Below are 72,089 nucleotides of genomic sequence, written 5' to 3' on the forward strand. Positions count from 1 at the left end.
AGAATGTGAAGATCATTTTGAAAATGATCTTTATAGCTGATCCCTTCTTCACAGTCACACAATTGACAGAACTGTAGAGAATACAAGATCCCAGTTTATTTATTGCCTACTGATTACAACAAACCCTCTTAGTTAGGAAGAGCAAAATTCCTCTTTTGAGGCTCCACTCCAACATTCCATGCTTCTGTTAAGATAGATCAATCAAATAGTAAGCATTTTGCTATGTGACAAGCACTGTATTAGGTAGGATGGATGCCAATTTAAAAAAAATGAAATGGTCCCTGACTTCAAGAAGCTGGCATTACATTGGGGAAATATACAAAATTACAAGAGTTTTGGGATGATACAATTGTAGAGATAATTTTGTTCAAAGATCATCTCAATAACATTATCAGACTCCTCTGATGAGGGAGTATATCCTATAAAAATTCTTAACAGAGGAGAAATTCTCTATAAAGAGTAAAGTCCTTCTGTTTATGGGTGGCAATATAATCTCCACCAAACTTTAGAACATTTCAGGGTTTCCTCAGGAAGGAGATTATGACATACAGTTAGATGGGCACCTAACTGGGTTCATCTATGAGTGTATGCTCCCTAGACAGGAATTGGGAAGAAACAATCAGTGGTGGCCAAAATTGAATAGAAGACAGAAAAGGGAGTAGATCACATCTGGAAATTATATAGTGTTCTCAATGATCTCCAGAGACTCCCTGCCCCCTAAAGCTCATCTTTTTAGGCAAATTTTCCCCTGATGACATTTTATGGTTGCAAATCTAAGTAGACCACAACTTCAGAATCAAAAGTGCAGATGACCCAAAGGACAATGGAAATACACATGGTGAGTGTAAGTTAGCACAGTCTATTGTTTATCACAAATTTTATATTTCATCACACTATTTTCTATCATAAATTGCCTACAAAAGTGGCATATGTGACCAGAAAAGTCTATGGTGTGATTCCAAGAATGAAGGATAGCAGTTGGACAATTCTCACTCTACACAGAGAATCAATAAGTATTTATTAATACAGATACAAAGAAAGGCAAAAGCAGTCCCTGCCCTCAAGGAGCTTACATTCCAGTGAAAGAGACAACATATAAATAAAGAGATAAGTATTGCCAAGTAGGAAGAAGAGAAAATGAGAAATGAAGAGCAAGTGGTTCAAGGTCCATAGATCAGGAATGTCCCTCTGCAGAAAATCATTTTTGAAGAGGATGAAAGAAAACCAAGGAAACTAAGACACAGAAGTGAAAAGAAATATAAACCCAGGCATAAGAGACAGCCATTACAAAGGACAGATGCTATCTGGTAGGAGAGAAAGAGCAAGAAGGCAAATATCATTGGATGTTAGAGCATGGATGGATGATTTTGTTTAATCCTTAAAGTAATGCGGAACCATTGAAGTTTATTGGGATGAGGTTAGATAGTAAGATCCATGTGTCAGGATAATCACTTTATCTGCAGTGCGGACCTAGAGGAATGGTAAGAGACTTGAGGAAGAGATAGCAAAGGAAGAAATATAGTCCCTGCCCTCTTGTAGGCCTATGGTCCAATAAAGGGTAAGAAATGCAGAGACATGCAAAATCTCTATGAGATCTAAGGTGGAAAGTCATTGGGAGATCAGGGAAAACTTCCTAGAAGAAGGGATATCTTTCAATTGTAGATAAGAATTCAAGAGGAAAATAAAAAAGGAAGGTTCAGGAAATAGTGTGGGCAATGGAATAGAAGGGGAAAGGATTGATCACACAATCTTTAGTAGGGATTGCACTAGCCACTGGGGATGCAAAAAATTAAACACCCCTGCCCTCTGGATGCTTATATCATGGGGTGCGTTTGCAGAGATAGAAAATGGTTGTGTTTATCTGGGGGATAAAGCTTATATATATTTTGACTTAAAACTAGCAAGACAAAAAGTTGTGGAAAGCCTTTAAAGTCAGTCAGAGAGGAGTTTGGCTTTTCAATAAGCTATGGGGAAAGACTTTGGGGCAGAAGGATAACATGACCATATATATGTATAAGAAAGATTTCATGGCCAACAGTATGAGGATAAATTAGAGCAAGGAGAGTATGAAGATAAGCAGACCTCTTAGGTTATTGCAACAGTCTGGGTGGAGTATATGAGGATCTGGGGGTGCTGTTGGGACTATGGTAATGGCTGTTAGGAAGGGAGAGAAAAGGAAGGATTCCAGAAATTCTGCAGAAATTAAAACAATGTTCTCTTATATTATGACCAGCTCTATAAACACAGATATTAACTTGCCTGGTGGCAGTGGACTAGCCCAGGTGACCCTCTCCTGTCAGTATCACTCCCTTTCCCCGAGATTCTTTCTTATTTAAAGAATGGTAGAAGGTCCATGACCTGACTCTTACCAGAAAAAAAATAAATAAATGAAAATCAATGAATCCCTTGCTAATAAAGGTTCTGTGAGGGAAATGTACTTGCGAGGAAGTTAGATCCAATAGGTCTTTTTTATTTTTTTGGCCTCATGCCCCAGAGTGATTTACTTTGAGGTAACATGATGGAGCCTCCACCATAGAAAGGAATTAAATAAAAACGCAATAAAGGAGGACAAAATCAATCTGCTTACAGTTTTGTTTAATAAAAATTCATGACGGATGGGCGGGTAGGCCCATAAGAAATGCACCCGTTCAATGGAAACTCACGGTCATTAGTGCACTGTGGCGTGGGGCAGACAGGATGGCTGCATGAGCAGGGGTCAGACTGCGTGAGGAGGTGTTGGAGCAGTCACTTTGCCCCATTATTCCAGGTTCTGTCATTGCCGCCAGTCAATACCGCATTCATCACTGGGAATAACAGCAAACCAGAGAGAAGCCAGGACAATGACCTTCACTGGCAGCCTGACCCCAAAGGACTCAGCCACAGGGAAGAGCTTGACTGTCCAAGTCTGTGGGAGAACAAGGGGGACACTTGTCACGCAGCACATTCCATTCCTGTGATGCTGGTGAACACCGGGGCTGACAAATGTTCAGAAAGAATTAACCCACACACTCTGGCTCAGGGACCCAGCAGGAGAGCCTGTGCAGTCTGGTGAAAAGAGACTGCGTGCAGAATAAGAACAGATTCAAGTCCCAGATCCAACAACTACTACTTGAAAAATTTGGAATAAGTCTCTTCACCATTCCAAGGGTAGGGGAGAGTGATTCTCAACTTCCTCTTCTGTAAGAAAAAGAAATTGAATTAAATTATCACTAATGTTCCATCTAGCTCAGCTCTAAACATTGTTTTAAAGTCCCTTCCAACTCTGACATTCCATGTTTTAGGCCCTTTGTCAGCTCTGATATTTTGTTTTTCTAAGGCCCTTTCCAATTTTAACATTCTATGTTGTAAGGCTACTTCCAGCTCTAACATGCTATGTTAGCCTTTGCCAGCTGTGACATTCTGTGTTCCAAGGTCCCTTCCAGCTTTAACATTCTAAGGTCCCTTCTGGCTCTAATCTCAGTTCTAATTTTCTGTGATTTCTCAAATTCTTGAGTTAATTTCTTGAATTTCATAATTTCCTAATGTGGAAGCCACTTCTGGCCATGAAACTGCTCAAATATCCACATGATGAAATGAACACTTCTATCAAAGGATCCTGACTTTCTACAGTCCATGTGCCATCTGGGCTTCCCATCCACATTTCCCCCTATTTCAGCATTGAGTCAGTCAACAAACATTTATTTTATGTCAAGGGCATTGTGCAAGATGCTTTCAGGAAACAACAATAAAACAGGCAAAAACTTCATTCTCTTTTCAGAAATCCAGTCTCAGTAGAAATAATAAAACAGAGACACAGTTAACTATAATATCAAGATTGTATTTTTTAATGCCATAACACAGCCACCTGAAAGTTATGGATTTTCTGAGGAGAAAGGAATCACTTCCAATCAGGAGGAGCAGGGAAAACTTCACAAAAGTTGATAAAGTAAAGCATCAAAACAAAGAGAACAACATGAATAAGACTCAGATGGGGAATTAAAATGTCAGGAGAAAGGTGAATAGACTCATTTGATTATTGTGTTAGTCTCATGTAGGGTTGCAATGGATTTTAATGGTAAAATGGGACCAAATTACAGAAGCATTAAATGCCAAAGTGAGCAGGAAGGTAATGGAAAACAATCAAGTCAGCAGTTGCCACACTGGGCTCAGGATACTCACAGACCCATTCTCAAGCTTCTTCTCCCTCAGGCCTAGGGTTAGTGTTGTTACTGAATCATTTTAGCTGTATTGATTTTATTCTTAGCAAGGGTACTGGAATGGTTTGCCCTTTCTTTCTCCAGTTCATTTTACAGATGAGGAAACTGAGGAAAATAGGATTAAGTGATTTGCCTAGGGTCACACAGCTAGTAATGTAATGCCAGAGAAACTGAGGCAAGATAGAGATTAGAGAGTATTTAATAATTTACTTAAAAGGGAGAGATTTACTGGGACCAAATAGATTCATGATTTGGTCCCAGAGCTTAATGAGACTATTGTTTCCAAGAATCCAGCAATAATGTGAGTTCTCAATGACCTATGTACACCCAGCTCAGACTCAGGGGTTAGACTGAGGCAGGGGTGGAGTCAGGGTGCTGAGAGCAGGAACGGGACTCTGACAAGGTGGGATGAGCCACTGGAGATGGGATGGCATAGGAGATGAGATGACCTAATGGGGGGAAGATGGGGAGAGGCATCTTGATAAGACAGTATCTGACATTTTGATAGCTTGGGATGGGAAGAGGCATTCTGACATTCTAAAACATAAGATCTTTTATCCTTATCAAATATTCTGATAAAGAGGAGGGGTTTTTTGCAGGACTGAGCAAGCAATTATAAACTGAACAATTAGGGAAACCGAGTCAGGGCTGGGTCAGGATAATTAGGGAAACTGGGTCAGGAAAATAAAAGAGAACTGTGACATAACGGTAAGTGTCTGAACACAGATTTGGACTCAGAAACAGGATTCATCCTGACTTCAGGCCAGATTTTCTATCCACTGTGCCACCAGGGAAAGCTTTAATAATTATAGTGAAACTCCTCTAGCTTTCAGTGATCCCTCCCTGCGTTGTGACCTTAAATAACAACTCACTTATCATGAAATAATGTAAATTATAATTATGTGTTTTTCTCTTACCCTCAATTAGACTAAGAGCTTCATGAAAGCAAGAGCTACTTTTCATTTATATTTTATATCTTCCCCTCACCCTCCCCTACCCAGCATCAAGCTTGGGGCTTGAGAAGTGATGGGTACCCTAAGGCTATGGATTTTCCGAGGAGAAAAGGATGACTTTCAAACCAGAAGATCCAAACTTCACTAAAGAGGTGGTGGTTCAATTAACTCAAATTATGTTTCTGATAGTCAATCAACTAGTATTTCCTAAGGTAGACTATTAACCTAACCTAGTCTTAGTAGAAACCTACAGATTTTCAAGCCCACCCTGAAAAGTATCTCACCTAGATAGGCTAGAGAACAGGTAGCAAGGTAAGGGAGGAGAATTGTATGGTCCTTTATTACTCTCATTCAGATACTGTTCATCTAACCATTAATTAAGCACTTACTATGTGCCATGCACAGAGATAGGAACTGGATATAAAAAGGCTAAAGTGAATCAGTTTCTGCCCTCAAAGAGCTTATATTCTGTCAATATATCACTATATCTATATGTCATATAGAAAATAACATCCAAAGTATAAGATCATTTTGGGGATACGGGAAAATACTGTGAGTTAGGGAAATCAAGAAATATATCACAGATGATTCTTGGGGTAACCTGTGAAGGAAACTAGTCCTTAATCTTGTGAATAATAAACAGGGGCTGAGAGCCCTAGAAAGAGGGGTGTGCTAATAAACATTTAACAACCAGTTCTCTGAAAAGCTTTGATATGCTCTTCAGATTAATCTGCATTTTTAATATTTTCTCCATCATTTTCTTATGTCTAGAAAATTAAAAAAAAACAATAAAATCCTGATATTAGGTTTGCTGATTTCTGAAGCGTAAATGTTCACAACCATTTCTTTTCCCAGTTGGCTACACTTTTTAGGACTTTTCCATCATGCCCCCAGGAACTTCTTCCTCCTTAAGACTGTATCTATCAGCTTTGGTACATGTAGCTCATCAGGACCCATTGTTTCTTTGACTAGAAAGTCTGAACAAAGAGCTTTTCCACTTAAAAAGCTCTCTAGTCTTTTCTTCTCATTCAGCTACTGAGGACCTTTCTCTTACTCCTTCCCCTATATTCCTTTTCATCTTTCTTTTGTGTGTTGTCTTCTTTCATTTTGGGCAGCTAAGTGGAGCAGTGGATAAAGTGTAGGGCCTGGTGCCAGAAAGACTCATTTTTATGAGTTCAAATCTGACCTCAGATGCTTATCAGCCAAGTGACTCTGAGCAAGTCACTTAACTCTGTTTTCTTCAGTTTCCTTATCTGTAAAATGATCTGGAGAAGGAAATGGCAAACCCCTTCAAGTACCTTTGCCAGGAAAACTCCAAATGGGATCATGAAGAATCAGACAGGACTGAAATTGAACATCTCCTCCATTGAATTGTAAGCCACTTGAGAACAAGGACTATCTTTCTTTTTCAAACTTGTATTCCCAGCACTTAGCAGTCTCTTAATAAATGGCTATTGACTAACACAGAAAATTTAACAATGGACTGAGACTGAGTTTAAGATGGCTTCAGAACCCCTGCTAGCATCTTGCTGATGTCCTTAACAGTACCCCATAATCCTATTCCCCCATCTGCTGTACTCTGTCATACCCCCTGCCTCACCTCATCATTCTCCCCTAGCACTACTTTGAAATCAGAGGACCAGCCAGTCCTTACAGATCAGCTCTGTGACTAGGTGAGTATCTCTCTTCTCTGGACATCAGTCTGTTCCTCTGTAAAACATACAATGATAAAAAAAAAAGTCCTAGATATTTCAGGTCCCTCAAAATTCTATTCCTCTAAGCCTATGATCCTGGAATTCAGAAGACCTGTACCACTTCTGGCTCTGCCAATTAACTAGTTTTCTATGATTTGAAGAAAGTTATTCCCTCCCTAGGCTAGTTTCCTTACCTATGAAATAAGATGATTTCTAACATAGACAAAGCTAGTGAAAGATTAATAAAATGCTGGGTCTGGAGTCAGAAGGTCCTTAATTCAAATGTGACCTCGGATATGAAGTAGTTGTGTGATCCTGGCAAGTCATTTACTTTGTCTGCCTCAGTTTCCTCAAACTTTAAAATGTAGATAATAATCACTCCTACCTCCCCAAGGTTATTATAAGGATCAACTTTGGAAAATCACACTCTATAAATGCTTGCTCCTTTATAAGGTCTGCTTTAGTTCTTCCCAGAATCCTTGACCTCAGTTCTCCCACCGCTGTCATACTCTACTCTTCTATACCTGTTCTCTCCCAGTCTGTAAAGTTCACACACTTCCCTCTGCTGCTCCTTTTCATCAGTCTGAATTCTCAGGGATAACTCCCTACTAAGATCATGCAATATTTCTATGTTTTTTTTTATTTGAAGGTATAGAAACAAGAACACCTGAGTTCAAATCTAGCTTCAGATATTTACTACATGCCCTGAATACATCATTTAACTTCTATTTGTATCTCTTTTCTCATCTATAAAATAAGGATAATAAAAGCATTTACCTCTAGGGCAGTTATAAGGATCAAATAAATTGTAAAGCACAATTGCCTGGCATAAAGTAGGCATCATATAAATATTAGCTATTATCATTAGCTATTATATATTATAAAGTCATTAGATGGATATCTATCAATGGATAGAGTGGCGTCAAGAGGACTTGAGTTCAAATTCAGCTTCAGACTTTTGCTAGATGTGTAACTATGGGCAAGTCACTTAAGTCACTTGCCTCAGCTCCTCATTTATAAAGGATGTAAAGGTAGGAGGAAATGGCAACCCATTCCAGTGTCTTTGCCAAGAACACCCCAAATGTTATCCCAACGAATCAGATATGGCTGAAAATGAATAAACAACAAAGTTATATAGATCAAGATAAACAAAGGGTGAAATTCCACACCTTCCCCATCTCAGTTAACAAGGTGATCTATCCCTAGATACTTTTATGAGGTGAAAAGATCCTTTGAGATACAAAGATACAAGGGCTCCTTCGTACACCAAGATCTCTGACTTGCTGATTCCAATCTGACCTCTGAAAGATGACACAATTAGCACAGGAGAGCAGAGAGGGGTTCAGATGAAAGGAACAGGGTGGACAAAGACACGCAGGTGGGAAGCACACATTGTGCCTGGGAACAGGAAAGATGCTGCCCTTGATGGAGTGAAGGTTGCCTACCAGGGAAGAAAAGGAGATCAGGCTGAATGGGAAGGTACTTGGTTGACCTTTTATAGCTTAATGAAAGAATGGAGGGTAAGAGGCAGGGTGACAGCTTTGGTGGTGCAGATAGAACCGTGCTGAAGCTAGAAAGAACCTAGCAGGACATGGGGATCTTTTCTATCCCTCCTTAGCCAAACTCTTTGATTTCTCCAAACATAAAAGTCCACAGTTTAATTCTCTTTACCAGTGGTAAGTGGTTGGGAAGCTATCTGAGAGTCAAGAATCTGTCAAGGAGTTGTTTTATTTCCTGCAGTATTGGCTGACTGTCCAAAATTTTATAAAATTTAAATAAATAAATCTAAGACAAAAGAATGATAGCATGTCAAGATTTTGTGGGATAGTTTCTCCTCTTTTTGGAACAAACAGATTATGTTCTTCCAGTTACAGGGATATATCATTTATGGGATTTTTTTTTTACTTTACCCCTTGAGTTTCTCAGCTCCCCACCCTGGTCTCTTTTGGCTAGAGTACACCATCACTACCCAAATATCCACTAGGTCCAGTGTGTTAGTGAGACCCTATACAGCACACCCATAATTTATCTTATGTCTCTAGCCTAGAACTCAGGAGTATATAAAGTGAGACCAAGTCCAATCACCTGCCTCACATGTAAGCATCCCCTAGACCCACCCCTGCCTAAACCATACACAAGGTCTAATTATGATCTTATTTCTCTGCTATTTCTTCCTTCTCTTCTTGCTCCTCCTCTTCCTCTTCTTCTTTCTGCTCTTCCTCCTCTTCCTTTGCCTCCTCCTCTTTCTATTCCTTCTCTTTTTCCTCTTTTTCTTCCTCCTTTTCCTCCTCTCTCCTTCCTTCCTTCAGAAGCCTGAGCCAGCTCATAAGAGGGTTTGTTAGCACAGGACACATCCCTGGTATCTAGTTCCAGATCCAACAAAATGAGCAGGGTGGCCACAAGATTGGGTTTCCAATTTCATCTCAACCACAGTACTGAGCACAAAATAGGTTCCAGGAGTAAGAACTAGAAGAGGCCTTGGAGGTTATTAGAGCAACCCCCTCATTTGGCAGAGGGAGAAAGTGGAGTCCAGAAGGACAAGTTTTCCCAAGGTTACATTTAGTAAATAGCAGAGCCAGGATTTGAATTTGGGGCCTTCCAGTACCAATGTCAGGTTCTTTCTAGTCTACGATGTTGGGATCACGATAGGCACCTTGTAAACAAAAACACTGGGATTCCAAGGCAAACAAGAAACTGTAGAATGATTCCATAGCCAAACCCAGGGCCATATCATAATTCAGTGAGAAACTTATATAGTCAGGAACATAATAAAAGTATATTTTCTTGGGATGAAAAAGACATGAATTTTATTCCGGGTCCTGCCACTTACTAGTCAGATTACACTAGACTGGTCACTTAGACTCTGTAAGCCATATTCCTCATTTATACATTTATACATTTATTTTTCAAAGTGAAAAATCTCTCCAAAAAAAGGAATGCATGTGTAATTTAAGAATATGGATCACTGAAATGTTAAATGCCTACCCCGGCAAATATGTATGACATATGTCAAAGGCAAGATTTCCTGACTCCAGGGTATATCACTCACGGTCCTCTTCAAGTACTAAGGACAAACAACAACAGCAATACTTCCCTCTCTCTAACTAGGAATGAGGGAATGTAATAATACCTGAACCACCTTTCTCACCACCGCATTGTGAGAATAAAATGAGATAACTTATGTAAAGTATGTGGTAAAGTGACTACAGAAAGGCCATATAGAATTAACCCCAGAAACTGCTCTGTTCTGATGGAACTCCCAAACACAGTAAGAAATCTCAAAGAGAAGTCTCAATATTCTTATCTCTAAAATGGGAATAATAATACTTGCACTACCTCATAGATACAAGGAAAATATTTTATATGTAATATATAAATATATAAAAAATAATATATATAAAATATATAAATGAGGAATTATTACTATTCCTCAATGGTGACCCAAACTAAAAATAGTACTTTAGATCAAAGCTTCTTAAACTATGGATCACATCCCCATATGGAATCATACAAATGAATGTGGGGATCATGAAAAATTTGGCAATGGTAAAAGGAATTAAACATTCTACCAAGATTTAATTCTGTATGTAAAAATAAACAAGCACATCCATCTCACTGGTATGCAAATTTCTTTTCATCATATATATAAAAGAATTGTTTCAAAATAAGTTTCTTATGTTTGATTTGTATTACCTATTTTATATACCTATATACCTGGGTTCATGTAAAAATTTCTATGGTGAAAAGGGTGGAAAAACTTTAAGAAGCCCTATTTTAGATAATGGTCTCATCAGGACAGATATGGTGTGGTCTTCCTCACTCTAAATACAACCTTTCTCCTAATGAAACCTAAGATAGCATTAGCTTTTTGGTTACCACAGCACACTAATAGTCATACTAAATCAGCAATCTAATCTAATAACCCCACCAAGTCTTTTTCACAGTAACAATGGACTAGTAATACCTTTCCATCCTATCCTTGTGAAGCTAACTTTTCATATCCAATTGCAGAACTTTGAATTCATTACTATTTAAGTTTTATCTAATTCTTTCTGCCCAAATTATAATCTGCCTAAATCATTTTGGATTTTAACTGTATTATTCAGTGTTTTAAGTATCCTTCAAACTTAATATGATCTGAAAATCTGATAGCTATACTTATTATCGTTTTATATAAGTCAATGATGAAAAATGTTAAATGACATAAGGTCACAGACACATTCCTGACACTTTACAGGGAATACCTCCCTTTAAAGTAACTTTAAATCTTTAATGAAAACCCTTCGGGGACAGTCATTCACCTCTATCTAATTTACCCATCATCCAGCTTATGTCTTTCCATTTTGACCATGAGGATAGAATAAAAGATTTTGTCAAATGTTTTATAAAAATCTAATTATTCTGTGACTACCACAATCCTCTGAACTACTTAGCAAATTTTATCCTTGTCAAAATAAGAAATAACAGTAGTCTGTTGTTGATGAAATAATGTAGCTTTTGGTAATTATTTTTTCCCTTTCTAAGTGCTCACAAACCATCCCTTTAATAATGGTTTTGAAAATTTAGCCAGCAGTAGGAAACAAGGTCACTGACAAAGTTTTCATTCTTCACCCTCTTCCCTTTGTAAAAAAAAAAATTGAGGCATTTTCCCTTTTCTAATCCTATGGCAGCTCTCCCAGTCTCTAAACTCTTTCAAAGATCACTAACAGCAGCCCAGTAATAACATCCTACAGTTCTTTGACTCTCCAGGGATATAGTTTGAGGAGGTCAGTATTAGTTGAATGCATTGAAGTCTTCTGCATATTACCTTACCAGTCCCTCATTTATCCTGGGTTTTCACTCCCAGCCAATAATTTTGTTACAGCCTTCTCAGTAAAAAGATCATTTTTAACGAAACAAGAAACAGAAGTAAAATGGGAGTTGAGTAGTTCAGCCTTCTCTATGTCCTCTATTAATCATTTATCCTAATCTTTACCTTTCTTTGACACTCCTATTGCCTTTAAACTAATTTTTTAAAATTTAATATCTTTAACATTAATAGCTGTATTCATCTTATTCTGAGCTTTCTTTAGCATTCCTAACATTATTTTTATAGAACTACACCACCCTTTTGTATTCACCTTGAGATTGTCGTTCATGCTTTCTTTTTCTGTATATATCTTTCAAAACTCTAAATTGTTCAGAAAAGTTTTCTCTGTAGACACCTTGGTTATTTTAAACAACCACTAATTTTCTATTTATCAAAACAAATTTTGCTTTCATCTTAAGGATTTTGTTCTTGAAACCATTCCTGTTGAAGCAAATTTCTCCTGAAAGAAAAAATGGGCCATTGTATTCTATGCTTTTTTTGAACTTCCTAAAACTTTCCCCAATCCAAAGCTTTTATACTCACAGATCTTGGATAACTCAGTTGACCTAGCTTCTAGATAAAACTCTACTTGCTAAAGAGTCTTTGTCCAACAATGGTTGGTTTATTCAATTCAATAAGCATGATCAAGCACCTGATATGTGCAAAGCACTGTTAAGACTAGAAGAGCTGTAATATAGGATAACATACTGTCTCTTCCTATCCTATCTTCCTATAACATACTGTTCTCTTTCCTTCAGGAACCTCATAGCAGGGTTCTTATCATCCTCGTTTTTTTCAAACACTTCTAGCACCTACATTAGATGAGAGGGGCCACACTTTATGGTCTGACCTTGACACTCCACAAGAAAGTTTATTTCTATAGAAGACACAACAGACCAGTCAAAGGTAGTATCTACATTATCAGATAGCTGACATTTCCTCAGAGGGTCTCCTCTCTTCTAGGACAAAGAATGGGACTGATCCCAGGCCTTGAGGTCTGACATTCCAAGCAATCTTATCTCAGATCTTTTTGGCTCTCTGACACCTTAATTACACACACAGACCTTTAACAATAAATGGCAAGGATTGGGCTTGGGACCTAAACTCAAGTGAATCCTTTTCTGGTTTCTCCAGCTGCTAGTTCCTTTCTCTCTTTTCTGCTTATAGGGGTACCACTCCTGAAAGCTACTTCCTCCGGCAAGTGGCTGCCTCTCTGCAGCTGTGTCTGTCTAGAGAATGTGTGCCTCAGACTCTCTGGAAGTGACAGCTTAACTTCTGGATATCTCCTCAATGCTAATGACTAATGGAAGGAAGGATGTAAAGGGAGGGAAAAGAAATACACTACTCATTCCTTCCCCCCCCACACAAAGTAATTACTCCTCAGCAAAGAGATTCTTCCTCAACTCTTCTCCAATTGTCTGTTCTACCAAAGTTGGTATATTCTGGAACCACATATCTTAATTATCTTTTGGGGAGGAGGAAGAGGAAAAAAAAGCAAATCATTGTCCAATGGCATTGCATCCTTCTGACTCAATTAGAGAAAGGTATTCATTCTTAGTAAAGAGATAGCAGAGATTTCCTTCTCCCCATGACAGCATGAAGGATCCAGGAACCCTGATCTAGGAATTCTGATTTTCCAGCCCACTCCCCCATTCTGAATGGCGGTAGGCCTGGGCTTCTCCAGCTCCTTGGCTATGAGGCACAGGTGGCCACTCACATCACAAAAGCATAGAATTACCAACTACAAAACTCTCATCTTCCCTGTGCTCTGCAGACCCCCAGACAGCTCTGCCAATGTACCTTAAGGGCCTCTCGGTTTTGATATCCCACCCTGCCACTACACTCTTAAGGGACACTGGGCCTTTCATTTTTCCTGCAGCTCATTGTTCCTGACTATATGAAACTTTAACACATCTATGATCTGTGATTACATTCTATAACTACATCAGTTGTGGAGATGCTGGAACAAGGGAACAGAAAACCGTGTGTGTGTGTGTGTGTGTGTGTGTGTGTGTGTGTGTGTGTGTGTGTGTATGAGAGAGAGAGAGAAAGAGAGAGACAGAGAGAGACAGAGAGACACAGAGAGAGAGACAGAGAGAGAGAAAAGAAAAGAAGAAAGAGAATAAAACTTTGTTATCTCCCTCATTAAACTGTATGCTCCTTGACAGTAAGAATACTTTTGATTTTTGTCTATGTCCCCAGTGCCTACCACAGTGTTTGGCATTCATAGGGGTGAATAGTAGAAATGCAATGGATGGAGGGATGATAATATAAGCAGTAGCTTCGCTGCTCCTCCTTCAATTCTCTTCTCTCCTCTCTATTTCTCCTCTTTTCTCCTTCCTCCCCCCACCACCCTATTTCCCCCATCCCATCCCTCTCACCCCCATCCCTTCTCTTGCTATCATTCAGTGGAATTGCCATTTCTAAGCCCTCCAGGATTCTTTAAAAAAGGCAGGAGGGTTTTTTTTTTCCTTTCAAAGTTTCATAATTACGAGAGACCCACAATTAAAGAGGTGACGGAAGAGACCACTAATCAAAGCTAGCATTTCCTGGTTGAGCACCATGATTCTTGAAACATGAGTCTCAGAGCAGGTAGAGAGGTCAGAGGATCCCAGGGGTGGTTTGTGTGTTAACAGCTGCATTTTACCTCAAAAGCAGCTCAGTGTATCTAAGTGAAGAAAATCACTCAAATCTAGACCTGAGAATAAGATCTTTGGATTTGAATAGTGAAGGCTATCCTTGTAAGGTTACGATCAGAGCATCCAGAAGAAATTAAGGACTAAGGGCTTTCTTCGCGGTATTCATATCTTTTCTAAAATCTTCAGGCTTTTTTGTTCAAGGCTGGAATTTCATCAGTATGAGCCAGAATCATCCCAACTACATTGCCAAAAGCAAATCCAAGCAAAACAGGATTGTTTCGATGGCAAGGGGCCTGAAGCAAGAAGTGGGGGAGTAGCATTCTCTATTCCTCCATCTAAAGCAGTGGAACAGAGGAAATGGGAGAAAAGCTACTACGACCTTCTAATGTTACATAGCATTTTGAGGATGAATAAGTGCTTTACGTAAAATCATTTTCCTATTTCTGTACTATAGTGAGCTTTATAACTTTAAAGCACCAAAGAAAGGGGAGCTGTTCTAAGATGCTGTACAGGTCCATAGATTTGGAGCTGGAGGAGATCTTGGAAGTAATTCAAGTCCAACCCCCAATTTTGCTTCGGAGGGAGCTGTAGACCTGGACCAGGAGAAGGTCGCATTGGTGGTAAATTGCAAAAGAAGAATTTGAATTCAGTTCTCTGAGACTCCTAGCTCTTTCCAGGACATCCCATTGCCCTGAGGCATTTATCTGATCTCATCCTCACAACAAGCCTGCAAAGTCAGGAAAGGAGAAATTGTGCCCTGCTCTCCCCTGCTAAAAAGAAAGCTAGATGAAAACAAATAAATAAAACAGAAAGGAAATCAGCTCCTTCCAAACTCAACAAGCAAGACTCCGTCACAGACAGCCCTCAGATAACCCCGGCCAACATGAGACCCAAAGGACCAGGGCAACCAGTGACACGGGGACGGGGAGGGGGGAGGGAATGTTGATGATCTATAGAGGTCTGGCTGAGACATAAAAAAGAAGCAGATCATTTTTAACTTGATTAATAATGCAGTGAAGAGGGGCCCAAAGGAAGGAGAAGGGTTGGGGCCCCCGGCTCGCTCCAGTGCTCCGCTGGCGAGAGGAGCAGGAAAGCCTGCCCGCCGAGGGCTAGGAAGCAGTTATCACTGGCGGGTGATTAAGTTACTAATCCTTCAGGGAGAAGACATTTAGAGGCCCATATTAAAGCAGAGCGAGGCAAAATTACATTCCGTTTCAATTTAGTTTAGCAATTCCAGTGATTTAGTTAAATGAAAAGCAATTGTTCCAATTAATAGTATTGAATGTTATTCATCAAAAGTGTCAAAACAGCTGTGTCGGTGCATTAGTAACCTATTCTCTTGTCAGAGATATGGATAATTCCCCAGGATTGAATGGGGGGATGGCAGCAGTTTGGGGGCTTAGGGAGGAAAGGGGGAGGCATTTTTGTGGGTGTTGTTTGCACACGGGTATGAATCTGTGCTTTTGGGCTCATGTGTGTCTGGGTTATGCACATGCCCATGGGTGTGCATGTATGTACAGGAGCATTAAATGCTCTCCTATGTACATCTGTGCCCATGGGCAGTGCTACATGTCTATGTGATTTTGCACACATGTTTTGTGTGTGCATGTACATATACCCACTCTGTTGTGCAATGTGTATGTGAATACATGAATTCTTCATATGTTTGTCTGTCCATGAAGAGGGGACCCCAGAAATGTGAAAATCTCCTTCACTCATACCTATACCATATGCTTACATATACGTGTGCATTATATCTGTGCAAGTACATATCCGTGCCTTTGTGCATGTGTCTCTATTACACATGCCTGTAATTCTGAGCTATGCATTTCTGTCCCTGCAGTAGAAAAAGTACCGATTTATAATTGAAGGATCTAGTCCAAATCTCAGCACCTTTGCTTATTCTCTGGATAACTTTGAAAAAAATCATTCACCTACTTTCGGCCATGGTTTCCTCAAATGTCAAATTATGAGACTGAATAGATCAAGAACTCTTAACCTGAGGTCAATGAACTTGTTTTTAAAATGCTTTTATAAATATTTTTCAACATAATTAGTTTCTTTTGTAGCTCTATGTATTTCATTTTATGCTGCTTAAAACATTATTTTATGCTGTTTAAAAGCATTATTGTTATTTATGCTACTTAAAAACATTATTATGAGAAAGGATGCATAGGCTTTACCAGATTCCAAGAGTCCAGACATAGTAAAGGTTAAAAACCTCAGATCTAGACAAACTTTTAGATCTCCTCAAGCTCCAAACCTATGATGGTACATCTGTATGCACATGTGTACATGTTATGCATGTATTCTGCATCTAGAAGTTGTCTATACATACTATCGTTTGTCCTGATCCTGGTCACCAGTTCCAGAAATATAATTTACAGAAAACAGCCACTAAGACAAATAAGTGTCTGTCATTCTGTTACTTGGGTGTTCAAACCCTGCTTTAAACAATAACAACTCCTGTGCCTAAGGAACCAGCATCCTCACTATCAAAGCAGCATGGAACACTGGAAAAACTATTGGAATTGACTAAAGACTTAGTTAAGACCCAGCTCTGCCACTCATTATTTCTAGGTGATCTCCTTCTCTCTCTGTCTGTATGTGTGTCTGTCTCTGTCTCTGTGTCTCTCTTTCTGTGTGTGTCTTTGTCTCTTTTTCTCTAATGTATACGTGTGTGTATATATGTATATATAGTTTCCTGAACTTCAGTTTCCTTATTTCTCAAATGAGGATATTGGATTTATGACCTCTAAAATGACCTGTCTTAATATTCTGAGTGGTTGGATCTGGAAGCTTCCTCCATAAGGGGGTTTGAGGGGCCTGGCTGCCCAGAGCTGGATGAGGTATAGCAAATAGAAAACAACCAAAAGAGAGCTTTCAGAAACAAGACCAGTTGTCGGGGATGTGAGCTTCTGACATATCCCACTGCAAACACAGTTCCAGAGTAAATGGCTTTTCCTGGTATTACAATAAATGCCCTTTGTTGTTCTGACAGGATCCCCTTGCTGTTTGAACATGCCCTAGGCTGACAGCTTCTCCTGACCTGTAAAGTAATTATAACCACTTGGACGTCACCAACCCCAATAGAAATTCTGAGTGTGACTGGGAGGACCAGTGGGTCCCATCAGAACACCTCCTTTGGACTGGATCCTTCCCAGGAGCTTCACGCAGACTAGTTCTTAAAAGTACAGGGCTTCTGGAGTAAAAGCAGCAGATAAATAGTGTGAAAAGCCTACCTGCCTGGTGTGCCCTCCTTTCTCCTTTCCCCTTCACTGGATAATTAAAAAGAATAAGGAACAAAGCGGGGACAGCATGGTGCGAAGCAAATTGCCCTTACTTGGAGTCTGCCCACCTCACAGGGTTGGTATGGGTAACATGCTTGGTAAAGGTTAAGGTTCTATATCACTATGAGTTGTTATGATTTAAGCTCACAGACTTTAGAGAGATCATCTTATCCAAGGTTCTTATTTTACAGATAAGTAAATTAGCTCAGAAAGGGAATAACTTTCCCAAAAATCATACAGGAAACACACAGAGGAGCAAAGATTCAAACTCAAGTCCTCCAACCCCAAATCCAGGAATCCAGGTGCCAAGTCTTGTCGCCATCCACCCCGGGAAGAATGAATGGTTAATTTACATAAAGAGCTCTGCTCTTCTTTTCTCTCTCAGGAAATAAAGGAAGAGACTCAAGAAAACCCGTACTGTGTTAGAAAGTCAAATGCTCCTGATAGAGGTGTCCTTCTAGGAGGCCCCCTTTTCTATTGGCTGTACCAAAACAGGCTACCCCTTGGGGAACTGGGAGTTGGACCGTGTGCAAGATTAGAATTTTAATTTTAGAGACAGCAGTGATCTTTAACATTAACTTACCATAACACTCCTCATTCAGTTAAATAAATATGCATTATTTGTTTATTATTTTTTATTATTAACATTTATTGATGATAATAAAATATTTATTTGCTATTACTAATAATTAATTGAATATTATTAGTTCTAATTTGTGCAAAGCACTGTGCTAGGTTCTCAGGCTACAAATAAAAAAAAAAAATGAAAAACAGTTCCTGCTTTCAAAGAGTTTACATTCCATCATTAGATTTGTATAAGGGAGGAAATTGGGGTGCATCCAGAATGGTGAAGTTATTTGCCCAGATAGTTGGTAAGAGAGTCAAGATTCAGATCTACGCCTTCTGCCTCCAAATCCAGGATGCTCCGAAAACACCGCTGCACCAGTTCTAACTTAGGCAGGGGCACTTCCTGGAGTCCCACCAAAACACAACTATTTTCTCCCTCCTCCCTTCAGCCTTCTAGAATGCCTACAAAGCTTGTCTCCCCTTAGCTGAGGCTTTTCCTGATCCTTCTAAGGCACAAATTTTTCCCCTCTGCACAAAGACCTTTCATTTACTTTGAATATAATCATGTGCCTGTGCTCTCTCCTACTAAAAAAACATAAGCTTCTTGAGGGCAGGGACTGTTTCCCTTATGTCTTTTTATGCCTGGCACCTGCACAGTACTTAGTATGTAGTAGACTCTTAATAAATGCCTCCTTACTCAATCAATTGGGTTTATTGTGATTATCGAAGCAGCCCCAGTCCCTCTCTTCCCTTCATCAGTTTCTCAGACGCTAGCCAGGACAAGCTGCAGTGGCCCCATCAGGGTTGCTGGGACAGTGCCCACCAGGACAGTGATTAAGCAGTGAGGAGGAAACCTTAGGATGTGATCCCTGAATACAAAGGGCTAATAAACACAATGCCTGGGAATGAGGCTTGGGCACGAGGAGTCCTTTTGCTATTTTGGGAAGCCCCACCGGAGTCTGGACTAGGCTGAGGGCATCCTGGAGCTCATTAATCTGTGTGGGAATGACAGAGACAGGATAAAAGGTCCGGGAAGGCTTTCCGCCAGCCTTTTCCTCACCGGTGGGAGCCCCTCTGATTGCCACTGCCCTCTCCCCTCAATAAGCCTTCAAGCTGGGCCTCCTGAGACCCATCACAACAGCTTGAGGCCGCCAAGACGATCATCTTCCTTTCCTTTCCAGTTTCTGTGGCCTTTTTTTATGAGACATGAGAGGGTAGGAGCCACTGTGCTTTCCCCATCCAAGATTTGTTTTCTCCCACAGCCAATCAAAAGAAGCCAAAAATGAAGGGAAAAAAAAACTCCAGGAAGACCCATCTGAACTAAAGGAGCAGAAAGAAGAGTTTTCCCCAAATATCCTGCTCAGTCCAGTTCCCACGACATCCCCTCAGTGGAGTATGTGCATGGGAAAAGGTTAATTGCCAGGGATATGGCTGGATTGACCAGTGAACAGCAATATCCTCCCGGGCCTGAAGGCTCACTCAGGAGTCTGGCCAGCAGGGAAGAGAGATTGGAAAGGTCAGGTGGGCAGATTTAGGCTGGAGGAAGCGGCCTATGACTGGACCATAATGGATCTCCAGAGAATAGCTGTCCTGCCTGTTCAGCCCACATTGTACCAACTCAGGGAGGCCCTACAAAGACCCTGGGAGGGAGAACGTCGCAATGGCAGCATTAGGGAACTAGAAGACAAATACAGCATTGTCGGGGACACTGGTTCTGGTCTCCCAGATGCACCGGAATATAGCCACTTCACTCTGTATGGGAAGATCAGAGTCAGGGTTAGATACATTAAGCTTTATTTAAACGCTCTTGCTGAATGAGATATGTATTCTCAGACATAGATGATGTGTTTATTTATTTTGCTGGCTTGTATATATTTGTTTCAAGACAGGGATTCTACTATGGGAGAGGAAGAGAAAAGGTGGGTTAAAAGATAATAATAGATATGCCCAACAAAGCACCAATAAAACACTTTTAAATACACAGAAGGAAACAAGTCGCGGTAGGTATGAAGAATGGAACAATTTTGTTTCTATCTCATTAAATTTAATATACATGTAATAGGGTAAGGGAGAGTAAACTAGATTATACCCTCAGTGAAGTCCAAGTAAAACTGCTTAAAGCTTAGGTTTGGTAAGCTTAAAGTTAGGTCTGTATCTCCTCAAAAGGCAGATAAATGGGAAAAAAAAACAAATATGAATGCCTCAATGCTCAAGGGGCCAGGGCAACTCAGTACATACTTAGTGGGATAGTCTCTATAATTCCATTCTATATATGCTCCCTGGGATGTATTCTAATTCAACGCCTTCATATATATAATTATATAGACATATGATATATATACCCAGCACACACATTTACATATTTATACATGTGCATATTATATATGCATGAGGACACATACATATATCATAGCCCTGTATGTGCACATATGTATAGATACATATATACTTCAAAACCAAACTATATAATAGAAGAACTGCCAGCACTGGAGATGGTGTCAGGAAGACTTATCTCTCTAAGTTCAAATGTGCCTTTGGACACTTATTAGCTGTGTAAGCGGGCTTTGGGCAAATCACTTAACTCTGTTTGCCTCAGTTTCTTCATCTGTAAAATGAGTTGGAGAAGGAAATGGCAAACTATTCCAGTATTTTTGCCAAGAAAACCCTAAATGAGATCACAAATTCAGATATAAGTGAAAAATGATTGAATAACAAAAAAATAACAGAAGTTCACAGTTCCTTATATATGCCTCTTAGTCTTTCAATTATTACAAGTTTGTGTTTGTTGATAATCATTAAATTCACAATAAAAAAGAAATTTTTTGGAAAAAATGATTGTTAGAGATATATTGAAAATACATAAGAAGACAAAGCTGGTTTAAAGATTTAAGAGCACTTTTAGAAGCAACCAATTACAATCTTACAATTTAGAGTGAGATAGGACCTTAGAGATCAACTCGTTAAACCTCTGCATTTTAAAAGTAATGAACCAGTTACCCATATCCATTGAAAGAGCTACTATGGTAACTGATCCAAGGCGCTCTGTGTATGGCAGGAGCAGGCTTCTGTTTATTAAAACCGGTTCTCTAAGATCTGCCATTAAGATATCACACTTTATAAATCTAGTTCTGGTCTCTTTATAACTTGGGTGTGTAATACAGCAATTGACTGTGCCATACAGACAAAGAGGCTGATGACAGAAGACTGAGAACAAACAAGGAAGCAAAGATAACGGGGAAAAGAAGAAAGAGGAGGTTCAGTGCGGTTTCCCTAAAAATAAAACCTCTGGATCTCCTCTGCTCATCAGGTCCTCCCATAGGAGGTCCCACAGGACCCTGAAAGAGAAGCGTTCCCATAAAGATACCAACCAAGAAAAAATTCTCCCAGGAGAAATGGGAATACCAAATTCAAGTCCCCCCAAAACGCATGATGTCAATTGAAATTTAGATATCCAGATGTTGAAACTGGAAGCGACCTTTCAGGATTACCTAATTAGAGTCACAGGATCATAGCTGGCAGGGATATCAGTATCCAAATTTTCCAAAGTAACTTGCCCTTAGTCACACAAAATTTAGTTTCAGAGCAAGTATTTGAGTCCACCAGGTCTCCTGGTTTCCCAAGTAGATCTCTCTACATTATGCCAGGCTGACATACAAATAATCCAGGAACAAAGGGGTTAAGAGAAACACTGGGAACCTGCATACTTTTATTACATTATCGAGATGTTATTGCATTATAAATAATGCCACAAGATGCATTATTTATACATTTAATATCAGGCTTGCTTATAAGTCAGATCTCTTCACTTTTAAAGAAATGCTCTGTCTCTCACACATCTCCCGAAGCTGTTGGAGCAGGACAGTGTCCCCATCCTCCTGAAACAGCAGAGAAAGTCAGTCATTGAGAAAATGTAAATACCCCATTCTATGAGAGTGAGGAAAAAGAGAGAGTGTCTTCACAGAGGCTTACAGCTAGCTGATTTTTCTGAGATATCTTGCTCTCTTTCCCAGTTCCCTTAGGACTCATGAGACAGGATATACAAAGAATGTATGTCTTGTTACCATTTCCACAAGCATTCAGAAAGTTGAAGGCAGGGAAGCCTACAGGAGTGATTATGAGAGAAGGGAAAAGTAATAAGCATTTATTAAGCATTTATGTGCCAGGCTGTGTGCTAAGTGCTTTATGAATATTATCTCATTTGTGCCTACCAACAACCCTTCTAGGCAGGTGTTATTATTATCTGCATTCACAAAGCCTAGCACTTAATGATTCCACATTCAACAAGTCTATCCACTGAGATGCTCTCTCTCTCCCACTCCCACAAAAGAAATGGGACTTCTTGGAGGATAAATTATGGAAACCTAAAAGTACCAGATTTCAAACTACATTACAAGGCAATAATCATCCAAAATAAAACTGGAACTAAATATGAAATAAAGTTGCTAATCAATGGAATAGATTAGGCACACAATAAACAGTAATCTAATATCTTATTAACCCAAAGATCCAAGATTTTGGAAAAGGAAGTCATTATTCAAAAAAACTAATATAGCCAAATTAAAAGGAAAGTAGGAAACTGGGAGGTGGAGACAAATCTACAAGTTTCTCTAATAAAGGTCTCATTTCTCAAATATATAGGGAACTGAGCCAAAATTATAAAAATAAAAACCATTCTCCAATTGATAAATGATCAAATATGAATAGGCAGTTCTCAGAAGAAACCAAAGCTATCAATAGAATTATGAAAACATGCTCCAAATCATCAATAACTAAAGAAATGTAAATCAAAATAATTTTGAGGTACTATCTCACACCTATCAGATTGATATGACAGAAAATATCAAAGAATATGACAAAAAATATGACAGAAAAAGTGACAAATACTGGAGGATAGGACAAATGCTGATTTAACTATCCTGAGAACAATTTGGAATTATGCCCCATAAAATTGTGCATACCCTTTGATCCAACAGTATTGCTACTTAGTCTATATCCCAAAGAGATCAAAGAAAAAGGAATGGGACCCAGATGTACAAAAATATTTATTACAACTCTTTTGGTGGTGGCAAAGAATTGGAAACTGAGAGGATAGCCATTGATTAGGGAAGAGTTAAACAAGTTGCGGTATACGATTGTGATGGAATGCTAGTGAGCTACATTAAATGATGAGAATGGTTTTGGAAAAATCTGGGAAGATTTCTATGAACTGATACAAAGTGAAGTCAGCAGAACTAGGAAAACATTATATAAAATAAGAACAATATTATAATAATGATCAATTGTTAAAGATAATTTCTCTAATCTAAACAGTGTTTTATAATGAAAAATGCTATTTACCCCTGAAGAGGGGACTGATGAAGTCTGAGTGAAAATTAAAGCATTTTTTTTTTTTGCTTTTTTTCTTTTTTTTTTTTTTGCTGAGGTAATTGGGGTTAAGTGACTTGCCCAAGATCACACAGGCAGGCAGTGTTAAGTGTCTGACAGCAAATTTGAACTCAGGTCCTCCTGACTTTAGGGCTGGTGTTCTGTCCACTGCGCCACCTAGACGCCCCACTTTTTTTTTTACTTTTTAAGAAATTGTTCTTGCTTTTTTTTTTTTTTTTTGGCAACATGGTTAATAAGGAAATGTGTGTTGCATTGTTTCACATGTGTAATGAGGATTATATTTTTACCTTCTCAAAAGGTGGTGGAAGGGCTGAAGGGTGAGAATTCGAAACTCAAAAAAAAAAAATTAATGCTAAAATAAATGTAAGAATAATAGGGAGAAGTAGAGAGAAAAGAGGAATGGCATTCCAGGAAAAAAATAATGAAAGAACATCAGCAAATAAGTCTCTGTATTCTATTAAACTCATTTTATGACTCACCTGAGAAGTCTGTTGTGGGGCAATCCTTACTGTTCAGTCCCTATTGTCTTGTTAATCCAGTCAAACTGTCAGGAGAAAAGCATCTGGAAGCTTATTCTATGTTATACCAGAAACATTCATATTATTAACAGCCATTCTTATCATAAGGAAACTCTGCCCATCTGTGGGACCCATAAGCCTTACCTAATCTAAATCATAAGTGATTGCCATAAACCACCAGGGTTTTATGGAGTCACATATATTATTTTATATTAAGAATCCTTCTGAACTTATAAATTTTTCCCAGTCTTCCTTAAAGGGAATAGAAGGGAAAGAAGGAAAATATAACCCTAATTCCCAACTTAATCTTATTTCTTCCAATCCCTTTTCTAACCACCTAACAGACTATCACACTAAACTTGTCACAAGGCTATGATGAAGCTACTCTCTGCAATAATCTTATTATTGGTGAATCTAACTACCCTCACAATAGTTATCTGTAGTAAATTATATCATTAGCTAATTCTTTGCTCTAAAAATTTTTTCTCCCTGGATTTTCATGACAATGCTCTTTCTTTGATCTACTCAACCTGGTGGCTGGCAATACATTTGAGTGCCTATTGAAGGGATATCATCAATATCCTATCTCCAGGTATAGGTTTAGAGACCTTTCCTCTATATATACTCTCTCTTAGTCATCTCATTAAATCCTGTTTATACATACAGCTCTCATCTGCCTCCTGAAACTAAGTCCTATAACTGCCTTAGTATCTACCTGACAACCCAAACTCAATATGTCTAAAACCAAACTCATCTCTCCTCCCAACACCTTCCCTAAATTCCCCATTTCTGTGAAAAAAATTTAAAAATCATTTTTGCAATCACCTAGATTCTCAATCTCAGCTTTTCTTTCTCACTCAGTCTCTAAATATTGTCACCCAGTTCCTAACTATTGTTAATTCTATCTCTACAATCTTTTATATCTTTTCTTTTTTCTAGTTTCCCATGATTACCATCCCAGTTTAGGTCCTCATCATCATTTGCTTAGAGTAATGCAGGAGCAATTAACAAAAGACCTCTAAACCCATAAAGGGATCTGAAATGGAATTGAGTCTTTTCACAGATTACAAAGCATTTATTTTCTGAGATAAAGCTTACAGAGGAAAAAAGATCCTGCAAGGAAGCAGAGAGGGAGAGAGAATTTTCTTCTGCTCCAAGGGGAGTAGGAAAAGGGTAAGAAGCTTTTGGGTAGGGAATCAGAAGTCTAAGGAAGAAGACGTTTGTAGACAACAAGCCAAGCAACAGGATGTTCAGAAACTCCCAAGCAAGATCCCAAGTCTGCCCTTGAGTTTATCAAGCCTGGTTCTGTGGCTTCTGGCAGCTATCAGAATCTCTGAATACAGCTAGAGTTCACTTGCAAAGGATCACTGGTATGTCAAGTACCTCTGAGCCTCAAAAATCCTTCTAATTGGTTGTTGCATAATTCCATGGGCCTACTCCCCTGTGAAAAAGGGAAGTTCTAACATGTTGTTTAACCATTACAGAGTCTAAGATCATAATTCCAAAGTACTTTGAAGTACATTTCATCCTAAAGGCAATAGGGAGCCATTGAAGCATCTGGAGCAGGGGAGTGACATGATCAAGTCTGTTTCAAAAATATCCATTTGGAAACTTGAGGAAGAGTCAGAGAGAAGAAGTCAGAAAAAAACAAAACAAAACACTAGTCTTTGCTTTCAAGAAACTCCCATTCTTATGGGGAAACAATATGCAAACAACTATGTACAACAAATTATGCAAAGTAAATTAGAGTTAATCAATAGAGGAAAGGTTATATAATTCATCTCTTGACCAAGAGAAGTTTAAAGTGAAGAATGAGATATATTTTTTTTTAACAATGAGGCAATTTGTTTTGTTTGACTATGCATATTTTTTAGAAAGAAATTATTTTTCTTTAATCTTTTTCCCAATGGGGTAGGAGATAGAAGGAAGAAAAACTAGATTTCTCTTGTTATTTGTTTTAATTTTAAATAGAAAGTAGGTAGAGAGGTGCTATAGATGTGAAATGTCACGTGCATGTTGAGATGAGGTCACTATATTGTTAGTTTTACCAACTTGTTTGACCTTGTTCCAAGAGAACTCTCTTGGAATAAGGCAATCACCATGTTTGTGATAGAAAGACAATACATCAATTATTTTTTAATTAATGTTTATCATTTATAAAACATTATTAGACCAAAAAGTGTGGACATTAGCTACAGGATCACAGATTGGGAACTAAAAAGGACTTCAGAGATCATCTAATTCAATGTCTTTATTTTACAGATTGGGAAACTGAGTCTCAGGAGAGTAAAATGATTTATCTGGGGTCATATGGGCAGTAAATAGCAGAGCCAGGACTCAAATTCCATGATCTTTCCAACAGGGTGATTAATGTGCATATTTATAGACTGGATTAACCAATATGAATGAAGAAGTCACCAGTTTTAAATATAAACTGAATAAGGAACAAGGAAAAAGAAAACTCTTCTCAAAGAATAGTATCATGGAACAAAATGACTTTAATGGAGTCTGGAGAACTACTAAATGGCCAAAAAAGAATATGTGTTTCCATGATGTGAATCATGCAAGAAAGCCTAGCTCAAAGCAAGCGTAGCCTTTGAGGGTCATTCCTTCATACGACTTGGAGACAGTGTCTTTGGGGGACCAAAACCAGGGGAAGATTGAATTTAACATGTTGATGGATATGGAAAGAATATTTTAGATTCTGAATGGAAGGATGGGGCTTAGTAAGGAGAGAATGGGCAACCATTCAGACCAGGAAACAGCCAAATTAGAGCTCTATTGCCTACCATTTCTGATTCACTGAGGTTATAGCTCATTTTTCATATTAACCAATGTTCAGACAGACCTTCCTCATCTTATGTTTGTTCAGTTGACTTTTTTAACCTACATGTAACTTTTGACATTTATCATTTTTAAATGCCATCTTCTTAGACTCAACCCATAGTTCCAACCTGTCAAGTTCAATTCTGAATAACAATTCTGTTGTTCAGTTCTTTACCATTCCCTTCCAGCTAAATATCTTCAAAAATATGATAAGTAGACCATCTCTATTTTCATGTAAGTCCTTGATAAAAATGTTAGACACAAGGTCAAAGACAGTCACTGGATATCCTTCTAAGTTTACATCAAATCATGAATGACTGTTCTGTGGATTCACTCAATCAACCAGCATTCTTTTAATCCACCAATCTAGTGAAAGAAAGAAATGAATTCTTGCCTGTGATCCTTGAAATCTGGAGAACTGAAGAGGAACTGAAGGGATGGAGAACAAAGTTTTGTCCCAATTTTCAAAAAAGGAAAAAAAAAGAATGATTTATTCATGCAAGAGACCAGTGATCATTCTAACTAATTTCTACTAAGGTATTATTAAAGAAATGATTAGTGATGAGCTAGAAAAGGAACCGGTAATCCAAAGACCTCAGGAGCCAAGATTGCAGAGTGATAGAAAGCAGAGGAGTGAGTTCCCAACTACAAACTTATCTAAACAGATCCAGACTGATTTCTGATAAGAAAATCCAGAAAAAGTCACAGTAAATGCTTTGCCCAACTCAACCAAACCCAGAGAAAATAACTCAGAGGTCTGTGGACTCTGAGAATGGGGTCCACTCAGGAGTACCCAGAGAAAGGCTGTGCACCAGGGTGGGAGGAGGTCCCAAATCCAGGAGCACCACATCAACATCCATGAAAAGGCTCTGTACCAGGACAAGAGGAGATTCAAGGCTTAGACAAGGCCAAAGCCAAAGGATAGAGGGACACTGCGACAGAGACAGATAAGAACTGGTAGCTTTGTCCTCCACTATCAGTGTTCAATAACAAATCCATGCAGGAGTGAGAGGGAGCCTTGTTCTAATGAGTGATTTTGTTGGGTAGAGGCTCTGGATGGTGTACTGAGAAAGGAGGAAGTTAAGAAGCCAGGAGTATCAGTAATGTGGCTCAAACTTCAAATTCAGAGCAAGGTCTCACTTCTAGCATCTAGTCTGCTCTGCAAAGGAAAAAGTCAAGGCAGAAATCCAAGGCTATAAGGAAGCCTACAATTCTGCCTTTCTGATGCAACAAAGCTTTCCAGCTGGCTGTATGAGGTAGAATCAGCAGCTGTTTTGTCATCATTGTTATTATTGTCATTATCATTGACTTCAATTGTGTCCAACTTTTCATGGCCCCATTTGGGATTTTCCTGATTAAGATTGTTTTGCCATTCCCTTCTCAAATCTTATTTTTCAGATGAGAAGTATGAGACAAACAAGTGATCCAGGGTCATATAATGAGTAAGCCTAGGGTCATATAGCTAAGGTTAAACATAAAGTTTTGAACTTGGGTTCAAAAAATCAACTTCATGAGTATAAAGTGGAAGAGTTTATCAAGAAGTGATGTGGTTATTTTAATAGACCGTAAATCAGCAGCCACGGAGAAAATAAGAAAGCTGGTATAATATAAGCAAAACTGAAAAGCCTACTGTCCAGAGCTAGAGAGGGGAAAGTCCTGACGTACTTTGTTCTGGTCAGATCACATCTGAAACATTATGCCAAGTTCTAGGTACTAGAATTTAGGAAGGATATTGATAATCAACAGTTAATTTAGAGAGGTAGGGAGAAACAAGGATGGTGATGAATCTCGTGCAAATCTTGTGCTATTTAAGTAGCAACTCAAGTTATTTGTGATGTTTAACCCATAGAAGAGAAGGCTTGTGGAACGATAGATATCTTCAAATATTTAAAAGAATGTCACACTAGAAGAATCAGAAGTTTCTGTTGATGTTCGGTCATTTTTCAGCCTTATCTAACTCCTTGTCACCCCAGTTGAGATTTTCTTGGCAAAGAGATTGGAGTGGTTTGTCATTTTTTTTCTATTTATTTTACTGAGGAAGAACCTGAGACGAATAGGGTTAAATGATTGGCCCAGGGTCACACAGCCAGTAAATGTCTAAGGTGGGATTTGAACTCCAGATGAGTCTTCCTGACTCCAGGCCCCAGCAAACTATCCACTGCAGTCACTCAACTGCCCAGACAGAAGTTACAAAAAGGTTTAAAAGTGGAATAAACTGCCTGCCCAGATAGCATGTCCTCCCTCACTGAAATCCTTCAGGCAAAGCCTGGATGGCCACTTGTCAGATGTGCTGTAGAGGAAACTATTGTTTAAATAGATGAGCACTGAGGTGCCTTCCAATTGTGAGATTGGGTGATTCTGTGAAATGAGATTAGTCTGGGAGGACTTGTTCCTAATGAAATCCTACTGGCTCATAGTGATCGCCTCTTCTCTAAGTTTTCGCAAAACATCCCTTTAATAATCCATCCAAGCATTTTGCCAGGAATTGCCATCAAACTTGCCAACTTATATTGAGAATATGTTTTCTCCCACTTTGGGAAAATAAAGATAAAGAAAATAAAGGTGTGTCTACCATAAGCTCAATAACCTAGTTCTAAGGCTTCTAGAGAAAAGGGGGAAAAAAACTGTTCCCATGGGTGGTGAAAAGATCATTGGTTTGGGTTTTGGAGCCAAAGCAGCTGAGTGCAAATTCTGTCGTTAGTACTATGTGACCTTGGTAAATTCTTTAGTCTCTCTGAGCCTCTGTTTCTTCATATGAAAAATGAAAAGATTGGATTAGATGGACTCTGAGCTCCCTTCAAGTGCTGGATCTTTAAGTTTAATAAGCTGGGGGTTGATAGTGCTATAAAGAAGACCAAAGAAGCAGAGTCTGACAATCAGAAGCAGACAGGAAGGAACAGACAAGAAAAAAAATGGATAAATAGATTCAAAGATAGAAGAATAAATACAGAAATATAAATTAGAGTTGGAATGTGTGGAGTCAAAGAGTCCTTAACCTCTTAGACCTCAGTTGAGACTTCATCGGACTTCTTAAACTGTGGCTCACTACTCCATATGGGGTCACGTGTCAGGGTCTCAAAATTATGACCTTTTATAAGTAAATATTTGATTTACATGTCTATTTTACATATCTATATGGTCAGGATCACATAAAATTTCTTTGGAAAAAGAGATTGAGAATGGAAAAAAGTTTAAGATGTCCTGGACTAGATAATGTCCAAAGTCTCTTCCAGTTCTAAATCTACAATATTATAATCTTATTATCTCAATTAAAATCCTGTCTTAGATGGTGCAATAGGTAGAACATTGGGCCTGCAGTCAGGAAAACTTAAGTTCAAATTTGGCCCCACTTACCAGCTGCGCCACCTTTGCTAAGCATAGAATCTGGCATGGAGTAAATGCTACATAAATGTTAGCTATAGTCATCATTATTGCTGTTGTTATATCTATATAGTCTACTCACTCAATTTCTCTAATTCTCAGTTTCTTCATCTGTTAAATGAGAACGTTGGGCTAAATGATCCCTAAGCTTGCATCCACCTCTGTATCTGTAAATTAAAGGGAAAGGTCAAGAATTCAGAGCTGGAAGGGATTTTAGAAATACTTAAGTCCTACGTGAACTGATGCTAAGTGAAGTGAGGAGAACCAAGAGAACATTGTGCACAATAACAGCAAGATTATGTGATGACTGACTATGACAGCCTTGGCTTTTTTCAGCAATGAGGTGATTAAAAATGATTCCTATAGACTTGTGATGGAAAGAACCATCAGCATCCAGAGAGAGAAGCATCGAGACTGAATATAGATCAAAGCATGGTATTTTCACATTTTGCTGTTTGCTTCTTTGTTGTTTTATTCTTTCTTGTGCATTTTTTCCCTTTTGATTGAATATTTTTTGTTATGCAGCATGATGAATAATGGAAATATGTTTGAAAGAATTGCACATTTAACCCCAAAAAATACTTAAGTCCTTGAGTATGACAATAAAAGATTAGCAAGTCAGGAAAAGGGGCTTTCTGTTTGGAGGTGGCTGTCCAGCCCCACGCCCAAACCCAAGCTCACTTCAAAGGGGCACATCTCCAAGCCCAGCTTCATAGCTGTCCTCCCCCAGCCACTAATGAACAGAGCTTCTTAAGGCGAGCTGCAAGTTGTAACAGGTTGTTAAGTAGGACTGCATTCAGAATATAAAAGATAAATCCCCAAGTGCTAGGTCTCCAAAATCTACTAATGGGAATTAGAGCCGGCATTTAATCGAGAGAGACACAGACACAATCCCTCCACGACTCCCAAGAGAGTATTGGAAAGGGAGGGCAGAGACTCTCTAAGAGATGGCACTTTATCTCCTCCGGTTCCCTGCAGCCCCATAATCCCAGCATTCATTCAGCAAATAATAATAATAAATATAGTCAGAAGCAACTCCAGCTACTTCAGCCTTAATAAATGGGCTGAAATAGTGGCAAATTCAGACAGAGAGAGCATCTTTTCAATAAAAGCTGATAGGGTTATTAATAACGGTAATGTAGTACCTAGTGGAGGCAGACCTTTTCAGTAAGAAAGACCTCTCCCTCGCTCTCTCCCCCACCCCCAATGAAGCAAGCAATCTGCAACTGGAGGGCGAGAGAGCCCTATGCAAGAAAATCTGCCCCTCTTTTAACCAGCAACAGAGGGATTCTCACTGCCTGGACAATGAAGATTTCTAGAGAAGCTTAGTTGCCGGCACAGGGTACTCCGTTGCTGGGGGGAGAACATTTGTCACAGCCATTGGTCACAGTTTTCCCAGAACTGGACTTTCAGGGATTCTCAATAGGAACTACTTCCTTCTTAGAATCTTCCCTGTAGGGTCATTGGCCTGTAGCTAGAAGAAACCTTAGAATTCTGGTACAGGGGGAAATCTTGACACATTTTCCTATATTCCTAGCTCATTTTATGCTGTTCTCTTAGACTAGGATGTCACCCAGTTGCCTCTGACTATGGAAGGAGATAATTAGACTTCAAATCTCACCTCTGATGCTTGGACCTGAATGAGCTTGGACTAGTTATAAAATCTCCCTAGACCTCAATTTCCTTGTTAAACAAGGATAGACCTGGACTACCAGGGTCTCTTCCAGCCCCAGTTATAGTGATATAGTTCTCTAGTCCAGTCCTACTCATTTTCAGACAAAATTGAGGTCTGGAAGAATTTAGTGGCTTTCCCAAGGTGACAAGGTACCTAATCTGGGATTAGGTTAATCCTAGTCTGGATTAGGGAAGGACAAGACTTCCCGAGGGAACTTCAGGGAAGCTCGAGGAGATTCAGAGCCAGGATTCAGGAAGAAGAGGATTCGAGATTCTACCTTTGCTCTGACTGGAGGCTCCAGAAGCTTCCCAAGAAACCTGCTCACAGAGAAAAGGATTTACAGAAAAGAAACCTCCTCCCAGAGAAGGATTACAATTGAGAGACGACAGGACATTACAATTTGGCAGGCAGGTTACATTACAAATACAGGGCAGGTTAGGATCACAAGGGATACTTAACCTCAGAGGTGTTGAGTTGTTTTTCAGTCATATCTGACTCTTCAAGACCCTATTTGGGGTTTTCTTGGCAAAGATTCTACAGTGTTGTGCCTTTTTCTTCTCCAGCTCATTTGACAGGTAAGGAAACTGAGACAAATAGGGTTAAGTAATTTGCCCAGGGTCACACAACCAGTAACTGCCTCAGTAGGATGAGTCTTCCAGACTCCAGGCCTTGCATTCTATCCATTGTGCCTCTTAGCAGCCCTAACCTTAGAGTCAAGATCCAAAATCTCTCTCTACCATCAAAGTCCTTTGAACAGTTCTACATTCTAATTCAATAAATTCAATTTCATTCCAAAACCTACACATATGGAGGACCAAATATGTGCAGGCTTACTATACTATATTAGGTACTGGGTAATATGCAGATGAAAAATATGATCCCTATCCACAAGGACTTTACACTCTTCACAGTAGTATCCTGGGCTAGTCCTGACTCAGGCTCAAACTTGGGACTGGAGCAAAATGAGACTCTTATAGACTGTATGATATTTAACCAGAGAAGTTTAAGATATTTCAGCAGATATAGAAGTGGAATTTCATTTCTTATCCCTTTGCATTGTCTCTGCATGTACAGTCAAAAGAATATGTTGGCTCTCTAAGCCTTAGATTACTTATAACTGGACTTTTATGCCTTAGGCTGTTAGAAAGGTACCTCAAGTATGAGTCTTGAACCAATCGTGTCTCCAGGATGTTGTGCTTAACTTTTAAGGAGGACCCTTGTAGCGGGACCCTTGCAATCTTACAAGCATAGGTCCCAACCAGAGTCAAAATCTAACATGGTAAATGTTGTAGTATGTATACAAATAAATATAATACAAGGCATTATACTTGTTAGAAAAGTGGTGAGTCAGAAAAAATTCCAGAGAAATGTTAGAAAGAGAATTCTTTTTCATCTAAGAGGGTCTGGGAAAACTTTACAAAGGAGGTGGCTTGTGGGCAGAAGCTTGAAGGAAAAGATGAATTTTATTAGGCAGAGGCAAGAAAGTCCCATGAGTGCTTTATACTAGAGCTGTCAAGAGGCCCTCATGTTATCCCAGTCTCCTTCATTTTCCCCCCATAAGGCATTAGGATGGCTTAAGAAAATTACCTATATTCGGTCCAAGAGGTGATACTACCCCAGCTCTGTTGATCTTTCCCATTTCTGGAAAGGAAGACTCTAAGATCCTCTTCTCAGTTGAGATGGGTATGAATTGAGCTTAAAATTCCTAATCCTAAAAGTAGTAAGAGGTCCCAAATGTGTTTTCTAAAAAAAAAAAAGAGACTGAGTAGTCAGAAAAATGAAATGTTTGAACAAAAAAAATTCCCTAAGTTTATATCCTGTGGGTATCACCTGTCATAATTCTGAAAGGATCACGTAGTCAGGGAGGCCAAATTCTCTGTCACTTCCCATAAACTCACACAGTCCATCACAGCCTCTGCATGGACTCACAGGAAGAGTTGCTAGAGCTAACAGGGATGGTGTGCTAAATAAGATAGTAAGTATGAATCTAGAGACAGAATACCCTCTAACAAATGTGAAGCATAGCAAAGAATAGCATTGAATTAGTTCTCAGTACCCCTAGGAATAATGAGTCAAAAATAAATAACACACCAAAAAGGACAGGAAAAAGGAAATTAACCTTCTGAATTCTACAAAAGGATAAAAATGTGAGTTGGATAGAATGATCCTATTGTAACATAGGCATTCCTCACTTCAAATACTGTTCCACCAAAATAAGGCTAATTCAGATTCAAATATTCTATGGATGGTCTGCTTCATATATATATATATATATATATATATATGAAGCAGACCATATATATATATATATATATATATATATATATATATATATATATATGTATGTATATACGCACACACACACACACACACACACACACACACACAGAGCTCATGAGCCCCTACCAATGTGTTTATCTTTACTAGTCAGCCAGAGGACACACTTGGCTCAAAACAAAGGCATTTAATGAATTAGCATAGTAAAAAAAAAAAAAAGTAATAAAAATATTTCCCCAATTAATCTGTTAAATGTTCTCTCTCCAACATATGTGTGTATGTGTATGTGTATATGTATGTGTGTGTGTGTGTGTGTGTGTGTGTGTGATAAGTGAGAAGAATAGAAATGATGGAAACCTGTAAAAAAAATTATGTGGAATATATTGATGCAATGGGACTGCAAAATCCACTAGTGATGTCATCCTGCTTCTCCTGTGCCTACTTCCTGTGTACTTTGTGTAGTTTATACCACACATGCGATCTCTACTAAGTGCATGAGCATGGCAGACAATCTCTGCCAAGTGTCATTACCTGTTGGTCTTATGAGGTTGCAGTAAGATGAGGGACAAATCCACTAAGTACAGTGGATGTCTCTCTGCCTCTAGGTACTTGAAGTGTCTCTTGATTATTAAAAAGTTAAGAACCCTCTGGTTTTCAAGAAATTACTCTTCCAACAAACTACCAGAAGTTTTCAGTATTCTGAGTACCTCAGTTTCTCAGACCAAAGATCTTTTCCCCTTCCGTGGAAATGAGTGAGAGCAGGAGAAGGTACAGGAACAAAAACTAACTTCCTTCAGCTTAACTACATTTCTGAACGTTTACATATATTTGTAGCTGACAAACTATTTCAGACTCTGAGCCTATTCTACATTAGGTACAACACAAACTATATAAACAAGAACAAAATGAGCTATTACTATTGTTGTGATCTAAGTCAATGAAGGTGTTTCTTAAATCAGAGATTTTACAAGGATTGGAATAGCATAATAATACCAATAATAAGATTACTTTATAGATGTATATCAAATTTTAAGGTTTACAAAGTGTTTCCTTTACAATTATGGTTTTTCCATTCTCTGACTCTTCTTATCTTAGCATTCAAGACCCCCCCAACATCTCTTTCTAGCCTTATCTTCCACTGTTATCTTAATTGTGCCCTCACCAAGTAGCCAAGAGAATATTTAACTTTCCAGAGTTGTTCCACATTTTCCTCTGTATCTCTCTTGAGCTACACTGTTCTCTCTACCTAGGGTATCACCTTGCTATCTATGACTATGAAATTCCTCAAATGTCACCTTTTCTGCAGCCATTCACGCTGCCTCCAATTAGAACTGATTTCTCCCTTCATGAGCCCTTAGAGCCCTGTGCTTATACCTTTCTTGTACTTAGAACAACCTACTTATACATTATAGTTGCAATGGGAGTGCTCAGGAATTGACTTCAGTCCTTGTTACCCACTTGTTGAGCCTTTGTTCTGATATCGATATAGTTGCCTTGACAAAGTACAAACTTGCCAGGCTCTATTGACACCATATTAGTGATGATTGATTGGTGATTGATGATTAATTGCTAATTCATATATCTTAGCAGCAACTTTAGACTTAGCCTTTAAGATGCATACACACAAATTCAAGAGGCTAGAGTATTGGGGAAAAGCAAAACAGAGAGTTATTACACAGAGCTCAAAATTCAGTAGGCTGGACAAACATAAGTCTTCTGCAGAGATCCCTGTGTGTAGAGAAACAGGCATCAGATGAAGTGGACCAAGTTCCTAGACCAAACAGGAGTCACAACCAAGAAGTAGCAAGGGACAGAGCTACACTTTGGAGAGAAACATCCAGACTTTGTCTTTATTTATTTATTTATCTATTCATCTATTTATTTATTTGTTTGTTTGTTTGTTTATTTGATTATTTACTTACTTATTTATTTTTACATTGTTTTAAATTCAGAAAACAAAACAAGCATTTACATAACACAATACAATAAACAGATGATTGCACATGAAACTGCAAATCTACCAAAAATACAACTTGTTATTCCCTCCAAATATACAATGAAGTTATTGTGTAAATTTCTTTATTTTTTCTTTTTTTCTTCTCTTCCCCTAGCTCACCCTAGAGATGGCTACCATTAAACACAAATTGGTATATATATTCACAAGACCTAGCAGCTTTTATTCTAAAAGACTGTAAGTCTTGGAACATTATATTTCAAAAATAAAAGAGGAGGGGGTTGCCTTTCACTGTACTGAGAATAATGTGAATCATCAGAGTTCAAGGAAGAAAGGCAAACTTTCTATTCATCCTCAAGTACTTTTCTCTTCTTAGACTGTTTCACTTAGGGTAGTATGTCATACTTTGGACATTGACATACATTATGTAGTATATATGTAACTTTATCTATTTATTATACATAAATATATTATATTTATTTATGCATATATCATATATAATATTTTATAATGCATATATAGTATGCATGTAATATAAAATAATTATAATATAGTACACCAAATAGTATATGTATTTATGTATATACTACATAATATATTTATGTATTATGCATAATGTATGTCCATGTCTCAGCAGGTTCTAGACTGCCTACACTATCACATGGTATGCAGGCTTGGCAACCTTTGAAGCTTGAAAAGGAAAGACGCTAAAAAGTTTCATGAAGCGAAGCTGACAAAACATGGGAAAAATAAAACAAAAGGAGATGGAGAGAGGGAAAGAAAAACAGAAGGGAGAGAAGAAAAGGAGGGTGAATTCCTGCTGTGTATAACTTCTGCTGCTAACAGGAGGTCTTCAGGCACATTTGCTTTTAGTAACAAGAGCCTCCAGCCCTGTGGCCCCAGAAATAGTCTTGAGCTCATATGCAGCAGCATTTGCAGAAGCTGCCTTCACTCCAATGTCCCCTCCTAACTGGCCTTCAAGTCAGACGGTCTGCATTCGAATCCTTACTCTGTGACTTATTATGTGACCTTAAGAAAGCAAACTCTCAGGGCCTCCTTTTCCTCATCTACAAAGAGAGATGTGAAACCAGATAAGCTCTGAGGTCCTGTTCATTCCTATAATCCTATTGAGCACTCAGATGCTGGAAAAACTGTTCCATCTTTTGTCTCCTTACTCAAAACTCAGTGCCACAAAGGCTAGACAGGACTGGGACCTCTGGACTTGCACCCTTCCCAGGCTGGAGACATCACAGGATGGAGCTAGTGATGAGACTTCTATTTGCTGGAAATATCTCTCTGTTGTTTTAAGTAAATGTTCACTCACACATACACACACACATACACACACACACAGAGCAGTTTCTGAGATTAACAGGCTACTTCACTCCCTAGTCCACCTAGATGCTCTGGGGGTCCCCTGATCTCCTTCTCTCTCAAGCTCCTAGAGGGCTCTAGACATGCCATGAACCCTACCTAGGTACAAGGTGCCCCCTGAGCATCTAGGTCTAGGCCATAGACCAGTCTGTCCTTCATGAGGGCAGAATGGGGACATTACAGAGGGGGAGGGTCCCATAGCCAGGACCTCCCCAGCATCTCCCTCATCTCTTAAAGAAGCCAGTCTCCTTCAATTTCTCGTTTCAGATGGGCCAATCCCCAGGCAGTCTGGTGGGTGCCCATAGCCCCCTCTTGCTACCCCCCCAGCCAGTGCCCCCGCTATGACCTACACCGGGCCAGTGACTCCCCCGCAGCCCTCGGCCTGACCTCCCATAATGAAGGGAATTAATATGGCCAAGCCTCCAGCCCGGCTGCTCAGCTTCCCAGCAGCACAGAGCCTCAGCCTCTAATTGATTAGGCCATAAAAATCTGGGCCCTAAATTGAAAGGCGCTGCACTAATTCTCTTTTATGTTAAATTTCTGTCTTTCTCCTTTATCGAATTGTCCGTCCAGTGTCCCTTTGGCTCCCTATGGTGGGCTTGCTGGGGGCCTGTTTTTCTCTTGCTCAGATTAAGTACCTAATCAAAACCTTGTCTCCCTTAATGGCATAAAATTGAAAGATAGATATTGCACTTTACACAGCTGATTAAACTCTAGAATGTGGCTTAAATGCTTTACAGGGCTTGTTACATTAACTAACTTTGTCATCTGCCAGCCATCTTATAATTGCATATGCACACGTTGCTCCTGGAGATGCCCAGGATTTCTTTTCTCTCCATTACCTCTACTCACCCCCACCCCATCTACCCCCACCACCCACCACACAGGGACCTTCACCCCAGCGGAAGGGCAGGGTGCCTCCCTCAGACAACTGAGGACAGTTAGGGCTCAGCAGCAAGATCCCTGAGATTTTGTTCCAGCCATAAGGGGCAGAGACCTGCTTTCTCTGAGGTCACCCCCAGACTGTGAGGTTCCCCCATTTGACCTGACATGGATCACCCTGACCAACACCCTGGCCAGTTATCATCCCATAGAATATGAGAGCTGGCTGGCCATTTAGAGGTCATCTAGGTGCCCAGCTTCTTAAACTATGGCTCAAAACCTCAAATAGGGTCTCACTGAATTGGGCCTCACAAAATTATGATTTATTATCAGTAAATGTTTGCTTTGTAGCCTATTTTATATACCCATGTATGCAGGGACACATAAAAATTTCTCAAGCAAAAAGGAGTCACAACTGGAAAAAGCTGAAAAAGCCCTGATCTAGTACAAACCCCAAGCCCACATCCAAGATGAAGAAATTGAAGGTCAGAGAATGAAGTGACTAAGGGCACACAACAGAGCTGGCATTGAAAGCAGGGCTCCGTGATTTCAAAACCAGGTTAATGTCTGCCTATAGCACACTATGCCTTCTCTGCACCTTTTCCCCAGACAGAGGCAATTCTCCACCCCATCCCTTCCTAAGGTACTAAGTGCCTCTTCATCTAGAAGGCAGCCTTCACTAAGTTGAGAGTAATGGGCCAATTTCCTTTTATTCTCCTCCCTGTCCTGGACTCAAACTCTACAACCACTGCACTCTGTGTCTGATGTAAAATAAGTATTTCACGGGGTCATGGGACGTAGGAGGGAAAGGGAGCCACCCTGAAGACTATTGAACTTAACCTCCTGGTTTTCAGGAAACCAAATGACTTACTCAGGTAGAATTACTACATAAGTTGCTATTCCCTCAGGATCTAGCACTTGGGCTTCTATGGAAAGGGAATCCTGTTAAGGCAAGGGCCCTCTGTTCAGACAGAGCAGTTCCAGAGTTGTTGAAGACAGAACTAACTGCTCTGTCACAGAATAGTCAAATTTGGATACAAACTCACTGCTAAAAAATATACAGCCATGACAAATTAATACTGGAGTCTTCCAAAAGCCTCCTTATAAATTGATTATTTGCAACACAAGATATTTTTCCCCTTGAAACAGTGTGTTGTAAATTGGGGTTTGGTCTATGATGTTAGTTGCTTACTGGGCACAGAACATGGGGAATTCCCATTTTAGATAAGAGAAACTCTCTGCCTTCAAGGCAAATGAAACAATAATTGAAAGCACTTGAATTGAAAGCAGATACTAAGTGCTCTAGTTATTGTTATTATTTTTATTATATAGCACATTAAGATTTGCAAAGTGCTTTATATATCTTATCTCATTTGACCCTCATAACGGAGAACTGCCGTCCTTCATACCAAAAGGACCTTGCTATGTTAGGGTCAGTGTCCAGCGCCTGTGGCTGATCAGGCCATTACGAGCTCAGAAGATATCATAATAACCCTGGGAAAGAGGTATCATTATGATCCCTATTTTTCTCATCCCCTTAGATGAGAACACTGATCCACAGAACATATACATGGTTTTTCCAAGGTCACCAGGGCAATAAGTAGGTGAGGCAGGATTCATATTGAGGTCTTCCAGACCCCAGGTATAGCACTCTATTCATGATACCAGCTAGTTGCCATCTCTGCTTCTCATTCTGTTTTCTTTCAGACTTTCCTCTATTCTTTTAGTATTTCATGGAGACCCTTCAATTCTAGAATTGTCCATTTATCATCCCCCAGTCTTGTTCCACAACCAGTTCTATTTCCCTTTTTTGGTGAAAAAATAATAAATAACAAATAATCCAAGGACACAGGAAAGTAGAGGGTATCCTGTCATCTTGTAAAAATTATATGTTGTCCTTGAGTGAGATACCTGCAGCTTCATCAAAATGGATACTTCAACCCCCCTAACTCTGGTCAAATGGACTGCTTTAACAACTGTAAAAGTATTTGGCCACTTCTTCTTTAGCTAAGGGATATAAGGGAATTCAGAAGCTAGAGTCAGAAAGGCCTAAATTTAAATGCTGCCTCCACATTTACTGTGTGGCCCTGAAAAATGTCATTTAATTATTTTTACCTCAGTTTCCTCAGCTGTCAAAATAGGGATAATAATAGCACCCTAACTCTCAGAGTTATTCTGATGCTTATTCACAACTTCTCACGAGGTTTGTTCACACTACTGTGCTGTGAGAGTTATGCTCAAATGAGAGTATTTTTAAAGCACTTTGCAAACCATAAAGCACTATGTAAATACTATTATTATTAAGGTTACTATTACAATAGTAAATCCTTCCAGATGCATGGCAAATATTCCTCCAGATATACCTCTTTTTCTATTGAATGATTTCCCCTTTCTCCTTAGGTTGTCTAAATTGCTGCAGAATGCTGCTAATTGGCTATATATTCCAAGTGTACCTAAAAAGTTACAAAAAGCAAATCTGTAAGATGCTAAAACTTATATATGAGTCTTTGTGTATATCAAGCTTATTAAGTAAGGAATCTTTCTTACAATGTGCATGTGTGTTTATATACATATATGCACAAGCAAGTAGGTGATGCAATGAATAGATGGAGCATCAGTCTTGGTGTCAGGAAGATCTAAATTCAAATCTGACCCAGACATTGACTAGCGTTCCTTGTCTTGGTTTCCTAATTTGTAAAATAAACTGTAAAAGGAAATGGCCAACCACTCCCATATCTTTGCCCAGAAAACCCCAAAGGGGGTCATGAAGAGTTAGACATGACTGAAACAACAACAACAAGCATATATGGGTATGTGTGTATATGTAAGATAGATAGATGGATGGATGGACAGGTGGATGGATGGTGAGTAGATAGATGGATGGAAGGACGACAGACAGAAAGATAGATAGATAGATAGATAGATAGATAGATAGATAGATAGATAGATAGATAGATAGATACTCCCTGGATATTCCCTCTCCAGAAACACTTAGGCTAAGAAATTTCCCAATACTGATGACACACATCCCTCCCATCTCTTACACGATTTCTCATGCACAAGTTATAACTGGTAACATGTAACTATTGCATGGTAACAATGACAGCTTTCCTTAAAGTCAACAAACTGCTTTCCTTAGAATGACCTTGTAAACCAGAAAGTGTCAATATATTAGACCCATTTTATCAAGGAGGAAATTGAGGCTCTGAGTGGTTGAGCTATGTGTCCATGATAACACTAGTAAGTGAGAGATAGGACTTGAACCTAAGGCTTCTGACTCCAAGACTACTGGGTTTTTTGCTACATCGTTTCATAAGCTAAGTTTTTCATTTATCTTATCTTGACTTGGTCCTCCCTATGCAGAGACAAATGTAGAAAGTAATAAGTCCACTGACTTTGGGAATGGGAAGAATCAGTCCTCATCCAACTCTGCCACTGATTCACCAGGTGGCCTTGGGCAGATCCCCTCTCTTCCTGTTGCCTCATTTTCTCCAACTACAAAATAAGGGGTGAGAAGTCAGACTACACCATTTTTAACATTTCTTTCTGGTCCAACCTATCTCACTCTCTCCCTGAACAATATGCACCATAAATTCTCACTTTAGAAAGTGGACTAAAAATCTAACTAACAACACCAGTTGTGCTGATGGCCAATTCTTGGGAAGGAGATTGTAGCTCCATTCCTATCAGCAAATGTGTGTTGACCACTTATTCCCAATGAAGCATTGTGCTAGGTTAGAGAGAGGAAAAAAAAGTTATTAAGTAACAATCTTGGCCTCAAGGAGCTTCCATTTTCATGGAGAATATGATATAGAGATATAAATAAATGCAAAATGACTTGAAGAGGGAGAAAGTTGGGGTAGGGGCAAGGGGAGAGAGAGATCAGGAAAAAATTTCCTTAAGGAGATGGCATCTGAGCTGATCCTTGAAGTAAATGAAGGAGTCAAAGAGGCCAGGGTTTTCAGACCGAATATAGCCTGTTCCAAGGAGCAGGAATGAGAGCTGGAATTTTGAAGAGGAGGAATTCAGTAGTTGGTTTGAACATAAAGATGTAAAAGGGAATAATAATAATATGTTATTGCTGCCTGCCTTTCCTTTTCTAAGATGACCAATGATATCATGGGTGATGTCTTGACTTGCTCATGAATTGGATTTAAAGGAGGCAGAGTTGTACAAAATCATCAGCCTCAGTAGTTCTTCCAGAGTTACCAAAGTCCAGAGATAAGACAAACATCAAGATTATTGGTGATGGCCTGGGACCCAATCCATCTTCAATGTCTGACCAAGCTCTATGCTTTCCACAGCACTTGCTTCAGTCACTTCATGGTCTCATCTGCCCATTCTTCTAGGCAGAAGTCTTCACATGTTTGGGGTAAACACCTCCCTAAGTCAACAAAGGGCTTGAAAAGCCTTGAAAAGGTAGGATGGTGGGACTATGGGAAAGCACTAAATTCTAATCAGAGGAGTTTGTATTTCGTCTCCCAAATAGCAAGATGTAGTAGATAGAATACTGAATTGGGAATCAGGAAGGTCTGATCTTGCTTCAGGATCTTACTAGTTATGTGACCCCAGACAAGTTAGCTCTTTGTACCTATATTTTTTCACCCCTTGAAATGAAAGAGTTGGACTTGATATCCTCTAAGGTACTTCCTTGCATTAAATTTATAATCCTAAATCATTACTTCTCTGAGTCTTTTATATATCTTCATCTGTAAAATAAAGAAGGTGAACTTGATAACCTTTAAAATCCCTTCCAAGTCTAAAGGGATGAGCCTGTGATCCCATGGGGAGCTATTGAAGATTCTTGAGCAGGAAAAAGACATGGTCAGACCTGTGCTTTAGGAAGATGTTTTTCAGTTGGATTTTAGATAATGAGTTTGGAGGTAGGGAAAGCAGTTAAGAAACAATTGCAATAATCCAGACAAGAGGTGATAAGGACTTGAGTTAAAGGAGTGATGATAATATAGTTGAAAAGGAGAGAGATACAAGAAGCAGAATTGACAAAATCTGAATACTGACTTAATGCAGTGGGAATGGGAAATGGAGAGACACACCAGGTCACTAAAAGAATGCTGATGCCTTCAGCAAAAATAGGGAAGTTTGGAAGAGGAGTGAGTTAAGGGGGGAAAGATTCTGGGCCCAATCTTTGGATTCCCTGACACCCTCTTTCTGAATACCCCCTGGAACAAGCATCAAGATCAAAGGCATTTTGTCTATTCCTGTCTTCAACCGAATGTGATGAAATACTCCCGACATTCCTTTATTCCCACTTAAACTGTCTTAAATGAACACTCTTGAACCAGCCTCTGCAGTCCTAACAGCAATGAATAACCCACTCCCAAGCTGGTCCCTTCCCAAAGACCTCCCCACTCCATCTGTCCTTCTCTACTTTGCTCTCTGGCCTCCAAAAACCTTCTCACTGGAAGGAGTTCATCATATTACTGATAGTGTTTTCTACAAGCTCAATAGAGATGATTATGAACTCCTTACTAAGTGCCTGTTATTAAAGATTCATAAAGGCACAATATATATTTTAATAAGGCAGGTTGTAAGATATGAAATTCAACCCTGAGCAAAATACTTCTAACTCTAGCTGAGAAAGGGTGTCTTCTGACAGTCAGACTCAAGATTTCCATGAGCAAAGGTATTTTATGATTTGGGGATTCTTCTTTCCCTATTCCTCTCTAAAACAAACCAAAAAAAAACAAACCCTGAATAGTGCCCCATGTGAACACGCCATACAAAAGCTATCCATACATACAGCTAACACAATACCTAGACACACACACACACACACACACACACAACACACACACACACACATGAACACACACCCCTACCCACAACATCTCATCATAAAATCACAGGATTATAGATTTAGAATTGGCAGGGACATTGGTTGTCATACAGCCCCTCATTTTACAAATAAGAAAATTAAGGTCTATAGAGGTTAAGTTACTTGTGCAGGTTCACTTAGGTATTAAATGGCAGAGCAAGGATTTGAACCAAAATCTTTTAACTAAACTCAGAACTTTTTCTATTGTGCCCTTCACTTTGCTTTGATATATGTACCTACATACAGACAAATACACACAAATACATGCTCTCTGTCTACAAACCTGACTACAAAGGCATAAACAAATACACATTATCCAAGTCAAAATGCACATACACACAGACATATGTACACACACATACACACATACACATACACACTGTCCACAGGCCTAGATACACATATATGTATGAATGCTATCCAGAGGCTTACATTCCTACACATGTGCAATTCAGAGACTCTGCACTTGGTTGCTATCCCCAAGAAAGGACAGAATATTTTCATTGCTTTTCATGCTCCAGAATTCCAGTCTTCATTGAACTGGTTGATTCAGTAAATCAAGTTGACCCTCCATCCTCTTTCTCCTTAGGAATTCCCCCATCCTCATTTCATCTTTTCCCTTGGATCTAAAGTACCTTCCTATTTGCCAAGGGGAACTGTGAGAATGTCTTTCAAAATAGTCTGAGTTTCCAGTCCCAAATTTACAGACAGCTGACACAAGTAAAAGGAATTGTGTTGGCAAAGCCTTGCCTTCTGCCAGACAGGGAATAGACTCTCTCCACCTGCCTATTTACTTCCCAGGAATCAGTCATCATTGGACATTTCTCAGGCAGGACCACAGGGATTCACCCTCAGTCTTTTTTACCTCTGGACATAACCCAGAGCATGAATATACTGTCTGAAAAGGAACAACCATATCAGCCTTCCCTGAAGCTAATCTGATGCTCCCTGAATTAGGGGGTTACCCTAAGGTTGGAGACTTCTTGGTATAGAAAGAATATTCTTCTTCATCAGTCAAGTCTCAGAGGAAAAAAGCAATGAAGCCTAGTAAAGATAACACCTAGTTTCAAGTCCAGCTATAAGCTCAGGCTCCATGATACCTATAAACAAGTGATCACGGTCAAAGAACTCACCCTTTTTCTCTAGACACAAATTGCCTTTTCTTTTCAATGAAAAGCCTAGACTAGATGACTTCTAAAGTCCTTTCTAGCTCTAAAACCCCGTGGACAAAATAACTGGAGCATCTATGTATGATAATTGATAGACCCTTGGACTTGGAATCAGAGAGAGACAGAGACAGACAGAGACAGAGATAGAGACAGAGACACAAAGACAGAAACAGAGACAGACAGAGACAAAGAGACAGAAAAAGAGGAAAGGAGAGAAGGGAGAGAGAGAGGGAGAGAAATGACTGAGACAACAGAGAGATGACAGAGATAGAGATACCATGGACAAAATAACTGGAGCATCTACGTGTGAGAAGTGATAAAGCATTGGACTTAGAGTCAGGAAGAACTCAGTCAGAGAGACAGACAGAGAGAGGGGGAGAGGGGAGAGAGAGACAGACAGAGAGACAAAAATAGAGACAGAGAGAAAGAAATACAGAGACAGAGGGAGGGAAGGAGAGAGGAAAGGGAAGAAAGTAAGGGAAAGAAAGGACAGAGACAACAGAGAGATGATAGAGACAGAGATACAATGGACAAAATAACTGGAGCATCTATGTGTGATAATTGATAAAGCATTGAACTTGGAGTCAGGAAGAACTAGGTCAGACAGACAGAGAGACAGAGAAGAAACAGAAGCAGAGATAGAAAAAGAAAGAACAGATGGAAGGAGAGAGGGGGAGGGAAGGAGGAAAAGGGAAGGAAGGAGGGAGAAAGGAAGTGGAAGAGGGAGAGGGAAACAGACAGAGAAAGGAAAAAGAGAAAACAGGGAAGGGACAGAGGGGAGGAGAGTTCCTTTCTATCTCTACCTCCTGGCTTCCCTCCTGACTCCACTCAAATCCTTTCTTCTATAGGAGGCTTTTCCTGATCCACCCAGTTGCTAGCCTTCTAATTTACACTGTTTATATCTTATATGTTCCTAGTGGTTTACATGCTATCTTCTTGAAAAGTGGGGACCGTGTATTTGCATTTCTTTATATCTAGAGTGCTTAGCATAGCTCCTAATACATAGCAAGTGCTTAATATATGTTTGATGCCTAACTGGACTTTATTCTGCTTGAAAACTTTCAGGGACAGGAAACTCACTCTCTCTCAAGGAAGTCTTTTTCAACTTGCAAAAAGTTCAAATTCTTAGAAGTTTTCCTTATGTTGAAAAATACAATCTGGCTTTCTATAACTTCTTTTCACATGCCCTGGTTCTGCCCTCTGGGTCCAAGCAGAAAAATGCCCAATCCCTCTTCCAAATGACAGCCCTTCATGCTGACAGAGACTCATCCAAAACTGATTGATAAACCGAGCACTAAGCCATCCATTTACAACAAGAAATAGATAGGCTATTCAGTCCAAGATGTTTACGTGGACTAGTCAGCACTTCTCTTCCCAGTAGGAAAGTAAACTTAAGAAACCAAATGAGGATCAGAAGGGGAAGGGCAACCACTGAGTAAAAGCCCAGAGAACAAGATAAGCTTAATCAATTGGCCAATCAATTGACCAACATTTATTAAATACCTACTATGCACTAGCCACATCTTAATGGATAGTGTCATTTGGCCATGGGTCTTAAGATGATCAATTCCTCTATAGGGATGTCACCAGTGAGCAGACTGTATAGTCCTTATGTCCTTTGAACAGAGCCACCCCTCCTGATGTCAGAATTGGAGAAATATTAACCAATTTTTTTTCTTTTTGCCCCTGCTCAAGAAGATTAATGCTCTGATAAAACATTACCTGGATTACTTTGTAAAATGAGAGGACCAGGCTAGATGACATAACTTTCTATGACTATAATATGACATCTTACAATTAATTAGCCCATTTTATTTGTTCCCTAACCAAACTGGTCACTTTCCTTCCTCTGACTGTGTCCCATAATTTTTCTTACTTACCTTTGTTCATGCTGTTCCTCGTGCCTAGTATGCTCTCCCTCTCACTCAATGTGATGAATTTCTCCATGTCCTTTAAAGTCCGACTCAAAAGCCATAGAAAATCTTCCCTAACCCCCATCAGTAATGATCTGCCTACAGAGACCTCATAAAACACTTTATTTTTCACCTCTCTAATTTGCTTGCCAATCTTTACTTTGTATTATGTTTAGCCAGTCAATCACTCAAGTCCACCTTTAAGTGTTTAATAAGGATCAGGAACAATATTAAGCTCTGAGTTTATAGAGGAAAACAAGGGCCGTCCCTAACCTCAAATAGCTTATCTCCAGATGGAGAGAAGGAAATAAAATGCAAATGAGTATATATACATGTGCATACATGTGTGTAAATATATATATATATATGTACATATATGTGTATATATATATATATATATAGAGAGAGAGAGAGAGAGAGAGAGAGAGGAAGAAAGTGAGACACAGAGAGAGAGAGAGACAGACAGACAGACAGACACAGAGACACAGAGAGAGAGAGAGCGCAACTAGGAAGTAATCTCAACAGCTAAGAGGGAAGGGGGAAACATCCTGTATAAGGTAGGAATTGAGCTGAGTCTAGAAGTAAGACACTAGTCTTATCAACTAGCTATTTATAAACAATATTGGAAATAAGAGGAAGAAAATTCCTTAACAAGTTGAATTCACCCACTTCTATTCTGTTTCTTAAGAGATTGCTTGGGCCCCTAGTTTAAGAACCCTGTGTCTAGGATACACTGACCACAGTACTCAAGATCCAAACTATGGTTCTTCTTATGAATTCCATTCCTTAACCCCAGCACCTCAGCATCCAAAGGGACTTGCATCCTTTACTAAGTCCTTACTTTATGGGCTTCAAGCACATAGAATTTTTCACTCAGCAAGGGGAAAAAATCTTTGGAAGTGAAGACAGGAAGATTCAACTTAATTAAAAACAAACAGACATTAGCCATGGCCAAAGTTTATCCAAATTGCCCTGTGAAGTAAGGGGATGAGCCCTAAAGGCTGTAAAGGTCACAGAACCCAGAGCTTGGGTCTGAAACAGAGTAGAGAATTCGTTATCCAGAATCTAGTCAATTAGTGTCCCTTAATTACCCCAGCACACAACTCTACTACTCTCCTCAGCTCAGCTCTTATGTCAACTTCAGACACTCAGCAATCAAACACCCTTCTGGGCAAATGAAGCTTTCACCCACAAGCACAGGAAAGTCAGGACCAGTGAATCATAAAATGAGGAGGGACCTTTGAGATCAATCAGCCTACCCCCCCCACCCTGAACTTTACAGATGAGGAAACTGAGACTAAGAGAGGCTGACTTGCCTAAAGTCACATATCCAATAAATAGCAGTCAGGATTAGAACTCAGTCCTCTGACTCCAAATTCGATTCTCTTTTAATTGCACTCAGGAGGGAAGGAAAACCTTTTTTGGAATCTGGCCCCAGGTCACAAAGGGAGTGAAATTAGTTGTTGACAGTGGATTCCTCCTTGAGAGCACCAGCTGTTGAACAAGAAATAAGGGAGAAAAGTATCTCTTCCCATTTAAAATCTATTAAATTAGCAGTGACCTTAATTAGACCTGAGGTCACAGCATAATTAATAATCAACAAATCATTATCCTTATCTAAATAGAACTCCCACCTCCTTCCAATCTCCCAACTCTCCTTCTTCCCATTTTTATATGAAATAGATTTTATGGCAAAAGGCAAAAACAAAAAACAAAAAACTCCACTACTCAAATGGATCTGTGAATTCACAAATGCAGGTAGCAATTCATCTTTCCTTGCTCCAGGTACTGTGATTCTTATGCATGTTCTCCCATAAATTCACCACAAATGATTTACCCAATTTCTGCAGACCTTCCTTCCCTTCTCTTGATATCACAAGGTCTGCACAATGGTTATTCCTGATTCCTTCCAGGGCCAGATCATCTTCTCTTTCTGTCATACATTAGGCTAGAGGCTATCTCCTGGCTCAGCTCTGAAGAAAAGGTGATGGGAATATATTATCAAGCCCTGGGTTCTTAGGGCTGGTTGCCACCTACGTGTAAAAATAAGCTTAGGTCTCTTCCTTTATTTCTCTTCTCTTTCATATCATCATCTTGATTTAAAAGACATCTAGAGTAATATGCATTCAGTTAACTAGCACTTACTTAGCATCCCACTAACTGCCAGGAAGAGTGCTAAACAGTGGGAGTATGCATAAAGGATGAAATTAAACAATTCCTACTCTCATGGAGTTTGCAGTCTAATCAAAAAGACAACATTCAACCAATCATTTTATAAGCAAGATTTGTATGATATTGTATATTTGTAATATATTGTATATAACATATTATTATATTATATGATAATATTATGTTAATAAATATTAATGTAATGTTAATATATAATTAATATAATGAATTTTAGCATAATATTCACAAATTTTTGCTGGTTTCTTAAATACTTCCAGGATCTGTGTTTTACTCCTGTGAGTGTTCCCTCCAGTGATGGAGGACTCAGTCCCTTACTAAATGACCTTCTTGAGTCTCTGTAGTGAAAATTTCATCTCTCAGCCTTTCCTGGTACTTATCACAGTGGCTGGAATGTAGTAAATATTGACTTAATGCTTGTTGATTGATTTATTTCGGTTCAGAACCACAAGAGTGCCATGGAAGGGAGTTGACAAGCTTTCAGTCCACAAACATTTATTAAGCATTCATTATATGCCAAACACTTCACTGAGCATTAGAGATATAAAGAAGGTCAAAAATTTCTCAAGGAGATCATGTTCTGTTGAGGGAGACAAGATGTAAACAAGCAGGTACATAAACAGAGAAAATGGAAGGAATCTCAGAAAGGAGACTAACATGTGAGGACCAAGTAAGACCTCATGAAGATGGTGAGATTTGAGCTGAGTCTGAAGAAGGCAAGGAAACTACAAATTAGAGATAAAGAGGAACCACATTCCAGGTATAAAAATCGTTGAAAGCCAGAGCAACATCATTGAGTCAGAAAATAAAATGTCATATGGGAGGAAGAGTAAAGAAACTAATGTAGTTGCCTCTTAGAACATGCTTTCTTAAGTCTGGAAAGGTGAAATGAGCAAAACCAAGAGAACATTATACACAGGAACAAGAAGATCAACTGTGATGGACTTGGTTCTTTTTTAACAATGTGGTGATTCAAGGTAAATCCAATAGACTTGGGATGGAAAATGCCATCCATATCCAGAGAGAGAACTATGGAGACTGAATGTGGATCACAGCATAGTGTTTTCACCTTTTTGTTGTTGTAGGCTTATTTTTTTCCCTTTCTCATAGTTTTTTTCCCCTTTTATTCTGATTTTTCTTGCACAACATAACAAACATGGAGATTTGTTTTAAAAATTGCACATGTTAGAGCAACTAGGTTGGCACAGTGGATAGAGCACCAGCCCTAAAGTCAGGAGGACCTGAGTTCAAATCTAGTCTCATACACTTAACATTTCCTCTGGCTGTGTGACTCTGTGCAAGTCACTTAACCCCAATTGCCTCAGAAAAAAAATTGCACATGTTTAACCTATATCATATTGCTTGCTATCTTAGAGAGGGAAGTAAGGGAAAGAAAGAAAAATTTGGAACCCAACATTAACAAAAATTCATATTAAAAACTATTTTTATGTGTATTTTGGAAAATAAAATACTATTCCAAAAAAAATTCTTTTTTTTTTTTTTTTGTCAACCAATCATGTTCAATTCTTTGTGACCTCATTTGGGATTTTCTTGGCAAATACACTGAAGTGGTTTCTCATTTCTTTCTTTAACTCATTTTACAGATGAGGAAACTGAAACAAACAGGCTTAAGTGACTTACCCAGGGTTACACAATTGTTGTCTGAGGCTTAGATTTGAACTCAGTTCCTCCCAACGCCAGGGCCAGCCTTCTGTCTATTGTATCCCTTGGCTGCCCTCTTAGAATATGTAGAGGGGAATGAAGAGGAAGAAGACTGGAAGGGTGAGAAGGAACCAGATTGGAAAGGGTTTTAAATGTCAAAGGATACAATCCCCACTCTCTCTACTAATCCTGAGTCTCCATCATCCCAAGGCTATAATTACTATGAAAATCTTTCCCACAATCCCACCTTTCTGTAGCACTATACCCCTGTGCATCTGCTGCCTTCCCTCATGGAAGCTGGCATCAGTCGGTCAATCAATAAGCATTTAATAATTGCCTTCTGTGTGTTACACTAAACATATATTGTGTGCCAGGCATTGGATAAGCCCAGGGGACACAAAGCAAAATAAAAGACAGTTCTTATTCCCAAATAGTTCGTAGTCTAATGGTGGGATTTTAGTTGGTCTTGAAGGAACTAAGAAAGTAAAAATGTGGAGGAAGAGAATTCCAACAAGCCAATAAAAAGGGGGGCCTAAGTGGAGCCCTGGAAGCTTGGGCTACACTCTCTGGAGCACGCCAGTCCTATTGCACATGATCCCTCTGTCAATTCACATCACACAGTTGAATTTGTCCCAGGCCTGGCTTCCAAATTCCTACTCACAGCTTTGATTCTGGTGAGGGGGTCACTGTAAGCTTTATTAGGCTTAATGACAGATATGGTCAGTCATCAGGTCAAATCATCAAAAATTTTCCAGCATAATAGCACCTGCCAGACAGAGACTGCGATTTTCTAGCATGGCTTTCCAGGTCCCAGGCTTACAACAATTATTTATATTATATTATATTATATTATATTATATTATATTATATTATATTATATTATATTATATTATATTATATTATATTATATTAATTACAATTATATTATTACAACAAGGCAGGCCAGACTTGATGATAAAAATTGTCCTTTCTGAGGAATCTCATTCCCAACTGCTAGATTGGAAAGTCCTTGAGAGCAGGGACAGTCTTGTTTTTATATATGTATCCCCAAAAGTTGGCAGAGTATTTACCACACAGTAACTACTTAATAAATGCTTTTCATAGACTTACATGAACTGATGTAAGAATGATGGGTGAACAATAAGAATATTGTACACATTAATAGCAACATTGTGTGATGATGAACTATGATAGACTTATCTCTTTTTATTTGTCCAAGTGATAACCTATCACTTAAAAAGGTAGGATAGCCTAACAATACTGATGATACCAACAAAAAACCTACTGCCATCACTTAGTAAATAATATCATCATAACAATAACTCACATTTCTATAGCATTTTATGTTGTATAAAGCACTTTCCTCATAACAATTCTATAAGGTTATTGTTGTTGCTGTTGTTTGTCCCTTGTTCTCTAAGAGGACCATGACTCAGGAAGGTGAAGCCATGACATGCAAGTGAATTCTGTGAGTAAAAGGAGGCATCTAGGTGGTCATTGGATAGAGCACTAGGCCTAGTCAGGAAGATCTGAGTTTAAATCTAGTCTCAAACACTTACTAGTTGTGTGACCAGGCAAGTAACTTAACTTTTGTTTGCCTTAATTCATTTGAGACAGAAATGGCAAACCACTCCAATATTTTTGCCAAGAAAACTGCAAGGATGGTATGGTCCACAAGGTCATGAAGAGTTGGACATAACTGAACAACAGCAAATTAAAAAATTAAAAATATTGCTATCATATTTTGCAGACAAGGGAGAGAAGAAACGATTTGCCCCTTGTCACACAGTTAGTAGGGCCAGATAGCCCTGGTTCTTTATACTGCACCAGTAGTAGAAACAGCTGCTGAAGAGAATGTTAACCCTTTAAGGATTCGAGAATTAAAAGAATTGAACAAAAATTGGAGAAAAACTTGACAAGGTATGAGGAGGAACCACCTTTTTCTTCCAACTTTTTTTTCCTTTTCTGAAAACTTTCTGGGGAAATGTAACAAAGACTTCATTTAGTCTTTTTCCCCAATCCCCCATATATTTCTCTACAATGTGACCCAATAGAAAGAGAAATGTGGAGTTAGAAAACTATTTAAATGCAGGCTCAACTTCCTGTGAGTGAACTTCCCTTTGTGAACCACAGTTTTAATCATCTATAAAATAAAAAGTTCACATTTATGTGAACTTCCAGTTCTAAATACCTGGTCCTCAGGTCTAGGAAGGGAACAGGAAGGGAAATTTCCACAGGAGTTCAGAGGTCACTTTGTATAATCTAGAACTGAATAATAATAGCTATTATGGGATTTTAAGGATCATAAAAGCCCTTTGCATTTTATTTCATTGGATATTCATAACCTTATGAGGTAGGTGCTATTGTTTTCCGAATATTATAAGTTTGGAAACTAAGATTGATAAAAGATAAATGACTCCACCAGGATCACACCAAACTATACCATGTTCCAGTTAGTAGATATATGAGGCAGGACTTGGAAGCCTTTCTATAACAACCTTTACAAGTGGTCAGATAGATTACTTGATGACCTCCAGTGAGGAAGAACATGTTTTCTGACTTTTAGTGAATTCTGTTAAGAAGTTAGTACATGAATCAAACTAAAATCTATCTTCCTAACAATAATAATAACAGTAATAACTCATGTTTATATCATCTTTTAAGAGATATGAAACACTTTTCTTATGCAACAATGATACTTCAGCTCCCATTGTCTGAAGATTATGTTATATTTTTTTCTGTTCCCCCAAAGTTGTCTGGCAGGAAGTTGGGGAAGGAGGGATGTCGAGTCTCTATTTTAATCAGAGGCTCAAATAGTTGTGTTACCTCAAGTTTAAATGTTTCCAGAACCTCAGTTCCATTTAACAACTGGATAGTCATATTAACTTTTGCAAAGGAATATTTTAGCTATAGCAAAAAACAAACATACAAACATTCCTCCCTAAATACAGTGGGGGGTGGGGAAAAGGATCATAATCTCCCCTCACCTTATACCAGGGAAGGAGATAAGGTTTATAAATTAACTCAGTTCCTATATACCATGGCTCCACCAAATTCCAAGCCCAAAGATTCTTGGGTTTACATTGGACTCACAGCAACAGTTGTCCTGGAATCCTGGCTCCAAGGTCACCAAGGCTTAAGCTTCTGAGTTCAAGACTCCACAACCTGGGCCAAGGATTGAAAATGACAAAATAAGGCCAAAATTCTAAACCCATCTGTCATGGATTTAAGGGAAAAGGTAGTCCCTTCCCCCATCCAGCTTTGATTGACCAGAACTTCACCTCTTAGATGCCACTAGGAAGATAGGGCAACAGAGACAGAGATAGATGAGAGAGAGACAGACAGACAGACAGTCAGAGAGACAGAGACAAAGAAAGACAGAGACACAGAGAGAGAAAGACAGACAAAGAGACAGAGACAGATGGAGACAGAGAAACAGAGAGACAGATAGAGACAGAGAGACAGGGACAGAGACAGACAGGACAGAGAAGACAGAGAGAGAGAGAGACAGACATAGAAAGAGACAAACAGATTGAGAGACAGAGAGAGAGAGGGAGAGACAGAGGCACACAGAGAAAGAAGAGAAGAGGGAGGGAGGGAAGGAGGAAGAGACAGAGAGACAGAGACAGAGAGCCCCAGTCTCTTAGTTTTAAAATGCAGCTTGTTGAGGCTGTGAAGCCAATAGAACAAAATTTCTCCTACTCGTGTGTTATAGATCACAGAATGTCTTCTTCCAGAAGTAAATTCCTATCATCTTCCACATGAAGGCTTCATTTTTAGGTGATTTGAGCATGTGCAAAACCCCAAGACACACACACACACACACACACACACACACACACACACACACACACACACACACAGAGTCTCCTTTGATTCCCACCATGACCCTATGAGATAGATGCTATTATTATCCCTATTTTACAGATGAGGCCCCTGAGCAAACAGGTTAAGTGACTTGCTCAGGGTAACACAACTAATAAGAGCCTGAGGTAAAATTTGAACCCAGCTCTTTTGATTCCAAGCTCGGCAGCACATCTACTACATCCATTTCTTTCTTCCTGTTCTCGCCTTTCTGCTGGAGAGCCCTTCAAGGAAATGAAAACTGCTCCCATACCAATCTAGCTAGACCGTCCTGAGCAAGTCATCTAACTTCTGTTTGCCTTAGTTTACTCAACTGTAAAATGGGGATAATAATAAACCTACCTCACAAATAAACCTTATTTGAGGAGCAAATGAGACTCTCTGTAGCACAGTCTCTGACACATAGTAACTGCTACACAGATGCTTATTTCCTTCTCCCTTAAGTCTTTTAAGACCTGGTGATAGAGAACCAAATCTCCCAGAGTTATTAAAAATTTCACGGGTCTTTCGTTTTCCTTTTCCTCTTCTTTTGCTACCCCTCTTTGTTGTTGGGCATTCAGAAAAGGGCAGGCAGGCCCTTTGCAGGACTCAGGTAACTCCCCCCCATACCTCTCCATCCCCCTGTCCCCCAACGAAGCAGCAGAAATTCACCCTCACCACCCAGTGCAGATTTTTAAGACTCTCCTACCTGTAGTGCCCATCCACCTCTGATCTGAGCTCTTTGCAAACAACAACAAAAATGCAAATTCTTGCCATCTGGCAACATATCAAAATAATATCACTTCAATTTGTCGCATGATTAAGAACCTGTTCTCACCCTGTAAGTAACAGAAATTGAGAATTGAGAGTAACAACCCCCTAACCAACAGCAAACACTTCACCACTATCAGTTTTGTGGATTTTCCCCACCTTTGCACTATTTTTTTAACTGTGGGGAGGTGAAGGGGAGAGAGTCACATATCTGTGCAGAAGAGTGACTGTTTGCTCTCCTAAGAGCTGAAGCTTTTGAAGTCAATGAACTGTGAATCTATTAGTGTCTGATTATCTGAAAAGCACCATCTCCCCATCCCCTCTCTTCCTTCTCTCCCTGCCACCTTCTAACCCTGATTGACAGCGAGAGTGAACCCTGAAGTGGCTGAGGCTGAGATGAGAATAATTCAACTTCTTCTAGGGTAGCAAGGGCAGCCTCTGGGTCCTTCCAGCCCTCAATTATTCTGGGAAACCTGGGTAGAGAGATTCCGAGGTTCATCCGAAGACACACACTGATGCCACCTTCATTCATTACGGTATAGATTCACTGGGACGGTTTGGGTTTTGGACTTTCTACAAAGAAGGGATTTAGTGTTTTTTTTTAATTATATTATCCTATCATTATATTTCTCTAGCCTCTGAACATAATCCTTCTGACTCCAAACCTTGGCTCATTCTGTTTTCTTATGCCTAGGATGCCCATCTTCCCATTATTTGCCTGTTGAATTCCTCCCTATCCTTTAAATCCCTTATTGTCATTTAACTATTTCACTCACGTCTGACTCTTTGTAACCTCATTTGGGGTTTTCTTGGCAAAGATACTGGACTGGTTTGTCATTCCTTCTCCAACTCATTTTACAGATGAGGAAACCAAGGCAAGCAGAGTTAAGTGACTTGGCCAGAATCATACAGGTTGGAAGTATCTAAGGTCACAATCAGGTCTTCCTAATTCCAGACCCAAAGCTCTAGCCACTGTGGCACCTAGCCACCCTGTTAAATCTTTAAGAGACCTCAAAGATCATCTAGTTGAATCTCTTCTGGAGCATTACAATCCCTTCCCTATCTTCCCTAATCCAGTCTCTGCTTTAACACCTGAAATGACCAGGAGTTCATTACAGTGCAAGCTATTTCACTTTCAAGTAATTGTTAGGAAGTTCTTTGAAACAAAATCATGATCATGAATCTGGAATTAAAACAGACTTTAGAAACCCTCTATTATAACCTTTCATTAGACACATAAGAAAAATGAGACACAGAGAAAATAAGTGACTTATGCAAGATAATAGATGGTAGACATGGGATTCGAACACAGATTCTACAACTCTAAATCCAGAACTGTTCTCCATTGCTTCCAGAGTTCCATCCTTTGTGACCAGGATAAGCCTAATCCTTCTTCAAAACCCATAGTCCATTAACCTAAGGAGCTCCAGTTATATGCTAATAGGTGAGAATGATTAAACTTTTTTTCAAGTAGTTTCCTAAATGCCATACTCACCCAGAGAGAGAATTATGAAGACTGAATGTGGATCAAAGCATAATATTTTCACTTTTTTGTTGTTGGTTGTTTGCTTGTTTTTGGTTTTTTTTTTTCTCCTTTCTCATGTTTTTTTTTCCCTTTTGATCTGATTTTTTTTTTTTTTTTGCTGAACATGATGAATATGGAAATATGTTTAGAAGAATTGCACACATTTAACCTAAAAAAAAAGTTTCCTATGTGGTGCAGTGGATAGAGCATCAGCCCTAAAGTCTGGAGGACCTGAGTTCAAATCCAGCCACACTTAACACTTCCTAGCTGTGAGACCCTAGACAAGTCACTTAACCCCAATTGCCTCAGGGGGAAAAATAGTTTCCTGAAGGACAACTAGATGATGCAGTATAAAGCACCAGTCAGGAGGATCTGAGTTCAAATTTTACCTCAGCCATTTATCAGCTATGTGAACCTGAGCAAGTCACTTAACCCTAAATGTCTCCAGTAATAATAACAATTCCCTGAAGTTAAATCTTTTTATAAATACAGACTAGTCTTTAACCATGTCCCAATGGGAGGCCCAATAGAGAGTCTCTATTAGTGAAGTTTTAAAGCATTAAAGAACATAGAAGGAAAAGAATGAGGAAAATAATCACCGACAGCAAAATATTTCTTATGAGAAGTCCCCAAGGATGGTGCAGACAGGTCTCATAGTGAAAAAACCAATCCAGAGAGCAGCTACCACTCCCTATAACCTGCTACCATGTGTCATTTAAACTGAGGCTGAAAAGCAAAATAATAATAGCCTTTCTCATGATAGTTCAGCAAACTCATTTGAAGCATGAGATAAAATCTGAAAATAAAATAGCATTTCAAATTCCATGATATGGGTATTTTTCCCTCTTGGACTTGAGAGGACACATACGGATGTTATTGCTACTGTACATAGAAGCACTGTCATCACTAGTCACACAGATATTATCACCTCTTCCCCTCCAATGTTATCATAGCAAATACAGATGTTGTCACTATTGCACATACAGATGCTGACACTACTGCAATATGGCCTTCAACACTGTGCGTATATCACTGCAATGCAGATGTTGCCATTGCAAATACAGATGTTGTCATTATTGCACACACAGATGTCACCACTGCAAATGCAGATGTTGTCCTACTGCATTTCTATATATACATATATATGTGCCACTGTACATACAGCTTTGTCAACTTTCTATGTACCCATGTTGTAATAAGAGTTATATAGTCTTCTTATAACCTGAGGCCATGTTTCAGCCCTACATTAACTTCTCTTCATGTTAACTAAGGAAGCTTCAGGATACTGCCATGAATGTCTGGACATGTCTGTGGATAATAAAACATGATTCTCAGTTCAATAGAGGATTGCCATTTCTTGTGGCAATAGGAAATAGGAAAGTAAAAATGTGGAGCAAATTGGAAATGAAAGGCCAAATTTCAAGGAGTTTACTAATAAGGATGGTTGTCTAGTCATTCTTAGACAGTGTGAATTAAGAGCTGCCAAGAATCCATAAAACCTAAGTTCATACCCTGCCACCATAAGCCTCAGGGCTTTTTTATCTACAAAATGAGAGAGTTAAACTAGATCATCCAAAGCAAAGCCATAATAAGAGTGGAACAAAATGGACTTCATCCAAGGGTACCACATTTAGTGGGCTATTACACTTGCCATCCTCCATATTACCAGGTGACCAACTGAGGCGAGATCATCACCCATCTTGTCCTTTGGTTCTGTTCTTTCCCCATGCCAGCAGTCTCTCCAACAGGAGTTAATGTCCTAGGATTCCCGTCTCCCAACCACTCCCCTACAAAACTGGACTTCTCCTGGACACAATTTGTAGAATTTGCATTGACACAAAACATCAATAATGATATCTTGTCCCTAAGAACTCTCCCAATTCTAAATCTTTTGTGTGATGTGTGGCTCAGTCCCTCTTTCCAAAACTGGGAGAAACGGTGATTACCTTAATAGTATATCACAAAAAGAACAAAACACAGGAGATGGAAGCTACTAAACTCCATTGTGCAGTTCTTATAAATACTACTTTTTTCTCCTAAACCAATCTCTAGAGGCAGAAGCTTCAGCAATTTCAGATCTGACTTGTTAATAATGTCCTTAGTAATAGTTGTGTTCCTGAATACCTTGCCATAATTACCAGAGGCCTGATGACACCAGTTCTATAACACTACAAATTCTCTTTTTGCTTTGTCAATTGGTTGTCTATGAAAATAGAAATTTTTTTAAAATAGCTTTTCATGGGAATTGGTCAATCACTAACAAAAGCAGAATGTTCCCTTCTTCACTGGGTGAACACGACATTTTTTCATTCGTGATATGTTGGAGTGTCCCTATTACTATGCTCTGACTATAGAACTATTTTAACAACTAACTCCTCTCAAGAAAGATTTGTTTGATTACATGATTTTAATATGATTACATAATTTTATATATCTATATATGTACATATATAAATATATATCCATACAGACATAGATAATAGATGATAGAGATATAGATGATATGAGAATGGCATTTGAGATAGCAATAAATGTGGATATAGATATGGATATGAATATAGATAATAGTTATTGATACATAGAGATAGAAGATATAAATAGGTGGATGCAAATATAGATAAATGATATAAACAGATAGGCAGATACAAATATAGCAAGATGACATAGAAAGTGATAGTGATAATGAGAGTGACAGACAAGGACTAGACTTATGATTTTATTGATATAGGGAATTCCCAAGTGAAGAAATTCTCTCTGCCAAGGAAGGTTGATCCTTCTCTGAAACTTATAAGAATGCCTAGAGCACTGAGAGGTTTAATGACTTTTTATGGATCACACAGCCAAAAAGTGTGAGAGGCAGGACTTGAATCCAGGACTTTCTGCTTATACTGAGTCACTAGCTATGTATGTATGTATGTATGTATGTATGTATGTATATCATTTGTATGTAATATTTATTTCCCTCAGGATAGATATGAGTAGATACCTAGATGCCTATGGGGTACTATGTACGATGAAAAAGTATTGTGAGAAGCATAAGATATAGGCTCTGTTCTGGTCACTGAGGCTCACTGCTACTGTGACTTTGGACAAATCACTTTTTTCCAGGGGAAGTTAGCTAAGGCAGTCTCACTTTGTTCATCTGTAAAATGAGCATTTTGGATTAGATGATCTCTTATGATCTTTCCAGCTCTAGCTTTATGTCATAGGTATAGAAATAGCATGGCATAAGGGAGAGATTGCTAGCTTCAGAGTTAGAGGATTTGGGTTCAAAAAGTGCTTTTTCTACATACTGGCTATATTAGCGAAGGCAAATTACACACATACACGCGCACACACACACACACACATATCCATGCAGTTTCTACACACACACACACACACACACACACACACACACACACACACACACACACACACAATTCTGGCTCCTACCTTAAATGTCTTAATCTTTGAGAAATTGAGGAGTATAGCCCAGATAACACCATAGATCATAGTGTCACTGATTCAGAGCTTTAAGGAACCTCAGAAACCATCTATTCCAACCTTCTTATTTTACAGATGAAGAATGAGAGGCCCAGGAAAGTACTATGTTATCCAAGGTCAGGCAAATGGTAAGCATTAAAGGAGGTTTGAACTCAAGTGCTCTGACTTCAGAATCACCCTTCTTTCTACTGTACTATGCTTCCTCTCAGACTCATATAGTCAGAGGGTCACAGATTGAGAGCCAAGAATATTAAACATTATCAAAACCAACAGGAGAATTTTAAAGATGAAGAAGGTGGGAGCTAAAAAAATTTTTTTTAAATGATTGCCTAAAGTCATCCAAGTAATAAGTATCAGGGTTTGGATTTAAACAAAAGTCCTCTGATTCCATATCCAATGTTCTCTGAACTGTGGGCTCAGATTTTTTTTTCTGAATGGCATTGAAAGTTTTCTAAAGACTCTCTGATTTATCAGCCCATCAGGAAAACAAGAACAATTTATAGCAAACACTCAGAGAAACAACGAGGCTTCAGGCCCTGGCAGGTGACAAGCATTGTGTCTGCCACTCCAAATCACACAGTTCAAAAGCTAGAGAGTTAGAAGAACGTATAATCACAAAGAAGCTGAAAGGAACTTTAGTCAATTAATCAGTCAATAAACATTTATTAAGCATCTACTATGTGCCAGGCATTGTGCTAAGTGCTGCGGACACAAAAAGAGGCAAAAGACAGTTACCTCTCTCCAGCATTCATAGTCTAATGAGGGATATAATATGCAAATAACTATGAAAAAAAAGTATGAGTAGGATAAATTGGGCATAACTAACAGAGGAAGGGCACTAGAAATAAGAGGGATCTGTGCAAAAGATATAACAAAAGTAAAATTGACAGATCTTTGCAACAGATTAAATATTGGGGAGGTGAGAGATGAGAAATAGAATAAAAGAGAGCCCCTAGATTTTGAGACTGAATGATTGGGAGGGTGGAGGTACCCTCAACATTAATAGAGAAGTTAGAAAATTGAAAGGGTTTGAAAGTTAGTATTAATGAGTTCCATTTTTGACATGTTGAGTTAAAGATGTCTACAGGACATCCAATTCAAGATATCTGATAGGTACCTGTACATGCAAAACTGGAGGTCAGCAAAGAGATTAGAGCTGGATAAGTCAGTTTGAGAATCATCACCATAGAGATGATAATTGAATCCAAGGGAACTGATGAAATCTTCTAGTGATTATAGAACAGAAAATGAAGTCCTGTGGGATGCCAATGATTAATGAGAATAACCTGGATGAAGATTCTGCAAAGGAGCCAGAGAAAGACAGGAGGAGAACTAGAAGACAGGAGTGTCATAAAAACACCAAGAAAAGAGAAAATCCAGAAGAGAGTGATCCATAGTGTCAGAGGCTTAAGAGAAGTCAAGAAGGATGAAGACTGAGAGAAAGCCATTAGATTTGGCAATTAAGCAATCAGTAACTTTGAAAAGAGCAATTTCAGTTGAATTAAAAAGATCAGTAGTGGTAAATGTTGAAATCTATCTTTGCAAGTATTTTGAAAATAAAAGAACGATTGTCAAAAAAATAAAAAGCTAAGAAGCTCAAGTGTATCAAGTTAAGAAAGAGATCAAAGGCAATTTAGATTCAAGTCTTCACTTTGCAGAGAAACCGAGGTCCAGTGTTTTGCCCGAGGTCACACAGCTAGTAAGCAACACATCCTGAATTAGAAACTTGATCCCTGGCACCGAAGCTGGCACTATTTTGTCTCAATCAGACAAATAGGTAGTACAAATATTATCATTTTACAGTTGAGCAACTAAATCTCAGAGAAATGAAATGACTGCTTCAAAAGCACAGAACTAGGGGGCAGCTAAATGATGCAGTGGATAGAACATCAATCCTGAAGTCAGGAGACCCTGAATTAAAATCTGACCAGGCACTTGACATTTCCTAGCTATGTGTTCCTAAGCAAGTCACTTAACTCCAATTGCCTCACAGAAAAGCACACAACCAGTAAATTACAAAGCTGAGACTTAAACTCAGACCTCTGATTCCAAGCCCAGTGATCTTCCATTATGTTATGTTGTCCATCTCCTTATATCTTAGTTTTCTCAATTATAAAATGAGCCAGTGAGGCTAGATCAGAGGTTCTAAACCTGGATCCGTAAACTCTCACAGGGACTCTGCACAGATATCAGCAGGTTCTTGAACTTGGATAGCATACACACATACACACACATCTTTATTTCAGTGTAATAAGTTTCCTTTATAATCCTATTATTTTATTTTGTGGATTCCGGGGAGTCCATAAGCTTCAGCAGATTGACAAAGGGATCCACAACGCAGAAGAGATTAAGCACCTCCTGGTTAGATGATCTCTGGGTTTTCCCCTCACTGAGGCAGCAAAGGTGGCACAATGTATAGAATGTTGGACACAAACGTACCATGTGACTGAGAGGTCACTTAATCTTTATCTCAATTTCTTCACGGGATTCCAAACCCATGGCTATTTCTAACATGCCTCTTATAAACCAGAGTTTAGGCTAGCCTCCCTCTTTACTGAACTCAATCAGAGAATTTTTTTTAAAAACCCAATACAATCTCCCAACATATACATCTTTTCCCCTAGGGATCCTCAGACTGCCCTTAGATCTTCCTTCTCCTTTTTCTCACTCTCCCCTAGGATGACACCTCCCCCTAGACCAAGAGGGTCTCATTCTCTTCCTCAAGTGTAGAAGGTTTTCGTGGAGGGAGAGAGAAAAAATCTTTCACTGATGCTTTCTTTTTTCGTTGTTATTTTTTGATTTCTTCATCCCCATTATGCAGATAGAACTTTCCCTTGTAACATAAGTGAAACAAATGAACATTTTGGTCATATGTAAGCCTCATCTCGCACTTGTAATTTACCATGTTTCTGCTACTTTGTCATCGAAACTCTGAAGTCAGTATTGGACATAGACGTGTCCTTTTCCTTTATATCATCTTGGTCATGGTCATTATTTTCCTGATTCTTCTTATTTTACTATGCATCTGTTTCATACAAGACTTCCCAATTTTCTCTGAATTCTTCATACGCATCAATTCCATCAACAGATTAATATCCCAGTATATGCTAACCTGTTTACCCCTTCCCCAATCAAGGGGAAGTCACTTCTTTTTAATTCTTTGCTAGTATAAAAATTGCTACTAAAAACATTTTTTCATATATAGAATAAATAGAATAATCAATCCACAACCATTTATCAAACTCTTGCTATTTGCACATCACTGAACAGAAGCACTAGAGATGCAATGAGAGTTTTTAAAAAAAATCCTGCTCTCAAACTTCTGTTCTAATGAGACAACCTGCGTGTAAATAGATACATACAGAATAGGATAAAGGTAATCTTTCTGTTTTTCTTTGCTCTCCCTGGGGGTTTGTACTCTTTTTTTATAGAATCAAGGAGGTAAATCAATAGATAGTATGCCTGAGTTCAAATATGACCCCAAACAGTTACTAGTTGTGTTACCTTGGGCAAAACATTTAGCTTTGTTTGCCTCAGTTTCTTCATTTGTAAAATGAGCTGGAGAAGGAAATGCCACTCCAGGATCTTAGCTCCAAAAATCCCAAATGGGATCATCAAGAGTCAGACATGATTGAAATGACTGAACAATCACAAAACAAAATCAATAAGGAATGTAAGAAGGCCCACTTATTCCTGAAGAGGAGCAACTGGGCCAGTGAGACTTGGGCACTAGCTGTCTGAGAGAGAAAAAAGGTAGAAAACATTGATTTAAGATGATGAAAACCTCTTACTTCCCAGCAAATATTGTCTCTAGCAGAATTTCTTATGTTTTTCCCAGGCTAGAAGTATCTCTAGTAACAGGGCTTGTGAGGTGTGAGGTCCGAATCTTGCTAGGTAATGCCCATGGTATATCACCTGTCATAAACGTTAACCACAGCTCGCAAAGCTAGGCTGCTTCCGGAGATAAAGAGTGTTATTCTTCACACACCATGAAGTAAAGTGTTTGAGTTACAGGTCAAGTTTTCCTTGTAGCATCTCTCCTAAAATACAACCAACATCTTTGAGGCTACAGCCCTCTGGGAAAATAGTAGAGATTTCAAAAACAGGCCTTCTACTTCCTAGTGTAGCTAGGAAGGAGAAAAGAAATGGCAAGTTCAAATCCCACCCTCCCAGCTTCTTGCTTCAGAAATTTTCAACTCTTGTGTCCCACGGCTCACCCCCCACCCTTAGCCTCTTCCTCTCCATCTCCTTACAGGTTTCCCATCTACAATACACTAGTTGCCACCTTCATGACTTGGCTTAGCTTATTTTTCCTGAAATGCCCTTCCTCTTCTTCATCCTTCAAGACCTACCTCCCCCTTTCTAGAATCTTCCTTTTCTCTCCCATCCTCACCACCCCCACACCCTCCCCCATTCCCCAGCAATCCATACTGATCTCTCTCAGAAGTGTCTGACTCAGAGCTCAACCTGACACTTAGAATGATCTCATCTTTTCTACTTTCCTGTTTTATATGTGAATTTTGCCTCCTCAACTAAACTGTCAACTTCTAGAAAGACGGAATCCTGTCTCCAACATCTTTATCCCTCACTGCCTGCCATAGTACTGAGGAGGTGCTCAGTCAATATTTGCTGACTGACTGAATGAGTGAATGAGCAGAAAGAAGCAGGTAGCCTGGAAATGATATATTTCCCAGAATCTCAGAGCCAGATGAGACTTCACAAAGTCACCTAAACCAACCCATCCCTGACAGAGAATCGGAATCCTTTCTATGATATTCCTGTCAAGTGTTCAGCCAGCCTTTGCTTGAAGACCAGAAGTGAGGGGGAATTTACTAGCTCCCATGGCATCCCCTTCCCTTCTGGGGCAGCTCTAATAATCTGGAAGCTTTTCTTTCCTTTCTGTCCAAATCTGCCCTTCCTGATCTTTCACTCCAAATTCCTAATTCTGTCTTCAAGAGCCAAAAAAAGCAAATCTAATACTTCTGTCATATGGCAGCATTTCAAATATCTGAAAAGAGCTCCCATGTCCCCAAACCAGGGCTTCTTAAACTTTTTTCCACCCTTTTAAATATATATATATATATATATATATAAAAGTCAAATAGTCAAATCAAATGTTCACTGATAATAATCATAATTTCACAACCCCTACTTTCAGTTACACAAGCCCATATGGGTTACAATCCACAGCTGAAGAAGCTTTGCACCAATTTTCTTTAGAGAACATCCTCAGTTTCCTCAACATATTCTCATATAGCTTCCAGTCTTGCATTATCTTCTCTGGGCATATTCTGGTTGACTCCAAGGAGCAACTAGGATAGAGCACCAGCTCCACTATTAGAAAGACCTGAACTCACATCCAGTCTGAGACACTTACCAGCTGCACAACCCTAAGCAAGCCACTTAACCCTGGTTGCCTCCACAACATAAATAAATAAGTCAAAATTAAATGTGACACCAGGAACTAAACAGAGTTCCCTCAGATAAGATTGTACCAATAAGATACAATGGAGTAATGTCTCTGAAGTCAGAAGTCTGGGTTCACAAACCACTTGTGTTACTTATTCCCTGTGATCCAGGTAAGTCATGGAGCTTCTGTGGCCTTCAGTTTCTTCACCTTTAAAATGAGGATGTTGCATTCCAGTTCTAGCTCTGTAACCCTATAACCAACACCTCGCTTAGTCTTTACTTTTATTAATGTAACCTAAGATTATATGAGATTGCCCCCTCTTGGTGCCCATGTTATTCTATTGACTTTTATTGAACTCACAGTATAGTTTTGCATAGAAAGGTGCTTATGCACATGTTTGGGGAATGGTGGTACTTTCTGCTATGCTGCATTCGTGATCCAGAACTTAATAATGGCAGGTTGCACTGGAGAAGAAGGAGACATCACCCTGTCCTTGGACACCCATTGCCAAAGACACAAAGACCCACTGTGTCTCTCCTCAGAAAACTACAGCAAATGAAAGTAAGACCTTCGGCATGATGGGGCTAGCTATAGAGTATGTGATTGGAAGCAGGCCAGGGCCACAGAGACAGAACATTTGTTTTTTAATCCACTGTCTAATTACTTCCTGAACCCAGGAATGGGAAAGGAGTAAAAGGAGGGAAAAAAACAGTTATTAAGTGCCTACTATGTGCCACGCACTCTGCTAAGCATTTTACCACCTCATTCAATCCTCACAACAATCCTATGAGATAGATACTATTTGCAACTGAGGAAACTGAGGGGAAAAGGGGGTTGAGTGACACAGCCAGTAATGTCAAAAGTCAGAATTGAACTCGGGCCTATTGCCTTTTTAAATGTAACACCTCTGCGAGAGGTTACTAGATCCAGGTAGTAGAGTGACTTCAAAAAACAGTCCCATGCTATTAGGATCACATGATTCAAGGATAGAAAGGACCTTAAAAACCATCCAGCAGAAACCCCTCATTGGGGCAGCTAAGTGGTGCAATGTATAAAATGTTGGACTCAGACATTTACTGTGTGACCCTGAGCAGGACATCTGTTTCCACATCTGTAAATTGGGAATAATTATAGCATCCACTTCACAGGGTTGTTATGAGGATCAAATGAGATAACGTGTAGAGTTCTTTACCAACCTTAACACTCTAAATAAATGCCAGCTATTATTATCTTACAAGGAAGCAAATCAAGGTGAGAGAGGACCTAGGCAAGAATCAGAGCTGCACTCTTTATCCCATGCATGACCTTATATAAGTTTCCTCCTCTGTGAGGTCCTTCCTCTCCAGCTCTAAATCCTAGGATCCATCCATACACCTGGTCCAACAGATTCTTCAAAGTGCCTCAAAATGATGTCTACACAGTTCTCCAAGGTCTGCCCCAGCCTTTCCTGTCAGTCAGGACCTCGGATTTGTGATTCAAGACAGGCACCTGAGTCTCTCTCTGGAATTTAGTTATCTAAATATACCCAAATGACAGATGTCGGCTGGCACTCCTCAGGAGAAATCCAGGATAAGTCATTCACACTAAGTTCTCGCTCTTTGCAGCGTTCTGCTACTCAGAGATGAGGAGGAGATGAGGTTGCAGACAAGTGAGGTAAGAAGAAGCTCACACTTGTGTTTGCAAACTGTCACCTTTATAAAACAGACAGTTTTTTAAATTACAATTAGAAACGCTTATGTCAAGTTTTGTTTTTAATTAAATCCTGTGTCTTTCAGCTTGCTAACAAGTAACAAGGAATAATGGACGAGTATGGCCCATACCCCTGGAACTGGGGAAACATAATGTGGCTCAAGGCTGGGCCCAGGAGGATGGCCCCAGAAGCATCACAACCCGGAAGCCCGAGTGCATCAAGGGAGAATGGTGGATTGACATCTGGAAGGCACCCTAGAGTTTGGATCGAAAACCCAAAACTGGGGACAGTTTCTTTGGAGTAAATTTTTACAGCAAGAAGACCAAGTTTCAAGCTGATGGACTATACCAAAGCTTTCAGTCACAAAACTTTGTTTACCTAATCTAGGAAATTAAGAGGTGAGATTACATGAGTCAAAAGATCAAATGAAATAATGTTTGTAAAGTGCTTAGCACACAGTAGACATTTAATAAATGCTTATTCTTTTCCCTTCTCTTGCTCTAAATCCTATGAGCATTAATTGCATAAAGAACTTCTTTCTGAGGAAGAAAGATCACATGTTTATGAAAAATAATCCATCAGGAAGAGGCTGAACTTAACAGGAATATATGAAAGATTTATGATTTTATCCTATGTATTGGAATGCCCTCTGCCAGTGAAGACTTCAACTGGCCTCCCGCTTCCTAGAAAACACTCTTACCAGAAAGCACTCTTACCTTTGACTTACTTGACTGTAATAAGGAAACTTAAGGGTTGGATTGTTTAGGGGGAGGGAAGAGCAATTTCCTGGTTAAGGGGTTAAAAAAATACACTTTTTGTCTAGAAATACCAGAACCTACCCTTGTACTTATTTGGTTAGAAACAGCTGATTTAACAGCACTGAGAATACTGAACGTGGAGGCAAAAGACCTGGATTTGAGGGCCAGCCCTGCATCTATTTATTTGTGTGATCCTGGATATAACATTTGACTACTCCATACCTTGATTTTCTTACTTGTAATACAAAAAAGATTGGTCTATCTGATCTCAAAGATTCCTCTCAACTAGAAAAGTTTATGAGCCCTAAAACTGTAAAGGAAGCAATATGATTCTGAAGTGTTCTTCTGCTATTCAGTCCTGTCCAACTCTTTGTCACTTCATTTGGAGTTTTCTTGGCAAAGATACCAGCATGATTTGTCATATCAATTCTCCAGCCCATTATATAGGTGAGAAAACTGAAGCAGAGCTGAGTGACGTGAGCAGAGTTACACGGCTAGTGTCTGAGGCCAGATTGAACTCAGGAAGATGAGGCTTCCTGACTTCAGGCCCAGTGCTCTGTGCACTATGGTGCTACCTCACTGGATCTACAATCAGTACCTGGATTTAAATCATTGCTTACTCTCTTACTGCCTGTATGACCCTGGACATGTCATAGCACCTCTGTGTTTCTCAGTTTACTTTACAATAAAATAGAGGATTGGTCTGAATGAAATCTACAATCTCATCTAACTCTAAAGCCTACATTTCTGTCATTTTACCTCATTTTAGGGTTATATATTTAGAGATAGAAGGACTCTGAGGGTTCCTGATCGTCTACCTTTTCATCTGAAGTCCAGAGAGGTAAAAAATTATTATCCAAGGTCTTGAAGGTAGTAGAGGGCAAATCCGGGGTTAGAATCCAGGTTCTTTGGTCCCACAGCTGACAAATGTTCCATTGTATCAAACTCTCCTCCCTGATCTATTGAGCTTTCTCCCATCCCTTATCTATGGTAATACTGCCTTGAAACAGTCAAAGGGCTTCCCCCTAACCCCAAACCAGAAGTTGTCAGCAGGTTCAACCACCCCAGACAGCCCAGCTTGGAGACTGATGACACAGAGTTTCCTTTCTCCACCTTGTCACTCCATTTTTTTTCTGCTAACTCCCAACCGACAGCTGGAAAAATCAGTTTCCCTTAAGATACTGATTTCTCCTCTCCCCTCTCAATTTTCTCCTCCAAAATGCAAATGAGTTTGAGCAGACCCTTTTTTGCCCCCTACACCAGTCTCCCGGAAATCAGGTTTAATTTTATCTGAAAACCCCCACCGCTAGTGCATTTTAAAGACACAACCACAAAGCCAATCAATAGGGACCATTCAGATAGTTGCTGTCAGGGGCTAAAAGAAAATGGATACTGAGAAAGTCATAACTATGATAAATTCAGGCGCTGCTCCTCTCTGACTAATGTAGGCACTAAAACACTCCATGAATATCCTGCTTTGAAACGTGTCATATTTCTGAGAGGCCAATCAATCTCGGGTTCTCTGTGGACCACATTAAAATAAATTTGTCACTGCGAGTTTATGAAATATTGATGGTGTTTTTTAGTTGGGGTGTTAGAAGGTGGAAAGGTGTATCAGAGAAGGGAGGCCCGGGAAGGGGGAGAGATACCTTAATGAATTATCTTCAGGCTAGAAGAAGAAACAGATGCAGAAGCATGTTGTGGATGAAACAGGAAAGAAAATAACGGGCAAAGGGGAAACAGGAATGAGGATGTTTGAAGGATTCACAAAAGAAAAAAATATTGCCTGATGTAAAAGAGGTCAAAGGAAGGGGGTTGGGGAGGGGAGTGTCTATGTCCTGACTGCAATCATGATATGGCCCTCATTGGGCTGTGGGTGAGGTGGGGGGAAGGAGATGCTTCTGCCCTGTTTCTAATTGCTCTGCATGGAAATTCTGCTTGTTGGTTGGCCTTTTGCTCCCAGAAGCATAAACTCAGTCTCAAAAAAAGTATTCCAGAATTAAAATAATTTAATCTGATGATTTTGAAGATGGAGAGAGAATGGGGGTCCTCCTTAAAAAAAAGAAAAAGTTGAACAGGTCTAGGCCCCCAGCATAGAATAAGCCAAACTATGGACTTTTTACAGACTCTTTTTCCAATTCTATGGCCAAAGAGCAGCAAAAGATCAGCAGATCTTAACAAAAGCAGAGGGCAAAGCATTTATGAACCCAAGGCAAGGCTGACTAATGATACCCTCACATCCAAGCTCTTCAAAATCATGTACACTTACCACTATTGGAGGCTTTGGAAATTTTTAATGGAAGCAGGACTTGATGGTATTAAAACTATGTACACTGATAAACAGTAAAATTGAGAGGATACATCATCAAGCATCCTGCTCCCATCCGCACCGCAAGTGTTTTGCCCTCTACCTTAGGTCTAGTCCTGCAGAATCATTATCTCCTATAAGCACAGTGTATCGAATGGGATTCCTTCATTTTTCATATCTCTATCAACTAACTCAGTTATCCAAGCCACACAGGTTAGGATCCCAAGCCATGCTGTCCACTGTAATGGGTGTAATCCAGGTGAAAAAATTAGAATGGACAGAGTCAGCCTAGGAATCAGGATGGCCAAGTTGGGTTCAAGTCCCATCTCTGATACATATTGGTTGTATGATCCTGTGCAAGTACTTTAACATGTAATTGCTTTAGACAACTTTCCAAAACTATAACTTACAGGGAAGGTATCCCAAAATACATATTAATAAAGAGAAATCCCTCACCAGAAAATTCTCCATGTCAATGAAAACATAGATTCAGCTTCTATGTCTAACCCTATCCTTGCACCCACAAACCAGTAATGAAATTAATGAAACAACAAATCAGGAACCAGCTGCTTTAAAAAAAAATAAAAGCCCATTGAGTTAACCCCAAGAAGATAGCAGAAATTGTATATCTCTCCCTTCTTTGCAGAAGGCCATTATAGAAGTAGGACATCGCAGCATATACTATCGGATTTCATTGGTTAATTTTATCATACTGCATTTCCCCCTCTTCTTTATATTCTTTGTTCCAAGAGATGGAGGGAAGGAAGGCTGTATTAGTAAATAAAGGTGATAAGAAAACAAAATTACAAAGGAAACTCAATAACTAAGAAGTTGTTTTGAATTAAGCCTTTAAAATCAGAAATGGTTTGCCTCTGTAATAACCCCCACAAAAAAGTCAATTTAGTCAATTCTACTTAGATAAATTAATTAATAAAGATATCATTATTTGACTGAATCCATTAGTCGAGTCAGTTAAAGACGTCACACAATGTAACTCACATAGACACAATCTCATTTTTACTGAATATGAAATTTTTTAAATGGAGCTAATAGATTCTTATAACAACAAGC

Source organism: Sminthopsis crassicaudata, chromosome 2, assembly GCF_048593235.1.
Source record: "Sminthopsis crassicaudata isolate SCR6 chromosome 2, ASM4859323v1, whole genome shotgun sequence".
NCBI lineage: Eukaryota > Metazoa > Chordata > Mammalia > Dasyuromorphia > Dasyuridae > Sminthopsis > Sminthopsis crassicaudata.